The sequence below is a fragment of the Haematobia irritans genome, chromosome 2, assembly GCF_050003625.1.
Source record: "Haematobia irritans isolate KBUSLIRL chromosome 2, ASM5000362v1, whole genome shotgun sequence".
NCBI classification, from domain to species: Eukaryota; Metazoa; Arthropoda; class Insecta; order Diptera; family Muscidae; genus Haematobia; species Haematobia irritans.
This window is the reverse complement of record NC_134398.1, coordinates 136991523-137063611: the sequence shown is the minus strand read 5'-3', so window position 1 is coordinate 137063611 and position 72089 is coordinate 136991523. Positions and strand designations below refer to the sequence as shown.

Below are 72089 nucleotides of genomic sequence, written 5' to 3'. Positions count from 1 at the left end.
AATTTTTTTAAAAATTTGAAGTTTTACGATTTCGTAAAGCAGAACAGGGGATAAATAACTATTAAATTGTAAACCTCCCAATGTGCATCAATTTTTTTATACCTCTAAAAGGATATAAATAATGTTATTTCCTTCCGATGACCACCCAAAAGATATCCAAATTCGATATCCTTACATCCTCTAGTAGAACTAACTGGGGGAAAATGATAATAATTAATCGGATTAACTATGTTTGATGACAATAATCATATTTGACCATAAACAAAATATCCTAGCTAGCAATGAAAAAGGACATACTTTTTTAAAGGTACCCCCATCCAGGATACAACAAGTGTACAATAAATTTATTTTTTATTTCTCTTTTTTGTGAAAAAACTCAATGATAATACCGAATCATTGACAGGATAATAAAGCGTGAATGGGCCCTAAAAAACAGGATATACAATTCATTAAAACGGCCAACAAAATGAATTTACTTGGGTTAGAAGACAACAGAAAAAAATTCTGTAAAAATTCCTTTCAATAACCAAGACGATGACAATGATATCAAAATAATAAGAGTTCTGATTTTTTATTGATTTCAGATCCTTTTGAATTTTCTCTATTGAATGGAACGGCAGATGCAAGAATCCAAAATTGCCCAATAGATATGGGGAGTCATTCGGGGACGGGTGAACAAACAAACAAAAAGAGTCGCACCGATAATCTTGGAGCGATGACATTCTCAGTTTTTCGTTGCCCGTACCTGTATCTTTGATTCCGTAACGTGGTCGAATGGTATCAATGACACCCGCAGTAGCCTTTTGATCATCATCTGGTGGCAATGGTGGTGTTTCGTTGATTTCTTCAGAATCAAAGAGCTCGTGTACAATATGACGACTTTGTTTAATTCGACTTTGAGAACAATGCAGATCATGTGTGCGTGTGTGTGATGACATGGGCCAGGTGATCCAATGTTTGGTTTTGGTCCTTCATAATGGATTGATGTTGTTGGCGGTCGTTTTTGCTGGGATTATTCCTAGAAGCAATTCCTTATTTTGGCTTTTCATAACATTTACCCTGACATTGCGCCATTATATCGATGATTTAATGGTTGTAAGGCTATTGCTACCTATGCTTAGATGTTGGTACTACATTGCATACGACCAATTGAATGTGTGTGTGTGTTTGGGTGCCTTGAATTTCTATTTTTCCTTGGCCCTACAAAGATGCTGAGATCTATGTGAAGGTGGCATGTCCTTTAGGTCTTTGTTATTTTGCAACACCGGTCGGCCCGTGGCAGTGATTTTTCATTGTCCTAATCACATTTTTGTTTTGTGGCTCCTTGCATTATTGTTGGCGGCAAAAAGATATTTCCTATTATTTTGATCCTTTTGTCATAAATATCACACATCAGTTTTTTTGGATTCTTTGTATTTGAAAGTCTTCTGCTTTTACAGCTTCGTTTTGATGTTGATTTTCCATTAGATATGATCGATGATAAGAAAAATAATTTTTGTGTATAAAGTGAAATGTGGTCATATATTTGTTATTTTTCACTCAGAGTGAAAACTAACTTATCGAAGTTACGCGGGATTTGATCTTGAGCACTAGCTATCTGTCCCTAGCCCCTTTCAGTGGATGTTTCAAACATACACTTAAAAATGCGGTGTTAACTGAAATTATTATGTTTTAGCTTAATATGAGAAAATTCTTTCACTTTAATCATTTTTGTTTTGGTTATACATACGAGTAATAAGAGCATGCAATTTTAATAAATTCGAATTTTAGCACATAGCATTTCAGAATTTCCTAAATGTATTAGTATGACCATTGGCGTAGCTCCAGAGGTTGCTATCCAACGAGTACTGTCAATATTTCTATTTATGTAGATGAAGAACATAGAGCGACTTGCTGGAAAATGCAGGACATCTTCATTAGGACCCTATAAAAACAGACTGCTATAAACTGCACCGAAAAAAAGTGAACTGTTTTATAGGAAGAATGAACTATCTCGCACGAAAATTGAACTAAATTTTATTCCACATTTTGAGATTTCCACACAGCATTGTTAAAACTAGGAAAATTTAATGCACTGTTGTACTTTTTAACTGCAGTTCACGAAATTACATCATCTCATAGAAGAAAAAATGAACTAAAAGTAAAGAAGAAAATCATTGGCGTCAAATCATGACCATTTTAACCATACAGTAGTTAATTCTTACTATTTTTGGGAATCGTACGAAAATCTTCTTTTGCTTTAGTTCATATTGAACTTATTTGTACGGTCATTGAACTTTATACTCACGTTTAGTTCATAAAATTTTTGAGACATACTTAAAAAAAGTAAGATTTCATTAAGCTGTGGAAAATTTCGATAGAAATAATAAAATTTAACTACAAGCAAATAAATTTTTTCCAATAGTAATAAGTTAAATTTAGCTGTAGTTTAACTACGCAAATTTTTTTCTGTATGTATGGACATGTATTTTTATACCCTCCACCATAGGATGGATAGGAACTTTGTCATTCCATTTGTAACACATCGAAATATTGCTCTAAGACCCCATAAAGTATATATGTATTATGGGGCGTGTTGAAATTCTGAGTCGATCTAAGCATGTCCGTCCATCCGTCTGTTGAAATCACGTTGACTTCGGAACGAAACAAGCTATCGGCTTGCAACTTGACACAAGTAGTTGTTATTGATGTAGGTCTTGTGTATTGTAAATGGGCCATATCGGACCAATTTTACGTATAGCCCCCATATAAACCGACGCTCAGATTTGGCTCGCGATCCTCTTGGAGGAGCAAAATTTATCCGATCCGGTTGATATTTGGTACATGGTGTTAATATATGGTCTCTCACAACCATGCAAAAATTGGTCTACATCGGTCCATAATTATATATAGCCCCCATATAAACTGAGTGCTGCCCGATTCCATGTTAAGCCCTTGTCATTGAGCTTAACATGGAATCGGGCAGCACTCAGTGATAAGAGAGAAGTTCACCACTGTGGTATCACAATGGACTGAATAGTCTAAGTGAGCCTGATACATCGGGCTGCCACATAACCTAACCTAACCTAACCTATAAACCGATCCCCAGATTTGGCTTGCGGAGCCTCTAAGAGAAGCAAATTTCATACGATCCGGCTGAAATTTGCAAAAATTGGTCCACATCGGTCCATAATTATATATAGCCCCCATATAAACCGATCTCCAGATTTAGCATGCGGAGCGTCTAAGAGAACCACATTTCATCCGATCTGACTGAAATTTGGTACATGGTGTTAGTATATGATCTCTTACAACCACGAAAAAAATTGGTTCACATCGGTCCATAATTATATATAGCTCTCATATAAACCGATCCCCAGATTTGACCTCCGGAGCCTCATGGATGAGCAAAATTCATTAGATTCAGTTGAAATTTGGTACGTGGTGTTAGTATATGGTCTCTAACAACCATGTAAAAATTGGTCCATATTGGTCCATAATTATATAAAGCCGCCATATAAACCGATTCCCAAATTTGGTTTGCGGATCCTCTAAGAGAAGGCAATTTCATCCGATCCGGCTGAAATTTGGTACATGGTATTAGTATATAGTCTCTAACAACCATTCAAAAATTTGACCGTATCAGTCCATAATTATATATAGCCCCCATATAAACCGATCCCCAGATTTGAACTCCGGAACCTCTTAGAGGAGCAAAATTCATCCGATCCGGTTCAAATTTGCAACGTGGTGTTAGTATATGGCCGCTAATAACCATGCCAAAATTGGTCCATATCGGTCTATAGTTATGTATAGCCGATCCCCAGTCACACAAAAATTGATCCTTATCGAGCCAAAAATAATCTAGCAAAATTTTATTTCTGTAGAAAATTTTGTCAAAATTTTATTCCTATAGAAAATTTTTTCAAATTTTATTTCTATTCGTTTTGTTTTGTTATTGTTGGTTTTTGTTCTTTAAGCATTGTTGTTGTTTTTTGATTTCAGCTTAAAACCATGCATTGACTAAAGTACAAGTGTAGCTTAATCAACAGAGGAAAAGAATGTTTGTCAAACTTATTTGGACAAAGCCCTATAGACTGCAAGATGGTTGGATGGACGCACGTTTCGGAATTACCACATTCCTCATCAGCATCTTCTACTTGCAGCAAAACTATCAACCAGTTATCAGAATAAATTCAGGCAGTTCATTAAACCCAACAATGAACCACACTAAAACCTACCGAAAAAAGGTTTTGCATGATAGCCGGCTTAAAGGGTGATACGGTTAAAATTTGGTCAAGGGAAAACGCGTGTAAATCGGTGAAATCGTTTATTTAAAAAATCAAATTAAATTTCTTTTTCAAGTTCAATTAGTATAAAATTCAGGAAAAATATCCAGTTAGGCTTTCGCTTTTCCAAATGCGAATTGCCGGGCCTCACGCTTGACACCTGCCATCAGATTTTGTACAGCCACCTTGTCCACCTTCTTCACCGCAGAAAGCCAGTTTGCCTTGAACTGCTGCTCGTCTTTAGCAGTTTTTTTGGTCTTCTTTAGGTTCCACTTCACAATAGCCCAGTATTTCTCAATTGGGCGGAGCTCTGGCGTGTTGGGAGGGTTCTTGTCCTTGGGAACCACCTGCACGTTGTTGGCGGCGTACCACTCCATGGCCTTTTTACCGCAATGGCAAGATGCCAAATCCGGCCAAAACAGTACGGAACAACCGTGTTTCTTCAGGAAAGGCATCAGCTGTTTATTCAAACACTCTTTCATGTAAATTTCTTGGTTGACAGTCCCGGAAGCTATGAAAATGCTGCTTTTCAAGCCACAGGTACAGATGGCTTGCCAAACCAGATATTTCTTTGCGAACTTTGACAGTTTTATGTGCTTGAAAATATCTGCTACCTTTCCCCTTCCTTTTGCCGTATAAAACTCCTATCCCGGAAGCTGATTGTAGTCGGCTTTGGCGTAGGTTTCGTCGTCCATTACCACGCAGTTAAACTTCGTCAGGATCGTCGTGTACAGCCTCCGGGATCGCGCTTTGGCCGTCGTATTTTGTTTATCATCGCGATTTCGAGTCACTACCTTCTTGTAAGTCGAAAGTCCGGCTCGTTTTTTGGCTCGATGCATGGTTGTAGACGATACACCCAGCTTATTTGCGGCATCTCGGATAGAGAGGTTAGGGTTTCGCTTGAAACTACCGGCAACTCTCTTTGTCGTCTCAGCGGCTTCCGGTTTTCGATTTCCCCCCGATCCAAACTTCCTGGCTGTCGACAAACGTTCCCCAAACACTTTAATTACATTTGTAACGGTTGATTTGGCAACTTTTTGCGATGCGCGAGCAAAATTTTGATACGCTGCTCTTCTTGCTTGGACGGCATTTTGACAACTGAAGAGTGAATTCCAAAATCAAAATAGGAGCAACATTCTACACACACACACCTTCAAAATGAGGGGTATTCAGGTTTTTTAAATGCAAAATTGAAAGAAATACGTCAAGTTTATATTGACCAAATTTTGACCGTATCACCCTTTATGCCGAAATAAATTCGTACAAACATATCCCTTTTCCTATGCCACTGTCAAATCATCGATTTGATTTGATTATTTCTATAGAAAAATTTTATTTCTATAGAAAATGTAGTCAACATTTTAATTCTATAGATAATGTTGTCAAAATTTTAAATTTTTTGAAAATTTTGTCAAAATTTTATTTCTATAGAAAATTTTGTCAAAATGTTATTTATATAGAAAATTTTGTTAATATCGTATTTCTATAGAAAATTTTGTCCAAATTTTACTTCTATAGAAAATGTTGTCAAAGTTTTATTTCTATAGAAAGTTTTGTTAAACTTAATTATATACGTATTTAATCGGCCTTTTTAAGTTTAACATATACCACGTATGGACTACGTGGTATATATTATGGTATTAGGAAGTTTTAAGATACCTTGCCATCGGCAAGTGTTACCGCAACCCACGTAATTCGATTGTGGATGGCAGTGTTTAGAAGAAGTTTCTACGCAATCCATGGTGGAGGGTACATAAGATTCGGCCTGGCCGAACTTACGGCCGTATATTAAAAATCAAATATGATAATCGAAAGTTTTTTGGACCTGTAAAAATGGAATTTTGACAGCTGTGGATATAGGATCATGTTCGATATTCCAGTTCGATTTCTAATGGACTCGTCATGAATTATAAACTTTTTCTAACTTTAAATTATTAAAGATTTTCAGGACAGTGACCAACTGTTGAAATCCATAGTAGAGGGTATATGATATTCAGCTCTTTGGAACTCAGGTTCGTTTTTGCTTGTTTTTCATACCATAGAGAATGTGTATGAAAGTTTTTTGTATTCCCTACATCTACCTTCTTTTTGCAAAACCATTCTGCATTATTCTTCATTTCAGACATCTGAAAATTTGTTCAAAATAATTTCGATGTATTGGTGATATCCTAACCTTTGGCAGTAGGTTTCATCCATCAATCCTAACAAAAGCAAACAAAATTCTTTTTATTCAAAAGACTCCAACAATAGAGTTAAGGACAAGGTGCAAAAATAGGATGAAACTCAATTTGTAATGAGTACAGAGACTAAAGATTTCAACGAAATCAAAGCAAAAAAAACTAAAAGAAAAGAAAACACCCTCAGTAAAACACATAGCCGAGGAATATAACTAGGACGACAAGGGCAAAACTATTTTGGCAAGTGTCCCAGTTTTAAGATAAAGACTCAAGGAACTGCAAAACAATTGCTAAGCAGATGAACCACCTGCTCCGATACCATTGCAAAGCGAATAGAGAGATTTTTGGGTGAATTTGTGAATGAAATGCCATCCTTCTCGAGTTCATAGGAAGAGAGATATTCCCATTCATGTTTCGAAATGGGAAATTCCCAAAACCTCATGCTAATGAGATGTGTTAGGATGTGATTACATCAAGTACTCACTCTCTTTCTCGCTCTCGAAAGCAGTGCAGAACTCTTGCTACTCTTTGCTAACCAAACCGCAGGCTATAAATACAGGTAGTAGTAAAAGGACTATCAGCGTGTGCGCTTGGAAATTCTTATGTTTGTCCCAGGTCATTATCCTAATCACATAACGACAAGTGGCGTGTGTCAATATCAACAGATGATAGGTAGAGAGAGAGAGAGAGAGTGATAACCCATGAAAAAAAGGACTAAGGGAAAAACTCAACTCATGGATAATTGGAAAATTTTATTGCCTGTTGAGAAAATTGGAATTCCAGGGAAATACCCATACTCATGAATGAATTATCTAAATGGATGTTTGATTTTCCAGGCCATGAGTAAAACCGCGTAAATACCTATATCCGACGAAGGATAATAAAAACACCGCGTATTTTCCTTTTGTCTTCTATGCGATCACGGAAGACGAGATAATTAAAGTCACCAACATCACATAAACAAATATGACGGCAATTATAAATGGATTTTCCTAAGAGAGGGAAATTTATCAAATCTGCCACCCAGGTAACTCCACAAATAATGGGAAAACACAGATGGTTTCCATCGGCAAAAGCCCATATCCTGCGATAGACGGATGTTTGGAAGCCAGGAATTTCTGGCAAATCTTATCAGGTATTGGATGTCTCTCAATGCTGATGGAGAGCGTAGCATTTTCCCAGGATTTATTCGAGTGTTTGCTCAGTGATTAAACTACGATTTAATAATTGAAAGTGACTTTTGTAATTGGATAATTTGGGATTTTTGTCAATAGTTTTGGTTTTCTATTTTGTTTGGAAATCTATTTCAATATCCGTTTGGGATTACTCATCGATGAGATATATGCCTGAGTGTGTGTGTGTATGTGAATGTGTGGGTGATCGATTTAATGCACTTAACATTCTTTTGCGTTTATGGTCCTGTGAATTTTCCTCTCCCGCAGGATTTTCCCCTTTGCAGTAAGTACATTTTCGCTTATTTTCCCATAGGGAAAATACCCAATGATTTCCATCCGAGTATTACGCATTTATGCGGGAAGTGAATTTTTTCCCATCACACCCAGTTGGACGATGGTTTTTCTCGCGCTCTCTCTTCACCATGCCTAAGTGTCATGGTATGACTATCGGAAATTGGAAAATTTAGTTTTTTTTGCTTACAATTTTGGAAAATTCTCATATTGCCCATAGTGTAGGCAATGGAAACTTCAACGGATATTCTATTCGCTTTGTGGGTTTATCAAAATTCCATTCTGGTTTTCTGTTCGTATTTCTTTTTTATTTTAGAAATTTTAATTGCAATTTTAGTTAGTGGGCCTTTTATAGATATTATCCAAAAACTGTTTTTATATCGGGGGTTTTTTGTTTTACTAAGGAGATTTTTTGTTTGTTTGGTTGTTAGTTGCAGCATGCAATGGGCAAAAGTGTGAAATGGGAAGGAAGAAGGCATAAAGGGGTTTCTCGCTATGATGGTGGTGGATATTATTTCGGAAAGCGTATGTATTTATATAAAATTTTGGAGTACCATAAAAAAGTTGTTACAAATTTGCATGATGTTATGAGTTTGAGTTAATATTTGTTTTTATTTATTACCCTCCACCATAGGATGGGGGGTATATTAACTTTGTCATTCCGTTTGTAACATATCGAAATATTGTTCTAAGACCCCATAAAGTATATATATTATGGGTCGTGGTGAAATTCTGAGTCGATCTGAACATTTCCGTCCGTCCGTCCGTCTGTTGAAATCACGCTAACTTCCGAACGAAACAATCTATCGCCTTGAAACTTTGCACAAGTATTTGTTATTGTAGGTCGAATGGTATAGGCCATATCGGCCTATACGAATCCTCTAAGAAGAGCAAATTTCATCAGATCCGGTTGCAATTTGGTACATGGTGTAAGTATATGGTCTCTAACAACCATGCAAAAATTGGTCCATATCGGTCCACTTTTACGTATAGCCCCCATATAAACGGACCCCCAAATTTGGCTTGCGAATCCTCTAAGAAAAGCAAATCTCATCCGATCCGGCTGAAATTTGGTACATGGTGTTAGTATATGGTCTCTAACAAACATGCAAAAATTGGTCCACATCGGTCCACTTTTACGTATAGCCCCCATATAAACGGACCCCCAAATTTGGCTTGCGAATCCTCTAAGAAAAGCAAATCTCATCCGATCCGGCTGAAATTTGGTACATGGTGTTAGTATTTGGTCTCTAACAATCATGCAAAAATTAGTCCACATCGGTTCATAATTATATATAGCCCCCATATAAACCGATCCCCAGATTTGATCTCCGGAGCCTCTTGGAAGAGCAAAATTTATCCAATTCGGTTGAAATTTGGTAGCTGAAGTTACTATATGGTATCCAACAACAATGCAGGAATTGGTTCATATCAGTCCATAATTATATATAGCCCCCATATAAACCGATCCCCAGATTTGACCTCCTGTGCCTTTTGGAGAAGCAAAATTCATCCGATCTGGTTGAAATTTGGTACGTGGTGGTAGTATATGATATTTAACTACTATGCCAAAAGTGGTCATTATCAGTCCATAATCATATATAGCCCTCATATAAACCGATCCCGAGATTTTGTTTTGGAGCCTCTTGGAGGAGCAAATTTCATATGAGTCAGTAAAATTTGGTACATTGTGCTAGTATATGGCCGTTAACAACCATGTCTAGCTAGGTCCATATCGGTCTATAGTTATATATAGCCATCAGATAAATCGATCCCCAATCACACAAAAATTGGTCCATATCAAGTTCATAATTGTATATAGCCCCCATATAAGCGACCCCCATACTTCAATTCTGGCTCTCTACGTACCGTGCAAAAGTCCATATCGATTCGTTACTATTTGTAGACTTACCTATACATACCTTTTTTGTCTAATATATACCACGGACTAACTCACAATTTAGAAAACGATGTTAAGAAGTTTTAAGATACCCAAGTAATTCGATTGTCCATGACAGTCTTTCGTAGAAGTTTCTACGCAATCCATGGTGGAGGGTACATAAGTATCGGCCTGGCCGAACTTACGGCCGTATATACTTGTTTTTTAACTGTTTTCATTGTTGTTGTATTTCGAGCTGAACTTATAGATTGATCAAGACTGACATTTCCCAGTGGAATATAATGCTACATGCAATATTGTTATTTGTACAATATTAAAAAGTCAAAATCATAATCATTAAAAATTGTTTTCTTTTAATTTATGAAACGAATCTTTGAAATTTGCATTGCTTCGTTAAAACCTATGTCTTTGAAGTAAGAAAAGTATTTATATATCCTTAAATGAAGGTCAAGGTCTTTGGATACAAATAAATTTTTTCAGTGAAAGAGAAAGGTGAAATATTGCAGTGTTTCTAATGTTTGTTGTAGTTTAAAATAGAATAAAGCAATATTATAACCCCCACCATAGAATGGGGAATACAATAACTATGTCATTCCGTTTTATAAATTATGTATATTCTGGGTCGTGGTAAAATTCAAAATGTCCGTCCGTCCGTCTGATGAAATCACGTTAACTTCCAAAAGAAACAAACTATCGATTTGAAACTTGTCATAAGTAGTTGTTATTGATGTAGGGAGGCTTGCCAGATGGCCGGGATTCGCCTGGATTGTCCCGGAATTCCGTCTCCAGAAATTGTCCCGAATCTTTTATAAAATCTGTCAAAAATTCCGGAATTTCAAGTACTCAAGGCCTATGTTTTAATTTTTTTTCCATTTCTTAGAAATGAAAACGACTCGAAAGTAAATCGCTTTAAAAAATATTTGTGGTTTTAAATTTTCATATTTTTTAAATGAACATTTGTCTGTCAGTCTCATCACTAAGAGAAACAAATCAATCACTGCCTTTCGAATCAGCAACTGTCACTTGAGCAGTATATGTAAAAAAAAAACATAAGCAAATATCAAATTTTATTTCAAATTCACGTTTTTCTGCGAAATGTATTTTTACAAATTATAAGTCAAATCTATACTCCATGCCTACATATCAAAGTTCGATTTGATCCCTATCACTGCCATAGACTCTTTAGTGACACTATAGCAATCCCCAACTCTGATGCGACATATACCCAAACCATGTCCATGGCGATATCCAAATTCCCTGTACCGAAAGGCCAATTAAAGTTGCAGCGATTGTCATCTCAGACCTTTAGTTTGTTTGCCAAAACCGGAAGTAATATGTCAGTAAATATGAGCTTCCGTTAACAAAAAAATCCCAATTTTTACTTTTCATATAAAATCATTGCAGCCATCTTGGGAGAAAGTTTCAGAGGCACCAACATATTTAAGAATGTTGGTGCAGACAATAAGGACTATGCCATGGCGTTTATTTAAATTTACCAAGTGATAAAATATGGACAACTTTTTTCGAAAAATGTGGCATGTCCCAACAAATCCCGAAATGTACGGCGCAATGTCCCGGATTTCGGCAACCAACATCTGGCAACTCTAGATGTAGGTCGGATGGTATTGCGAATGGGCCACTGTTAGTGTAGAGCCTATATAACCCATCGCCAAATGTGCGGAGCCTCTTGGAGGAACAAATTTCATTCGATCCGGTTTTACCAACATTAATTTCATCTCTGTTAAATATTATTTAACTTCCAATTTGTAGCTTTTTGAATTTTTGGTCAAATTTTGATTTTTAATATTGACTGCCGATTACTCAGAAGTACAACAAATTTTCCGGAAAAATATTTTGATAGCATTATTATGTATTATTATTATTATCACAATGGACTGAATAGTCTAAGTGAGCCTGAATCTTAATCGGGCTGCCACTTAAACCTATTATTAAATACAATAAACTTGATTTCATAGAATTCGGTCAAGCAAGATTTTTTTCTGGTTGTATCTTAAAAGGTTTAAGGGTTAAATAATGAAATATTTTTATGAAAATTTCTTCATTTCATTACCTTCTGATCACGTTCTGATTTTTTTAAAAAAATATTCGACTTCCGTGTCCAAGAAATTTTTAGAAAGTGATATTAACTAAAATCTTTACAAAAAGTACTTCTTATTGTAGTTGTAGATATTTAAAATGGTATATAGCTAGACTCATAAAACGGTGAACCCAGGAAGACCAATTTTGGTTAATTTTAGAAAAGTTTAACTAAATTGTATTACAAACACCGATTTCACAAAATTAATTAAATACTTTTGGACAAGTTCAAGAAAATTTAAATTTAATTTAAAATTGTCTTTAGTGCCACACGAAGTTCAATATAGGCGCATTATTCGCAAAATCAGCTTATGAACCAATGTACATAAGCATAATTTTCCGTCTTGATATTTGGAACACAAAGTAAATTGAGAACAACGAGATATATGTGTTCATAAATAAATACATCTTCCATGTAATCTAATCTATAGATAGGAACTCTTGAGGGTTATTCTTGGTCATAGTTTTCTACAGCTCAAAGTATGCTGCCCTGTATTATTATCGTTAGAAGAATTAAATAATGGATCGCAGTTTTGATCCTATTTTCCATAAAATTTCAATTTTGTTAACTTCACATATGTGATATACAATGCAACCTCTAAAATTCGGTGACTCAGAAAAGCGGACACCTTCACAAAGTGGAGAAATTTCGTGATACGTTCCCTATTTTCTCGCATTAAGATTCCTCCCAAATGTTGACAACATTAGGCAGTCGTGAATGTTAATTTCTGAGAAGCTTCATAAAGGCAGATCTGGTGATTTCATTCCATGGTCATTGCAGTATTTGTCAATTTTCCTGAAATTTGCCATATGGACATACATATTGTAGATCTGTTTATAAAACCACCGATTACTCTGAGAGGATCTGCATAATTTTGTCTTAAAATAAGACTATAGAGAAATATTGAAAATTGATCGTATTCATTAATTTATATGACCGCCATATTTTCCGATCTGACTATTTCATGTCTTGAAAGTCCTACCAAAATCAAAGTATAAGATCAGAATACAGCGTTTTTTATGGTCTCACCAAATTGATATAACGAGAATGGTCCACATCAATTCTGAGACCCTTTTTGGATGGCTTAAAATTCAAAATTTTTATTTAAGTTGGCTGCAATTGCATACAATGACCGATGAAGAATCATTTTCTTACTCCATTTACTAAAATTTTTAAGCATTTCTAATTTCCTGCATTTTTATTGTCTGCTTTTCCGATTATTTAAGAAGACGAAATGTATATAAGTTGGTTCCAGACCAATTGACCTTAGATCACTGTTACCAATTAATAGCAATAGTTTAGCTAATTTCCGAGATACTTTAAGAACGGACAACATCCCAAGTTAGTCCATGAGGCATATACATCCAACCATATATGTTTAAATATAATCTCCATACTGATACACGATTTTAATTTGCTTCGATTATTGTATTCCCTTCCAAGAAGTAATGTACATTAAAATATTCCCAAAATAATTGTTAATAGAAAAATCATGAGAATATATTACAATGCACGCCAACCACAACGGACTTAAGACCAAGGTGTCATCTAACAATCATATCATTTAGTATTCCGTAATTTTTTTTTTCTCTGTGATTTTTATTTCAAAACTATTCCCAGGAATTCTATACCTAATTTCCATTAGAGTAATTCCCCAAAATGCAATTTGTAACAGCCATGAGGGTATCACGCACATACACAAATCCCCATGTTGTTTGAATAGATTTTGGTTTCAAAAAAACGAAAGACAGACAGAACTCAAAAATTTAAATATGCGAATATTGACACATATTCCCCAGCTAGAGCATAGAGTAGAAAATGAGGACTCATTCCCCTAAATGAAGATTCTCCAGTCTCACCAAAGATCAATTCCAATTGAATGGAGATTGAAAAAGCTATAGTGTCAGAGTTCCATGGCATTTACGTACCTACCTAGCAACAGATGTTGCAATCCATTGAGTTACGATATGACACCCAACATAATTCCATCATAGTCACAGATGACTATGATATGATGAGGATATAAGGGCGAGGGTGAGGGTCGATCAGTTGTAAGTGGTAGTGCATTTCGATTCATTTTGGCCCGGCAGAGTATAATCATTCAAATGAAAGTCTCAAAGATGGGGAGATCATCGCCAAGACTTATTCTCTGAGAATCACACACACTCACACAAGCGCGCATTCTCGCCCATCCAAGTACTTAACATTTCTTTTACCTATTTGTATTGATGAAATGCGACAAGGGAAAAACCACCACCATTTATGCCAATATGTAATTGGAAATTTTCTTATATGATTTTTTGGGAAAATTTCCCAAAATAGACAAAGGTATATTCGTGGGGAAACACTGTGGGAAATGAAACACCATACACGGAAAAATTCCGATTTCCCAAAACGGAATTGTTCTCCAATAAACGCGATATTCTGCTACCTGCATACACTGACTATAACGCAAAACCAAAACAGAATACAAGCCCAAAATACTTCGTCACACAAAACCGAGTGTGAGAATGAGTGTCTCACACAATCGTGTGCTGGTGAGAGCATTTGTTTTTACTCTTGCTTGATGTTGATAAATTTGAAATTATGATGGTGGCATGTGCTGCTTGTTATGTTTTTGCTTCTCAGCAATGCATAGTACTTGCGCATCCACTGTTGGGGTAAGTGCTTGTGAGTATGTTTTGAATGTGTGACCCATAAGGCCGCCGGTGGGATGGTTTAATGAATGGGGTGGGTAAATGGTTTTCATTTCAAAAACATTTTGTAAAGGGGGAGTTAATTTTGTTTCGAATCCTTATAGCCAGTGAAAATGGCGTCTTAGAAATGAACTTAAAATGTTGAAGGTGAGAAAAGCGAACAAGATGCGATCTTTGTGTTTGGAATAATATGATCTTTGGTTATATTTATGACTAGGGAATATTTTTGTATGAACGTTTTAAATTTCCGATATATTATAGTACCCTAGAGTCGAGTAATTAGTGATTGGATTTCGAGTCCTATGTGGAGTTCTCTTTCCATTGAAAATGTGACACTCGAATTCTGATAATAGTTACGTAAAAAGAAATTGTAATTATTAATACATAAAAGGATAAGTTTAGTTGTTTGTTATTAATTTATATCGATATTTGAAGGCTTTGACTAGCCGTAGATTTTTTTTAATAAGGATACTATTTAAAAAAAATTTAAAAAAATCTACTAAGTGAATACTAATAATGATCAGAGAGAAATTGTAAAAAAAAAACAAAAAAAAATATTATAACCTGTACCATAGTAGTGGCGAAGGGTATAAAAAGCGTTCAGAGCCGACATTATTATGATACCTATCAGGAAAGGAATACCATGTTCTTAGTATGAAGATTTAGCAGACTAATTAAAATGACATGGCCAAATTTGTAACATTTGGACAATTTACATATATAATGAAAAATAAATATTGGCATATGTAACTTACGAAATATACACAGTATTAACGAAAATTTTAAATAAAGAAATTTTAATAATTATTTTTTTATTAAATTTAGAACACTCAGTTTGAAATTTTAGCCCTTTAACGAGTGTCTTTAAAGTAAGAAAAGTTTTGGTAAATTAAAAAAATAAAACACTTTTATTTTAAAGAAGTAATCTTTGAATTAATTGGAAAGTAGAATCGTTGATTTAACGTTTTTTTTTTACTTTAAAGTGTCCATTATAATTTGAATTTTGCTAGTGAAATTGATCTCTTCTTGAATAATATATTCATAAAAATATTCGTCCAAATTTTGTTTTTATTAGTTTTTGGTTTGACAATGGATCAATTCTTAACTTATCTAAGAATGGATTCAAAAATCATTGCATGAAAATCAATTATATGGTGGTCGGTTCGGGATAACCTATTGTAGTCTGTCCGTTCTAATGCCTTTCCATGACGTTTTTCGTACAATAAATATAATTTTTACAAAATCTTAAGCTTTTAGCTGTGCGCTAAATCGCAGTCGTCCATCCTTATTAAGAAATTTTACAAACGAATGTCCTTATACAAAATAATTTATTAACAGAATCTATATGACAAAACTATGTTCAAAGATTACTTTAATTTTTTTGTACACTAAAAAAACATAGAAGAATCATATCTCTGATATAAAGTGTTTCTTCCTTGTCCAAAAGGCGATAAACTCTTCAATTAGATGGTTTGTCCTTATAATTAAGTGATTCGACATAAAACTGGGTTTCGTAACATAAAAGAAAATTTTGTTTGACTAAGGTAAACTTGGCATTAACAATTTTTAAATACCATAGAAATCAGTCAGTACACTGAAAACAGTGAACCCACCAGGAAGAAAAATTTCGGTTAATTTTAGAAAAAATTTGAATATTTTTAGAAAATTTTAACTAAACAGTATAACAAACGCTGGCATTACGTCGATGTCATAAAAATAAGTAAATATTTTTCGACAAATTCAAGAAAATTTATTTAACATAATTAAGTTTTTTTCACTTGTTAATGAAAATTTTGTAGTTGGAAGGAAAAAATTGGAGTTCAAAATTGCAAGAATGTCTTTAGTGACATACGAAGTTCATGATGGACGATGGAGAAATATTGAACAATTTTGTGGAAGACACGGATTTAGTTAATCTTTATCCTTCATTTGTGTATATTTTTTCCTCGGTTTTAGTTAATTTAACTAACGTACACAAAAAATTATTAGAGTAGAGGAAACTTTCTCCAAACATAATAATTCCATGAACTAAAATAAAGTTAAATTGGCTTTAGTGAAATAGAGAGTTCACTTTTTTTTAGTGTAAAGTGCAATTCACTCTTGTTTTATTCAATTACCAGGCTCTGATGAAGATTGAAGATGTCAGATCGAAATATTGGATTTAATAAAATAAAACTCAAAAACTCAAAGCTGGACTAAAACCAAAGATATTCTTAAAATTTCTTTAAAATTAATAAAAACCGCCATGAAGTTTATTGGCTTTTTGTATCAGGACTACCAAGCACACAAGCATTAATTTTTACTTGAAGCCGAATGCGACAACAAATAGACAGGCAGAGGGACTAATTTGCCAAAATTATTAAAAATAGATTGAAATTTCACAATCAAAACAAGCCCCGATTAAATGATTGTCTTGAATATTTACACGAGAGTCATTAGTCACTGAAGGAAAAATTTGTATTAAACTTGAACTTTAGTTCAAGATAGACATAATTTAACTAAATTGAGTTGATACAATTTATGTAAAAATTACAGTTTTTAAGAAAAATATAAACTATTGTATGAGAGTTTAAATTTTAAATAAATTGTGAATGTAATTTCTATAAAACTTTTTCTCATTTTCAGTTTATAAATAATAAGGGAAATTTTACAGGTATATTTATAATTTTATTGTAGATGTAATTAATCAATAAATAAATAGCATTTTTCGACCAATTAAAAAATATTTATTAGACATAATTATTTTTTTTTTTTTTCACTTTTAACATTATATTTGGAAGAAATTCTGAATTATTTTACTGAAGTCACGAATTTAGTAAATATTCATTTGTGTATAATTTTTTATCATTTTTAATTCATTTAACTAACATAAGTAAAAAATTATTAAAGTCAAGGAAACTGTCTCAAAACATATTAATTCCTTGAACTGAAATAGAATTAAATTTGTTTTGCGTGAACTCTCTATTTCACTAAAGCCAATTTAACTTTATTTTAGTTCATGGAATTATTAAGTTTGGAGAAAGTTTCCTTTACTCTAATAATTTTTTGTTTACGTTAGTTAAATTAACGAAAACCGATGAAAAAATATACTCAAATGAAGCATAAAGATTAACTAAATTCGTGTCTTCCACAAAATAGTTCAGAATTTCTTTAAATTTGTAAATTTTACCAAAAATGCGTCCATCATGAACTTCGTATGCCACTAAAGACATTCTTGCAATTTTTAACTCCAAGTTTGTCCTTCAAACTACAAAATTTTCTTTAACATGTGAAAAAACTTAGTTATGTATAATAAATTTTCTTGAATTTGTCTAAAAATATTTACTTATTTTTATGACATCGGCGTGATGCCAACGTTTATAATACTGTTTAGTTAAAATTTTCTATAAATATTAAAAATTTTCTAAAATTAACCGAAAGTTTTCTTCCTGGTGGGTTCACTGTTTTTTCAGTGTAGGGTCCACTTTTTTTTGAGTGTAACAGACGTTTATTATCTGATATAATCCCTTGAAATAAATAACAACAAATTAAACGAAAGTGGGACAATCAGGGTTCTTCGGCTAATGGGAAATTTAGGATTTCGTTTTAGGATATGAAATTTCTTCAAATAGATTCAAATATCACATATAAATCGACACAAAATATTTTCGTTTTAACTGATTCCTTCAAATAGACGAGGCGATTAAATGCCATGCTGAATCAAAAACTGGTTGTTATATATATAGTCTGAACCATGTATGAGAATTTAAACATCTTTTATTCCATATTAATCGATTTCCACCATAGCAAAATCTTTAAGATATGATCACGTAGTCATAACCTACCGTTTAGAGCTAGTGACTTCGAGATTTTTTTTGTATGCCATCATTGGAGGAGGTCACTTAATATTCATCCCAGCTCAGATTTTAAATTATATTAAATATATTTTAGGTTATAACACATATTTTCTTATCACTTCTGGCAACTTTTTTAAAAGCAAATTTTCAGTGAATTCATAATTTTGAATTTGTTTAGAGATCCTCCATAATTCGGATTATCATTTTTTTTTTTTGAATATTTACCTCATTGATTATTTTGTTTTGGTATCATTCATTTTTAAAACACCTTAGCGTTTTATTAAATTGAGTTATCGACATTGCTTTCCAAACTTACAAACATAGCATACTTCAAGTAATACATTTTCTATATCTTTTGACGATTAAAATATTGATAATCATGATATGACCGAACCTTTCAACATTTTTAGAGTTGAACTCATATTTTAAAAAAATCATCGAAAAGAGTCTAACTTTTCCGTTCATCCTACATTTCTCCAAAAAGGTAATTCCCTTTGGTAATTTCCGCATCCGTATTGCAATCAGAAAATACCATTTTGCTCATAACCTTCAAAATCGTGCGCTGGAATCCTCTACATATGCGGAAATTGGCACATGTCACAAAAATGTTAGCAGATATTCCATAAATACCCAATAACATCAACAGATGATCAAGTTCGCTGTGTAATAAGAAAATTTCCGTTTTACGTATGGGAAAATCTAAAGTAAAATCTCTCATGGTTTACAATCTCCCCCACCACTGTAACGACAATTTGAAATTCTCTATTACCTGCCCTCATCATTTTGGCATAAATAATGTTGTTGGTGTTGGAGTTGTTGTTATTGTTTCAAATGACTCTGAGATCTATGATTTGAGGTGAATTTATGCGATGCAAACGAACCAAAGAAAGAAACAAACGAATATCGGCAACGATGAATTCTTTGATTAGCATCACATTGAGGGATTCTGACGTATTTTCCAAAGACGAAATAAGAAAACTTCCCAATATGAGCGAGTTCGTATGTATGTGTGTGAGTGTGCGTATGGCTTTAAATGCATAGAGGGCCCGTGTGTGCAATAACTTCCCTCATTTACCAATGCGTATGAGGTTTGTAGTTTCTCTGGCGTTGCACATCATCACCATTGCATGGATGGATGGACGGACGGACAAACTGCTACACTATGTTGATTCAGGTAGTCGTCTACAGCCCTTTTAGGTGAAGTTACAAATTAAGGGAATGGGAAATTCTTTGATGTCAACACACACACACAAAAATACTATGGAGAGCAAAGAACGCATTTATGTGTGTGTGTTTTTGGGTATTAGCCTGTGAGCATAGAGAGTGAATAAATCCAAAACATCAAATGTATGTGAAAATCCACCACCTTAACCCAATGTCTGCGCGAGCCCATCGCATATAAAAGGAGACGCAGAGAGCTAACCTGTCATAGCAACACAAACGCTCAAACAGTGAACATCACCAAAACATTAATACGTTTTATTCCTTATATCAATTCGGAAGAAATAAAAATACGATCGTTTTGTGCTTATAACGGAAAATCGAAAAAATTTTACACTCGTAATTTTTTGTTTTCGGAATTTTATTTTGAAATTTGTTTTTCTAACTGAAATCGATAAAAATGGCCACCAACTACAAAAGTTGCCCTTTGAAAAAACGCCCTATCATTTATGTTAAGGATGAACAAGAACTCCAACAACACCAACATGTGCAAGTCTACGAACAAATGGAAGCCTTGGCATTGACCAAGACATCCAAAATTGTCCGTCCAGTTTCTCCAGTTGCTGATGATCAGCCCCAAGATTTGTCACTGAAACGTAAGGCTAGCGACAGTTTCGAGGATTATGTCGTACCAGTCAAACGTGAATGTGTCCTAAATCTTTCCAGCAAATCATCAGAGCTATCTCATACGTTCGAGAAGCGCCCCATGAGCAGTTCACCAGTTATGGATTTATCAGGCAGCTCGGCCATGCTTTCGCCTCCAGCTGAAATTGACTCGAGCATGGAATATCAACCCAGCGATATTCATTTGCGTGGTTTAACTGCCAATACCAGTGGCTATACCACAAATCCCTATCAATCGGCCTTTGTTATGGCTGCTGGATGCAATCCCATGACTGCTCTATGGAATACCTATCAACCTAATATCTCAGCGATCTTCCCCTCACCAGCCTCCTCTATAGCTTCGGCTGCTTCACCAAGATCGAACTATAGCTACCAACACATTACTCCACCCTCAAGTCCTGGCTCGGAAATGGTCTCCGAACCTGAGGATCTATCAGTGCGCAATGATATACCTCTGCCAGCTTTGTTCCATATGTTCGATGAATCGCCCAGCCATTCATCATTTTCATCAGCCTCCTCGGTATACTCACACAGCAGTGCCACCAGTTCCTCGGCATCGTCATCATCTGGCTCCTCCTCCTCGTCATCAACATCATCTCAAAATGCCAATAAGAATTACCGTTTCAAGTGTGACAAATGCAATAAGATGTACTCCACCTCTATGGGCCTATCGAAGCATCAACAATTCCATTGCCCAGCTGCTGAATGCAATCAGGAGAAGAAACAACACTCCTGTCAAGATTGTGGAAAATTGTATACCACCATGGGAGCTCTGAAAATGCATATACGCACTCACACCTTGCCCTGCAAATGCCCCATCTGTGGTAAGGCCTTCTCGCGACCATGGCTATTGCAAGGACATATTCGTACCCATACCGGTGAGAAGCCCTTCCAATGCCCTGACTGTCCACGATCTTTCGCCGATCGTTCCAACCTGAGAGCCCATCAACAGACCCATGTGGATGTTAAGAAATATGCCTGCAAGGTATGCAACAAATCCTTCTCTCGCATGTCTCTCCTGAACAAGCATGCCAGTTCCAATTGTACCATCACAATTGCATAAATCGCAAAGCTTTGAAAAGCTTCACCAAACAAAAAACTGAACGAGTTGCTTTGCTAAAAAGCTCAATCATATGAAATCTCACAACATTCCGCTGGAAAGGATAAAGTCGTTAACTTTTTGATCTTATTTTTATTTTGATTATTTGAAAATTTTTAATTATTATTATTTTTTTAATTATAAGAATGCAAAACAAACAAACCTCATTTAGTTTAAGAAATTTTAATGGAAGACAATAATTATATTTTAATTTTTAATTTAAGTAATGAGAGAAAGAGCGAGAGAGATACTCATATTCATATAAGTTGTTCTTAGTCTATTAAGGTTCTCATGGTGCTATATTGTTATAGTATTTTATCCTTTTTTTCTGTAATATATTTTATTTTAATAATTTATTTTAATTTTTTTTATTATTTTATTTTTTATACCTCTTAAGTAAGCATTGAGTTTAAGCTCTAGTCTTTTTTCTAAACTTTTTGTACATTTTTGTTTATGGAAGACAGACAAACAATCGCAGCATTTTACCAAAATTCATTTTATTTACCCATATATATAAATATTTTTTTATTATCTTTATTATTATTTCTATGTTACCATAGTTGTTAAGATCATTTTTTATTATTATTACATCGAAAATAAAATATTTGAATTTGATCAAAACGAAAATTTTATAAAAATCTTTTTACTATGTCAACAAAACTATGGGAAATATGGGAGTTTTGGGAAGTACCATAAATATATAGTGGATGTTGAAATTTTGCTGAGGGAATTATCAGTTTTAAAAATAATTTTTATATCCAAATCAGGTCAGACTAAAACAATTCAATTAGAATGAAAATGTGACTTCACAAAATATAATTTCGAGCAATTTTATTATTTTCGAAATCCTGAGTTGAGTAACTAGTAACCAATGTCCAACTATTTTTGTTGTTCGGAACAAACAAAGTGTACTTCAATCCAAAGATTTTGACCTTCACTTAAGGATTTTGGTATTCATTTCGAGCCAGAGAGGCATATTTTAAAGTAAATATCTTGCTATATTAAATTATAAATAGGATACAGATAACGTTTCTCAAGTATTCCATTCACTTGTTGGTTGTGTGCACTTCAAAATTCACAATTGAACAGACATATGTCGTAATTCCAAAAATTTTAAATTAAGGAAGCAATGTCTTCACAATAAATCAAAGCCTATTGTTGAAGTTTTGACTTCAAAGAGGTAATTTAAAAATTTAAAAATTGTTTATTTTAGTCCAGAATGTTTTTCTTAATATTACAACACCTTTACCCTGCATCGAGGACACGGACGAACGCAAATTTTAAAGATGAGCATCGTCAATTAATTTCGAAGTAAAAATTAAAAAAAAAAAAGAAAAAACATATTATTAACTTTCTTTCAAGTAAAATTTCTTTATTTAAATAAAATTGTCTTTAATATTGTGTAAATATTTATTTACATGAATTTCATTCATATATCTTACTGTGATCTTGTAAGGCATAAAATGCAAGAAATAACATGAAAATTTAAAATCACTTTAAAATTGACACGAAATATGGCCTTTAATTGGCTATGTGGTATTTTGGCCCATTACCGGTTTAGCGTCTTTGAATGACCGACTCTTTAGTGTTTTTTAGTGCCCATCGCTCTCCAAAATATGCCAGGCGCAAAAGTCCGACGGTTTGAGATTGGGATATTTTGGTGGTCTCTACGCGGTAGAAATGAAGGTAGGACCCCACTTTTTAAGCCATTCTTTGTTGACGCGTGCTAAGTCCTGCTGGAATGTCCAGGATCTGCGGCCGAAATGTTTGTTTCTCCCGGAGCTTAAATACTGTCTTTATGATATTATCCTGACATTTTATTTTGATACCACGGTCGATGAGTACAAGCAGGAAGCGACCATTGACCGTTAAGATGGTCCACACAATTACCATTAGCTTGAGTTATGAATGCTTTCCGAATTCTCAATATATCAAATCAGGTGGGCGGTATAGGGGGGATATATCTTATTGTGAACCTGTAAATGCATAAATACCGGAATTACCATCAAATTTTAAAATTGGTTTAAATTTTTTCGAATTGGCTACCATTGGCACGAATTATGGTCTTCATTCAGCAGACAAAGCCATAACACGCTGCACAAAAGTGGTATCCCAGCAAAAAGAGCATCGCCAAAAAAAGTAGTGAAAATGTTCTTTTTGGATCCGGAAGTGGTGCAAAATTGGCGCAGAAGCGATAAATTTAACACGGGCTTGACATAGGACGGATGTCCACCCTTTCAAATGCCATTGCACAGAATTTGCAGCACTTCTTAAGTTGTGATCCGAATTTAGTGTTTTGGATGTAAATTAAAAAATTTCGCAATAATTTGCCAAATAAATAATTTTTTATAAATTTTTATGATTTTTAAAACATTGTATCGCTTGTCTGAAACGTTTGACATCAATTTTTTTTAAAAAATTGGCAACTTTTTAAGAATGGATTTTGTATTTTTTTCGAAAAAATTTGAAACCGAAAAAGTTAAAATTTCCTTTCAAAAATATGAAAAAAGCGAGTTACAAAAAATGGAATTAAAAGAGCTTCCTGAGTAGTTAAAATAAAGAACATCTTTGGGAGAACATTTTTGGAAGTGCTTTTAAAGATGTGCCTTTAGAAGTACTTCCAATTTTTTTTTTTGCTGGGATTGTATAGTGCTAACCTTACTCATCAAGTTGCTCCAGGGGCAAAATTCCAATGAATCTCAATCCAAAGCGGGGAATATCCTTTTTAACTGTAGGCAGGTTATCTACGTCCGAGAGACGTATGCGTTTTTTACTTTTTCGCTCTTCGTCATGAAAATGAGTACCGAAAATGTGATTTTTGTGGAGTAGGTATAAGTACAAAAATTTAAAACAAACAAATTTTGTCCACATGATGACAAACTATGATACGTCCCACAGACGTTTGTTTAGCTTATCCGTGACTTTCATGAGGTTAAGCTTTCTAGGATTAAGCCATTCTTCAATGACACGTGTTGCGATGGTATTGAGTTCTGTTGGAATGTCCATGGTCTACGGCCCAAATTTTTGTATGTCAGTAATAAAGCTTGAAAACTCTGTGTGAGGCCATTCCTGGTACATATTGCGATAGTGTAGAGTGTTGTTGCAGTCTATGGTCTGTGGCCGAAATGTTTATCTTGCCAGGGCTTCAATACTGTCTTCAAAACATTTTCCCGATAATATTCAGCATTTTGTTAGACCTAAGGCCGGAGGACTACCATCGGCCGTAACAGTGGTCCACACACGCAGAAAAACAATGCGATCAATTCAAAAATTGTTTCAAGAGCTAAATGTTATTTTTTGATGCGGAACATTTATGTCGCCAGACGTAAAATGCTTATTGAATTAAGATATATTCTTCTCTGGGTGCACCACTACCATCGATGGAGCTTGTGTTCTGGTGGCAATTAAACGCGATGGTTTTGTTTATACACAAATTGTTCAATTTGGAATGGTTTCTCTTCGGAGAAACCATTCCAACTCCCTGGCTCCGTCCAGTCTAACTTTTTTGTGTGTCGGTGGGTTCTTGCACTTTTTGGAACTTCAATAGCTTTAGTCCAATCACATTTTTCAATATGTGTTATATTCGTTCTGGAGATATGTTCAGCTCACGAGCAAGTTTTCTACCAAGGCGGGCTGGATTTCGATCAAATTTGGACTTAACATTTTCTCGCATCATTCCTGGTGTTGTTATTGTTTTCGTTTCGTCCACGTTTTGGATGCGATGCAAAACTGCCTGTATATCAGCAACGAGCAATGGTACGATAAACAAAGGTTTTATTCATGTACATGGCAACATCGACTCAGAATTTCACCAGTGGGCTGATTTATTCTGAATATGTTATTACTATAACCTCATATCGCCATATCGTATAGGCTTCATTGAAGAACGAAAGATTCTGATACCACCTTGTCTTCTAATGCTAACTTTACCCAGCAAAAACAGCGTCGCCAAAAAAGTAGTGAAAATGATCTTTTTGGATCCGGAAGTGGTGCAAAATTGCCGCAGAAGCGATGAGTTTAACATGGGTTTGTCATAGGACGGATGTCAACCATTTTAACAGCCGTTGCACTGAATTTGCATCACTTCTTAAGGTGCGATGCGAATTCAGTGTTTGGGATGTGAATTAAGAAATTTTGTGATATTTTGACAAATAAATAATTTTTAAAAATTTTTTATGAGTTGTAATGCATTCTTACGTTTGTGTGGAACGTTTAACATCAAATATTTTCAAAAATTCGCAAATTTTCTAGAATGGATTTGGCATTTTTTTCGGCAAATTTTAAATTTATTATTAATTCTTAATCTATTTTTAACCTATTTGAAACACAAAATTTTAAATTTTCCATTAAAAATATGAAAAAAGCGAGTAATAAAAAAAATTACACAAATGAACTTCCTGTGCAGCTAAAATAAAGAACTTCTTTGAGAGGACATTTTTGGAAGTCCTTTTAAAGTTGTGCTTTTAGAAGAACTTCCAAATTTTTTTTTCTGGGTATTTATAAACTCTCCTAAATTAACCTATAATTTGAGCAAAATAGTCAACACCTTAAATTTGTTTATCAAAATGTTAAGGCATATTATCTAATGAATTTTGTGCAAACCTATTTGTAATCTTCGGGCACTCATACAAATTTTTTCGATTGATCTGAATTTTTTCTCGTCTTATTTTCAAAAAAATTCAATATCTTCAGATCCTATGGTTATCAGCTGTTGATGAAGAAAATAATATCAGCAAAGAAAAAAGTAAAACAATAAAGAAAACTACGACTACCAGAATATAAAATCCTTTACAATAACAACCACTACAATGAAGACAACAAACAAATAAACAAACATTTGCTAAAGGACACGAATACCAAAATTCATTCTGGTTTCTTAAATTCTTTGCTTTTAGGTTCTTATCCTTGTGCTCCTTGTTGTCTTGTGTTGATTATCAATTGTTCGGATTTTGCGCCACAATCTGTTTACAATGGTAAGATTGTTTAGCACATACACACACACGCATTCAAGCAATGTGGCATACGCGTAGATATATGAGACATACGTATACACCCCACCCCAATGCATGGACGCATGAGCACAAACTAAAATCACTGCAGAAAGCAACAAACATCGACATCACCATCACCTGCTCATTGTACTGCAGATTCTTCACGCATACTATTGAGAGTGCTCTCTCTCTCGCTCTCTTTTATAATCACCAAGTGTATGCGCATGTATAAATGAATGAAGAAAAGGAAACCTTCTGTGTAAATATTTCATTTTGATTCAAACGCAATGCACTATGAGTTTAAGAATTTTTGAGAATCCTTTAAATAAATATTTTGAATCCTATCCTTTCTGGTCTGATTGCAGTTCACTTCGTTTTTGGTTATGTTTGTTGCGAAAGGCTTATGAGGATGCCACTAAATGATATCTAGTGAGCATAGCGATGATTATAAACAGGAAATGTGTGTTTGCTCTGGTTTTTCATTTATGAGTATGCAATACCGGAGTTCCTTTGTATTTCACTGTCTGGTGCACCCAATAAGAGATCTGGTAGGGATGACGATTTCTTAAGTTCTCCAACACTAGCAAACTCATTTTGCAGACAGGTACTCTGGCTATTATATTTACGTATAGTCTTTTGTTATGTTAATATGATTTCTGAAATGATATGAATACGGAAAGGTAGACAAATTTGTATTAACGTGACAATTCATCAAGTGAAATTTGCATAAGAATATCTTTTACGGTGGTGGTAATTATTTCTTGTTTTTTTTTCAAAATATTTCTTCCAAACATGTGGCTCTTTGTCACATTGTCTGCAATGACAACAATACTCTTCCGGTTTAAGGAAATAATTTTAACATCTTGGAAATTTGTAGTTGAATCAGAAACGTTTAAAAGTAATTAAATTTTAATTTGAACTTGAATATAGAATGCTATAAAAAATACTTGATCTATAGGGTAGCTGACACGACGTTTTACAAAGATCACAGGAAACAATCTTATGTACCCTCCACCATGGATTCCGGTTCAAATTTGGAACGTGGTGTTAGTATATGGCCGCTAACAACCATACCAAAATCGGTCCATATCGGTCTATAGTTATATATAGCAGATCCCCAATCACACAAAAATTGGTCCATATCGGTTCATAATCATGGTTGCCCCTCGAGCCAAAAATAATCTACCAAAATTTTATTTCTATAGAAAATTTTGTCAAAAATTTATTTCTATAAAAATTTTGTCAAAATTTTATTTCTATAGAGGATTTTGTCAAAATTTTATTTCTATAAAATATTTTATCAAAATTTTATTTCTATAGAAAATTTTGTCAAAACTTTATTTCTATAGAAAATTTTGTCAACATTTTATTTCTATAGATAATTTTGTTAAAATTTAATTTCTATAGAAAATTTTGTCAAACTGTATATAAGTATTTAATCGATCTTTTTATACCCTCCACCATAGGATGGGGGTATATTAACTTTGTCATTGCGTTTGTAACACATCGAAATATTGCTCTAAGACCCCATATAGTATATATATTCTGGGTCGTGGTGAAATTCTGAGTCGATCTGAGCATGTCCGTCCGTCCGTCTGTTGAAATAACGCTAACTTCCAAACGAAACAAGCTATCGACTTGAAACTTAGCACAAATAGTTGTTATTGATATAGGTCGGATGGTATTGCAAATGGGTCATATCGGTCCACTTTTACGTATAGCCCCCATATAAACGGACCCCCAAATTTGGCTTGCGATTGCTCTAAGAGCAGCAAATTTCATTCAATCCGGCTGAAATTTGGTACATGGTGTTAGTATATAGTCTCTAACAACCATGCAAAAATTGGTCTACATCGGTCCATAATTATATATAGCCCCCATATAAACCGATACCCCGATTTGGCTTGCGGAGCCTCTAAGAGAAGCAAATTTCATCCGATCCGGCTGAAATTTGGTACATGGTGTTAGTATATGGTCTCTAATAACCATGCAAATATTGGTCCAAATCGGTCCATAATTATATATAGCCCCCATATAAACCACCAGATCACCAGATTTGACCTCCGGAGCCTCTTGGAAGACCAAAATTCATCTGACTCAGTTGATATTTGGTACGTGGTTTGGTAGGAGGTTTTAAGATACCTTGCCATCGGCAAGCATTACCGCAACCCAAGTAGTTCGATTGTGGATGGCAGTGTTTAGAAGAAGTTTCTACGCAATCCATGGTGGAGGGTACATAAGCTTCGGCCTGGCCGAACATACAGCCGTATATAAAGGGTGATTCTTTTGAGGTTAGGATTTTCATGCATTAGTATTTGACAGATCACGTGGGATTTCAGACATGGTGTCAAAGAGAAAGATGCTCAGTATGCTTTGACATTTCATCATGAATAGACTTACTAACGAGCCACAACGTCGAATTTTCAGTGAATGGGCCCTAGAAAAGTTGGCAGAAAATCCGCTTTTTTATCGACAAATTTTGTTCAGCGATGAGGCTCATTTCTGGTTGAATGGCTACGTAAATAAGCAAAATTGCCGCATTTGGAGTGAAGAGCAACCAGAAGCCGTTCAAGAACTGCCCATGCATCCCGAAAAATGCACTGTTTGGTGTGGTTTGTACGCTGGTGGAATCATTGGACCGTATTTTTTCAAAGATGCTGTTGGACGCAACGTTACGGTGAATGGCGATCGCTATCGTTCGATGCTAACAAACTTTTTGTTGCCAAAAATGGAAGAACTGAACTTGGTTGATATGTGGTTTCAACAAGATGGCGCTACATGCCACACAGCTCGCGATTCTATGGCCATTTTGAGGGAAAACTTCGGAGAACAATTCATCTCAAGAAATGGACCGGTAAGTTGGCCACCAAGATCATGCGATTTGACGCCTTTAGACTATTTTTTGTGGGGCGACGTCAAGTCTAAAGTCTACAGAAATAAGCCAGCAACTATTCCAGCTTTGGAAGACAACATTTCCGAAGAAATTCGGGCTATTCCGGCCGAAATGCTCGAAAAAGTTGCCCAAAATTGGACTTTCCGAATGGACCACCTAAGACGCAGCCGCGGTCAACATTTAAATGAAATTATCTTCAAAAAGTAAATGTCATGGACCAATCTAACGTTTCAAATAAAGAACCGATGAGATTTTGCAAATTTTATGCGTTTTTTTAAAAAAAAAGTTATCAAGCTCTTAACAAATCACCCTTTACTTGTTTTAACTACAACTTACAACCATTATAGAAGAAGAAACAATGAACTAAAAGTGACGAACAAAATCATTGACGCCAAATCGTAACCATTTTAATTGTACTGTACAGAGAATGAAGCCGACCCATTTTTGTCGGCGGCGACTGACACTAAATTTTTGCCTCCGGCGGCGGCGGCTTGACGGCTAAGTCGATATAAATTTGTCCATTCAGCTGCGGACAATTATCCATTATAAAATCAATTTGAAGTTATTCGAATGGTAATGAAGTTATTGAGAATGGTTGTACAACTACCAATATTACAAACAAATTTACTTTTCATTCAAATTTTCTGAGCTACATTTTTGCAAAATTATTATAGCAGCTTGAAAATGATTGGTTGCGTTCAAAATTTTGGTAAATATAAGACAATTATATAGAAATGTTTCTGATTTAAATTGATATTTTTGATTAATTGACAGCTAAATTTGAGTCGAGATGAGTTGACATATTCGGCGGCGGCGTCGACTGGCAAAAAATGGTCGGCGGCGACTGAAATCGGCGGCGCGACTCGGCGGCTTCATTCTCTGGTACTGTAGTTCATTCTTATTATTTTTGGAAGTCCTACAAAAATGTTCTTTTGCGTTAGTTCATATTGAACTTATTTCTACTGTCGTTGAACTTTATACCCACGTTTAGTTCATAAAATGTTTGAGGCATATTTAGCAAAAGGAGAATTTCATTGGGATGTGGAATATTCCGAAAAAATAATAAAATTCAACTACAAACAAATAATTTTTTTGCAATAAAAATAACTTAAATTTAGCGTTAGTTTAACTACGGAAGTTTTCTTCAGTGTAAGAGCTATATGTAAGTCCACATAAGATCTGCTGATACATCAATATTTAAAATTTGAGTAATATTGGTTAATAATTAAGAGTATTATGGCCAAATTTTGGAAAAATCGATCGATGCATATACATGTATGGGAGCTATATCTTAATCTGAACCGATTTATAGACTTAGATAATACTATAGAAGATTACATTGTGCCAATTTTGAGTAAGATCGATTGGTAATTAATAATACTATGGCCAAATTTGCCAAAATCGTGCATACATACACTGAAAACACATTGTCGTATTTAACACACTTTGAATTTTGCTTAAACCTCATACACATTACACTTTCAAAATCCACTTTAACTAGATTTCAACTGTCATTTGGCGTATAAAAAAGGAATTTCAAATCCACTTTTAGTAGATTTCAAGTCTAATGTGAATGGGCTATTAGTATAGAATATATGATATCAAGTTTCTTTGTCCAAAAGTCGATAAACTTTCAGTGGAGTCTTTTTATCCTTATAGTTAAGTGATTGGACTTACAATTGGGTATCCTAAAATGGAAGAAAATTTTGTTTGACTAAGGGTAACTTGTCTTTAATACTTAATCTTCAAAATGAATGAAATCGTTTTTAAATTTGTTGCCTTTTTGCATTTCGACTACAAAAATAAAAGGCGTTTGAAAATAGGAAATTTTTTAAACACTTTATTTTAAAGGCGTTTTTACTTGAAACCAAGCATAATTTCTACTTGTAGTCGAGACCGGATTTGGAAATTAAAGTTGTTGTTAAAGTGATTTTAGAAAACTCATGAAGAAAAAATCTGAGAAAACTAATAAATTAAACTTTGTTTCCTAGAATCATGTAAGTCATACTCAAATTTTAAAGAGAATTGTGTCTTAAGTTTATCGTTAGGTTAGGTATAGTGGCAGCCCGATATTTCAGGCTCACTTAGACTATTCATTGTGATACCACAGTGATAAACTTCTCTCTTATCACTGAGTGCTGCCCGATTCCATGTTAAGCTCAATGACAAGGGACCTCCTTTTTATAGCCGAGTCCGAACGGCGTTCCACATTGCAGTGAAACCACTTAGAGAAGCTTTAAAACACTCAGATATGTCACCAGCATTACTGAGGTGGGATAATCCACCGCTGAAAAATTTGTTGGTGTTTGGTCGAAACTGGGTTTGAACCCTCGACCCTGTATGCAAAGCGGGCATGCTAACCATTGCAACACGGTGGCTTCCATGTTTATCCATAGTCCAATTCTCCGCTTCTTTGGCTCGGCATCAATTAATACCGAAATAATTAGTGTAAAGACAAAATCTTTGGAATCTGATATGCTTTTTTTAGTGTATGAAAGCTATATCTAAATCTGAACTGATTTAGATGATATTTTGCAGAAGATAATCTTGTACTAAATTTGAGTAAGATCGGTTGATATATGAGGACATTATGGTCAAAAATTAGGTTATCGGGCGATACATATATATGGAAGCTATAGCTAAAACCGATTTCGATGAAATTTGGCGACCGTAAAGGATGGTGAATAAGATTACTTTGTGCCATATTTAATGATGATTGGTTAGTAAAAACGAGAAAACTAACCCCATTTGACGAAATCCGGCCCAAAGAAAAAATATTTTCTTCCGGAACGAAATTTTAGACAATTTGCCTTTCTTATAAAGTATTTTCATTTAGATCAAATAAAACCGACTTTATGATGAGCGAGACAACGATTGTCCCTAATTATACCCTGCTCCACACTGTGGAACAGGGTATTATAAGTTAGTGCATATGTTTGCAACACCCAAAAGGAGACGAGATAGACACATGGTGTCTTTGGCAAAAATGCTCAGGGTGGGCTCTTGAGTCGATATAGCGATGTCCGTCTGTCCGTCTGTCCGTGAACACATTTTTGTAATCAAAGTCTAGGTCGCAGTTTTAGTCCAATCGACTTCAAATTTGGCACAAGTATGTGTTTTGGCTCAGAATAGATACCTATTGATTTTGGAAGAAATCAGTTCAGATTTAGTTATAGCTCCCATATATATCTTTCGCCCGATATGGACTAATACGGTCCCAGAAGGCAGAGTTTTACCCTAATTTGGTTGAAATTTTGCACAGGGAGTAGAATTAGCATTGTAGCTATGCGTGCCGAATTTGGTTGAAATCGGTTCAGATTTAGATATAGCTCCAATATATAGCCTTCGGCCGATTTACACTCATATGACCACAGAGGCCAATTTTTTGGTCCGATTTAGTTGAAATTTTGCATAGTGAGTAGAATTAGCATTGTAGTTATGCGTGCCAAATTTGGTTGAAATCGGTTCAGATTTAGATATATCTCCCATATATAGCTTTGGCCCGATTTACACTCATATGACCACAGAGGCCAATTTTTAACTCCGATTTAGTTGAAATTTTGCACAGGGAGTAGAATTAGCATTGTAGCTATGCGTGCCAATTTTGGTTGAAATCGGTTCAGATTTAGACATAGCTCCCATGTATAGCTTTTGCCCGATTTACACTCATACGACCACAGAGGCCAATTTTTTGCTCCGATTTAGTTGAAATTTTGCACAGGGTGTAGAATTAGCATTGTAGCTATGCGTGCCAAATTTGGTTGATATCGGTTCAGATTTAGATATAGCTCCCATATATTTGTTTTTCTGATTTCGACAAAAATTGTCAAAATACCCACATTTTCCTTGTAAAATCGCCACTGCTTAGTCGAAATGTTGTATAAATGACTCTAATTTTCCTAAACTTCTAATACATATATATCGAGCGATAAATCATAAATAAACTTTTGCGAAGTTTCCTTAAAATTGCTTCAGATTTAATAGTTTCCCATATTTTTTTACTAACATTGTGTTCCACCCTAGTGCATTAGCCGACTTAAATTTTGAGTCTATAGATTTTGTAGAAGTCTATCAAATTCTGTCCAGATCGAGTGATATTTAAATGTATGTATTTGGGACAAACCTTTATATATAGCCTCCAACACATTTGACGGATGTGATATGGTATCGAAAATTTAGATCTACACAGTGGTGCAGGGTATAATATAGTAGGCCCCGCCCGACTTTAGACTTTTTTTTACTAACATTGTGTTCCACCCTAGTGCATTACCCGACTTAAATTTTGAGTCTATAGATTTTGTAGAAGTCCATCAAATTTTGTCCAGATCGAGTGATATTTAAATGTATGTATTTGGGACAAACCATTATATATAGCCTCCAACACATTTGACGGAGGTGATATGGTATCGAAAATTTAGATCTACACAGTGGTGCAGGGTATAATATAGTCGGTCCCGCCCGACTTTAGACTTTCCTTACTTGTTTTTTTATTTGCTTTTAAAGAAAATTAGCGTCAAAAGAAAACTTTGCCTGCCTAAAATTTCGTTTATTACAAAAGAAAACTCTGATCCACTTCTTTTCAAATAAAACGTTCTTCCTTGTATCGAGAAAAAAAACTCTATGTATCAAATTTCATCAAAATCCGTTAATAAATGCGACCGGAATACTATGACCACCAAACACGGACGGAAGGACACCAAGGGCTAGATCGTCTCAGGAGATGTTTCGGAGAGTTTGTTTGACCGTGAAATTTAAACTTCTTTAGATATTTTATTAAATGAAAAATCTATTTTCTGACTTTTTAAAAATTTAAAAAAAAATCGATTTTTTAACTTTTATAAGTTTGGAATAAATCCATTCACTTAATATGTTTTTATATTTTCGTTAAGCTACTGTCATTCAGCTTCGTAGCTATCTTTTCTAAATAAAATACCAAGATAGGCTCAATATAATTATTGAAATTAAATCCAAGCAAATATTTACCGATTTTCTGGTTGACAAATACCAACATTTGTCACTGCTTATTCTAAAGCGTATAAAAGTTTCAGAGGGAATGGTTTAGCCTCCCACAGAAAAAATTTTGAATTTGAAAACCTATGGACGATTTTCCATTGTATATTGTTTGTATAGAAATGGTAAATGGGCTATAGCCCCCCTGGTTAAAGTAGTCTAGATACGGCAATGTGCTTATCCAATATCTAATTAATTAATATTCCAATTTTCTATAGCATACCGCAATATTATAACCTGTCATGTTGTTATGATGATAAACCAATGACATTGTTGGGATTGCTTAAGGTTGCATTCTCTGCAGATTTCGTTTCTCAAACACCTATCCATCGATCCATTGATGCCTAAACATTCTTAGCCCTGTGTGGAAAGCATTTTGTGGTTGTGACCTTAACGGTACCAATGTTCAATATGTCATTCCCGGTTCCGAGACACATATTTGAGCTGCCAAGTGATTGCGGTGTTTGGTGTTGGTTGGTTTTCATGCCACCACAATTGGGGCCCTGGCTAAAACAATAACGACACTAACAGCAACAGTTTAGAATTACACATCTGTAACTGTCATATTGCTTCTTTGGTTTGGTTTCATCAAACGACAACATCGTCGAAGAAAATGAAGAAGATTCAGTCTTCCCGATGGTATCGGGAGTGACAGACATATTGGGGGATAGATAGACGATGTAGAGGAGAATCATCCAACGACCTAGAAGACATTGAAAAAAGAAAATTGGCAAAGACAAAGTCAATAGACTACGTCAATGGATGCACTATACTCCTCGATGGCACTTTACACTGCACCATCATCAGCTCGAACAACAGCCCTTGGCTGTATGTTTGGCAACAGCAACAGTGATCATCATCATCATCAACATCTTGGTCGAAACATCAACAACATGTCTTCTTTGTGGCAGCATCAGCAACTGCTCGAATAGTATTTGCTCACAAAAAAAATAAACAAATCAAAGCAATTTTCCAAAGAAGCAGCTCTAGTTGCGATGGCGGGGTTTCCCCGCAAAGTTATTTGCTCAAGAGAGAGAAAGAGCATTCCACCATTTGACTAAGTTTGGACAGATTTGCAAATTCTGATAAGGCCAAAATGTTGCCTTGTCACCAAGTTTGTCTTTTGGGGTTGATTGTCAATGGGATGTTTTTCATATAATTCTGGGCTTGTAACACGATTTGGATTTGTTATTTTGGAGATGTTGTTAATAAAACAAAAACGTACTACTACTGAGGGAAAAAGTAATAAAAATTATAAAGTTATGAAACAGTATGGCCCCCTAATCGGAATCTTAGAACAGTATCGTAGGACCAGGTATGTGAAAGAAATTTAGCCCATTAGCTAAGGCATAGAAGAATAACCCAGCAAAAAAAGCGTGGCCAAAAAAGTAATGAAAATGTTATTTTTGGATCCGGAAGTGGTGCCAAATTGACGCAGAAGCGATGAATTTAACATGGGCTTGTCATAGGACGGAAGTCCTCCATTTCAACAGCCGTTGCACTGAATTTGCATCACTTCTTTAGGTGTGAATCGAATTCAATGTTTTGGATATAATTTAAAAATTCTGTGATATTTTGTCAAATAAATAATGTTTATAATTTTATATAATTTTTAATGGATTCTAACGCTTGTCGGAAACGTTTGACCTCAAATATTTTCAAAAATGCACAATTTGTTCAGATTGGATTTAGATTTTTTTTCGACAAAATTTAAATGATTTGTACCATTTTATGAATTCTTAGTCTGTTTTTAACCTATTTGAAACAAAAAAAGTTAAAATTATTTATTAAAAGTATGAAATAACGAAGTTATAAAAAATTGAATCAAAAGATCTTCCGGGGTAGTTAAAATAAAGAATATGATTGGGAGTGCATCTTCTCGAAGTGCTTTTAAAGTTGTGCCTTTGGAAGAACTTCCAATTTTTTTGCTGGGAAGCTGTGGATCGCATGATATGAACATAATGGTCAAGGTAGAGCGGGAACACTTCCTTTACTATGCGCTTTGGCTCAAATCGCGATTTTAGCGGTAAAAAGTCAAATTTTCAACTTTTTAATTTTTTTCTAGATGGGGTTTACGAACGTATTGATAATAAACAAGAAAGGAAAGTGTGGAGCCGACTATATTATACGCTTTACCACTATGTATACCAACATCTTAACACCTTGTTAGGAGCTATATAAAGGTTTATTTTCCCATATACAAATATTTCAATATGAACCGATTTGGACATTTTTTTTTTTTAACTTTCACAAAATGTCTAGACTCAAAATTTAAATTGGTCAATAAATGTAACGGGCCATAATGTATATAGGGGGGCTTTGTCTAATTCTGAGCCGATTTTGATTTGGCACACATTGCTAAAATTTTAATTGAACTCTCGGTGCAAAACATCAAAATTTTCGAAATAAAACTTTGGCCTCAGTTGTCTTATAAATCTAAATCGGGCGAGCCAACGTGGTGCAATGGTTAGCATGGGAGCCACGGTGGTGCAATGGTTTGTATGCCCGCCTTGCATACACAAGGTCGTGGGTTCGATTCCTGCTTCGTCCGAACACCAAAAAGTTTTTCAGCGGTGGATTATCTCACCTCAGTAATGCTGGTGACATTTCTGAGGGTTTCAAAGGTTGTGGTTTTCGCAACCATGTTATTTTCTTGGAAATCATGTATCTGATTTCGGCAAGCAGGTTATATTTGACGAGAAAACAACATTTTAGTGACAAACATGTTACATGGTCACCATACAAAAATAACATTTTGCTATTGAAACATGTTTGAGGTGATCATATTCCTTCTCTGCGTGTATATATGGGAGCTATATCTAACCGATTTCAACCAAATTCGGTGTGCATATTTATAATGTTAGTTCTACTCTTTGTGCAAAATTTTACGTAACTCGGGGTAAAACTTTGGCCTCTGGGGCAAAAGGAGTTTAAATCGGGCGAAAGCTATAGATGGGAGCTATATCCAAATCTGAACCGATTTCAACCAAATTTGGTGTGTATATTTCTAATGTTAATTCTACTCCCTGTCCAAAATTTCACGTAAATCAAAAAAGGATTGTCCTCTGAGGCCATAGGAGGGTAAATCCGGCGAAAGCTATATATGAGAGCTATATCTGAATCTGAACCGATTTGACTAATATTTTGCAAAATTTACTAGACTCACCAAATATTCGATTATACGAACCACAGTAGTGGTGAAGAGTATAAAAATCAAAATAAATTGTTACTGTTGGCAACCCTGTTTATGCACAAACAGCCGTTAATGTTGACAAAACTTTTAATAGTTTGTAACAAGAGTAAAGCAGCGCATTTTTTTCCATTTATTTAAGCAATTCAAAGCGTTTAAAGGGCCAATTTAACGGATTACAATGTACTACTCTAACGGACATTACAATATTATATGAAAATATAAAGCATCAAGTATATACGGCCAGGCCGAATCTTATGTACCCTCCACAATGGATTGCGTACAAACTTCTACGAAAGACTGTCATCCACAAATTTCAACTCACTCGGATGAAATTTGCTCCTCCAAGAGGCTACAAAACCAATCTCGGGATCGGTTTATATTGGAGCTATAAATGATTATGGACTGATATGGACCACTTTTGGCATGGTTGTTAAATATCATATACTACCACCAGGTACCAAATTTCAACCAGATCGGATGAATTTTGCTTCTCCAAAAGGCACCGGAGGTCAAATCTGGCGATCGGTTTATATGGGAGCTATATATAATTATGGACTGATAGGAACCAATTCCTGCATGGTTGTTGGATACCACATACTAACATCACGTACCAAATTTCAACCGAATGGGAAGAATTTTGCTCTTCCAAGGTGCTCCGGAGGTCAAATCTGGGGATCGGTTTATATGGGGCCTATATATAATTATGGACCGATATCGACCAATTTTTGCATGGGTGTTTGAGGCCATATATTAACATCACGTATCAAATTCCAACTGAATCAGATGAATTTTGGTCTTCCAAGAGGCTCTGGAGGTCAAATCTGGTGATCGGTTTATATGGGGGCTATATATAATTATGGACCGATATGGACCAATTTTTGCGTGGCCATTAGAGACCATATACCAACATCATGTACCAAATTTCAGCCGGATCGGATGAAATTTGCTTCTCTTAGAGGCCTCGCAAGCCAAATCGGGGGATCGGTTTATATGGGGGCTATACATAATTATGGACCGATGTGGACCAATTTTTGCATGATTGTTCGAGACCATATACTAACACCATGTACCAAATTTCAACCGGATCGGATGAAATTTGCTTCTCTTAGAGGCCTCGCAAGCCAAATCGGGGGATCGATTTATATGGGGGCTATATATAATTATGGACCGATGTGGACCAATTTTTGCATGGTTGTTAGAGACCATATACTGACACCATGTACCAAATTTCAGCCGGATCGGATGAAATTTGCTTCTCTTAGGGGCCTCGCAAAGCAAAACCGGGGGATCGGTTTATATGGGGGCTATATATAATTATGTACCGATGTGGACCAATTTTTACATGGTTGTTAGAGACCATATACTAACACCATGTACCGAATTTCAGCCGGATCGGATGAAATTTTCTTCTCTTAGAAGCCTCGCAAGCCAAAGTTGGGGGTCCGTTTATATGGGGGCTATACGTAAAAGTGGACCGATATGGCCCATTTGCAATACCATCCGACCTACATCAATAACAACTACTTGTGCCAAGTTTAAAGTCGATAGCTTGTTTCGTTCGGAAGTTAGCGTGATTTCAACAGACGGACGGACATGCTCAGATCGACTCAGAATTTCACCACGACCCAGAATATATATATACTTTATGGGGTCTTAGAGCAATATTTCGATGTGTTACAAACGGAATGACAAAGTTAATATACCCCCCATCCTATGGTGGAGGGTATAAAAACAACAATCTTATATGAAAAATTGAAGTATACTCGTTAAACAATGTTAGCATTATCTTTAAGTCAATTATCTTTATCCTTAATCATCAAACTGATGTAAAATATTGAAGAAGGTTCTTTCGGTAGGTGTTGTAGGATAGATCAAAATGCTACAATGTATTCGGCAGACTATTATACAGTCTACCAATTCTCACATGAAATGATTTATTCATGTATCGACTGGCAATTGGAATAATAAATTTTTGTAAATAAAAACCTGTTTTTATACCCACCACCATAGAATGGTGACGGGGGTATAATAAGTTTGTCATTCCGTTTGTAACACATCGAAATAACGATTTCCGACCATATAAAGTATATATTCTTGATCAGGGAGAAATTCTAAGACGATATAACGATGTCCGTCTGTCTGTCTGTTGTAATCACGCTACAGTCTTCAATAATGAAGCAATCGTGCTGAAATTTTGCACAAACTCGTCTTTTGTCTGCAGGCAGGTCAAGTTCGAAGATGGGCTATATCGGTCCAGGTTTTGATAAAGTCCCCATATAAACATACCTCCCGATTTGGGGTCTTGGGCTTATAGAAATCGTAGTTTTTATCCAATTTGCCTGAAATTTGAAATCTAGAGGTATTTTATGACTATAAAGAGGTGTGCCAAAAATGGCGAGTATCGGTCCATATTTTGGTATAGCCCCCATATAGACCGATCTCCCGATTTTACTTCTTGGGCTTATAGAAACCGCAGTTTTTATTCCATTTACCTGAAATTGGAAATCTAGAGGTATTGTAGGACCACAACTACGTGTGCCAAAAATTGTGAGTATCGGTCCATGTTTTGGTATGGTCCCCATATAAAACGACCTCCCGATTTGGGGTCTTGGGCTTATAGAAACCGTAGTTTTTATCTAATTTGTCTGATATTGGAAATCTAGAGGTATTTTAGGACCATAAAGAGGTGTGCCGAAAATGGTGAGTATCGGTCCATGTTTTGGTATAGCCCCCATATAGACCGATTTCCCGATTTTACTTCTTGGGCTTCTAGAATCCGAAGTTTTTATCCTATTTGCCTGAAATTGGAAATCTAGAGGTATTTTCGGGTCATAAAGAGGTGTGCCGAAAACGGTGAGTATCGGTCCATATTTTAGTATACCCCCATAAGAACGATCTCTCGATTTAACTCCTTGGGTTTCTAGAAACCGTAGTTTTTATCTGATTTGCCTGAAATTGTAAATATTCTGGTATTTTAGGCTCACAAAAACGTGTATCGGATTAAGTTTTTATCGGTCCATTTGGTAATGCCTCCATATAGACCGACTTCACTTCTTGAGGGTGTAGAAGGTGCACTGATCATGAAAATAGCTTGAAACTCAATGTAAAATTTCCAGATTTTACTTCTACAGATTTAAGATTTCAAATCAAGACGTTTTTTTTATAATTTTCTTGCACACTTACAAGAGATGTTAATGATTACTCTAAAACTCAAACAAAAATGGTTCTTATAAATCCAGAATCTGATATAGTCCTCATAGGTGAAATCTTTAAATTTATCTTCGGGAAGTGTCCTCGAGTCCTCAAGTCCTCCTGAAATTTCAAAGGAAACCCTAATATTTGGTTCATGGTGGTGGGTATTTAAGATTCGGCCCGGCCGAACTTAGTGCTGTATATACTTGTTAGGTTTGTGACTGTCGCAAAGTTGTAAATGTCATAAACGTCACATACGCAAAAGTAAGAAACTCAAAATACGTCAGTCGCGTTAGCTAGGCAGCGAATGCGATGATATCCAATATGATGATATGTGCGAAGAAGATTCAACTCTCGGGAATGTTCACAATTTTCGCTTTTAGTCCCCACATTTCCCCTATTGGCGTTTTGCATGAGTACAATGCTACCGTGGATTTTCTCGCCCCTTTCTTCTTAAGCTTAAAGTTCAGCATCCTGTCTTATATAACAAGGGGCTTTCCACACTCACCAACGGGAATTTCAATACCACCTAAATATCTTTCCCAAATTTCTGCAGAATATACTAGTAAGTCCTGCACAAGTGAAATTGTTCGTGTGTAACACATCGAAATTCTGAGACTAATATTTCGATGTGTTACCCATAAAGTGTATATATATTCTGGATCGTCGTGAAATTCTGAGTCGATCTAGCGATGTTCGTCCGTCTGTGAAAACCAGCTATTCACTTGAAACTTGGTATAGGTTAGGTTAGGTTATTGATGAAGGTCGTAGATATTGTAAATGGGCCATACCGATCGCCAGATTTGGATTACGGAGCCCCTTGCAAGAGGAAATTTCATCCGATCCGGTTGAAATTTGGTACATGATGTAAGTACACAGTCTTACACAAGTTTACATACGGTTTAAGAAATTGTATTTTCTTTAATTATTAAAATATAATAAAATATGCATATATATGCTTTAGATTTTGTAAATTAATTTGAAAAACAAAGTATTTGTCCATTTTCAAGAAGATGTTTTTAGTCTGGATTATAAACAACAACAAGAAACATGTTTAGTTATAAGGTAAAAACCTCAAAGTATGTAAACTTATGTGAGACTGTGTATATGCCCTCTAATAACCATGCAAAAATTGCTTTACGTCCGTCCATAATTATATATAACCCCCATATAAACCGATCCTCAGATTTGCATTACGGAAACTCCTTGAAGCGCAAATTTCATGCGATCCGCTTGAAATTTGGTGTGTGATGTTAGTATATTCTCTCTAAGTCTAAGGTGGACCATATTGGTCCATAATTATATAGAGTCCTCATATAAACCGATCCCCAGATTAGACCACCGGACGAATCTCTATGGTGTTATTTTCCCTGTGTCAAACATTTGAGATACGCTGATGATCGTCTTCGTCTTCATGATGCTGCGGTTGACAATGATGATCGTCACTATGCATCATGCAGATGATCATGATCTCGCGAATCTTCTCCCCAAACTGTTTCCCTTGTCTTGCTGGGCATCAGCAATTGATGGGCGGTTGTTACAGAGAAACAACAAAAATGACATATCGACTGTTTTTTCGAAGGCTCTAACTCCTAAGACTCTAAGGCATCGAAACAGCAAATAGCTCATTTCACATGTTGCCCAGGCAAAAGATGATGATGATGGCGATGACGATGAAGACGATGACAACAACAGGGAAGACAACAGGATAGTCGATGATAGTGTACTTCGAAGTTGGAGAAATTGTTGAGGCATCTGATGGACAGACGGACAAGATGTTGGCAAGTTTCATAGTTTGCATGCGCGATTTGATGGCCTAAGTACTGAGGCTGGTTGGAGAAGAGACCCTTTTGTCATTGAGGTACCTAATGCCGTTAGTTGTTGTTATTATTGTTGCTGATCATGTCAAATCTGCGGTAATGACAAGTCGTCGTCATCGTCGTTGGATAGGACTATCCCCCAAGCGATCAGGTGAAGAGGTAAAATTGTGGAGCAAGCTTTACCAATGTACTGCTGGGGGATCCTGACTGAATCATGTATTGACATAGCCAATACTGGGGTACGTCCATATATTAGCTGGTGATTTTCTATTGAAACTGTTAATTGTGGTTTTTTCTAACAAGACAATATCAGATTACAATATTGCTGATATTGTTGCCATTGTTGTTGTTGCTGTTGTTGTCATTAGCTGATGTTGCCAATTGTTGAAGGCATGCCAACCAACCAGCCAGCAAGTTAGCAAGAAAGCTAGTCTGTAACAAAACAGCCTCAATGCAAATCTCCTGTTATCTCTGCTATGTAGCGACAATGCCTATAATGTTGTAGTTGTTGTTTATTTTTTTTTTTTTTGGTTTTTTAATTATTTATAATGTGGAAAATTTCTGTTGTTATTGGGTCTTTGCAGCAAGTCAATTTTCTTGAAAAGTTGCTTTTGCCGGTTTTGCTATCTCTTTGCGGGTTCGAAAGCAAAGAAAGCACTACGTGTATTAAATTTCCTGGTTAGGTAATTAACCCTATTTAAGAAAATCCTCCAGGTTGCAACAGCTACTGTCACATTAAATGAGTGTCATATGAACGATGCATATTGAACTGTTGCATCGTAACCACAACAGCAGCAGGAGCAACACCACCATCTGCAACGGCAATATGTTGCAACTGCAAGAGGTACTTGTCGTTTTAACTGGCAAACGTTGTAGGAGAAAGATATTTTTTAGATTGATAATTTTAATAAGAAACATATAAGATAAATTTTGAAAGATTATAAAACAAAATATTAGACGGAAATCTTTAGCGCCACTGACAGAGAGTCCTCTCTTCACGGACGAGGAAGCGAGGACTCTCTGTAGAAGAAGAAATTTTATCCGATTTGATACGCGATGTAAGTATATCCCTTCTAACCACCATGAAAAATTGGTCCATATCGATCCATAATTATACATAGCCCCCCTATGAACTGACTTGATTTGACTTCTAAAGGCTCATTGAGGCATTAATTTAAACCGATCACGGTACCGATCATTATTGTGATAACAAATGTGTTGCATCGCACCAAAAAAGTGGACAGTACTAGAAATGAACCGATTAGTGAAGGTTAAATTTGTTTGAAAACCTCGCCTCAGTAATAAACGTCACGGATACAACACATATGGAAAATGGAGCCATTGAAGTTTCACAAATTGCAAGAGCTCACTATTGCACAAAAATGTTTGACTGCAAAGAGCGAAAGCGCAGCTTCGCTTTCACGAAAGTGGCCAGTTTTAGAATTTGATTTTTCCAATAAGAAGCCATTCCAAATTGAGCAGTTTGTGAACAAACAAAATTATCTGTTTTAATTGAAAACAAGTAAGTAAAGTAGAAAGTCGGGCGGGGCCGGCTATATCATACCCTAAGCCACCCGTACGGAATTAGTAATCATAAGCATTTGTGGGGTAACATTGATATAGGTCTGGGAGATAAACCGCAGTTGCATATTTATGAAAGTACATGTTTATGGGTGCTTTGTCTCAATCTGACTATAGTTCATAGTCAGTGTTACCATGGAAAATGTTCGGTTTACCCTACAAGGACAAAAAAAGTTCCCTACTTTCCCATACATTCCCAAACAACTTTCCCTACAATATTTTCCGTTAAATTTAAACAAATTTTACAAAACAAAAATGGTTCTAAGTACTTTATTATATTAAAACATGAAAATGCAACGTATATAACCTAGAAAATAAATTTGTATTACCATCACACAGTTGGTAGAATTCTACCAAAAATAGAATCTTTTTTTTTGGTAAATCTCTATAGAAATAAAATTATGGAAAAAGTTTCTATAAACAAATTTTTTTGAGAAATTTTTTATAGAAATAAAATTTTGATAATAAATTCTATAGAAATAACATTTTGATAATAAATTCTATAGAAATAAAATTTTGAGAACAACTTCCATAGAAATAAAATTTTGAGAACAAATTCCATAGAAATAAAATTTTGAAAAAAATTTCTATAGAAATACAATTTTGACAAAATTTTCTATAGAAATAAAATGTTGACAAAATATTTTACAAGAATTAAGGTTTTGACAAAAATTTCTATAGAAATATTTGTTTGGTAGATTTGTGGGAATCTTCAAATTTTATTCGATTTTTTTTTGGCACGAGTGGTAACTGTTGTTACCACACATTGTTAAAGATCAAGCCTTGCCGGCTTTTAATTTCCTCCTCTAGTTGGTGGCTCCAGACGTAAAAATTATTACAAATTACAAATTACGGTCAAAATTTGGTCAAGGGAAAACGCGTGTAAATCGGTGAAATCGTTTATTTAAAAAATCAAATTAACTTTCATTTTCAAGTTCAATTAATATAAAATTCAGGAAAAATATTCAGTTAGGCTTTCGCTTTTCCAAATCTGAATTGCCGGGCCTCACGCTTGACACTTGCCGTCAGATTTTGTACAGCCACCTTGTCCACCTTCTTCGCCGCAGAAAGCCAGTTTGCCTTGAACTGCTGCTCGTCCTTAGCAGTTTTTTTTGGTCTTCTTTAGGTTCCGTTTGACAATAGCCCAGTATTTCTCAATTGGGCGAAGCTCTGGCGTGTTGGGAGGGTTCTTGTCCTTGGGAACCACCTGCACGTTGTTGGCGGCGTACCAAAATGCTGCTTTTCAAGCCACAGGCAAGCCAAACCAGATATTTCTTTGCGAACTTTGACAGTTTTATGTAATTGAAAATATCTGCTACCTTTCCCCTTCCTTTTGCCGTATAAAACTCCTGTCCCGGAAGCTGCTTGTAATCGGCTGTGACGTAGGTTTCGTCGCCCATTACCACGCAGTCAAACTTCGTCAGCATCGTCGTGTACAGCCTCCGGGATCGCGCTTTGACCGTCGTATTTTGTTTATCATCGCGATTTGGAGTCACTACCTTCTTGTAAGTCGATAGTCCGGCTCGTTGTTTGGCTCGATGCACGGTTGTAGACGATACACCCAGCTTATTTGCGGCATCTCGGAGAGAGAGGTTAGGATTTCGCTTGAAACTACCGGCAACTCTCTTTGTCGTCTCAGCGGCTTCCGGTTTTCGATTTCCCCCCGATCCAGACTTCCTGGCTATCGACAAACGTTCCCCAAACACTTTAATTACATTTGTAATTAAAGCTACTCGCACGCCAGCTTTGCGTGCGAGTAACTCGGTTTTTCGCGATGCGCGAGCAAAATTTTGATACGCTGCTCTTTTTGCTTGGACGGCATTTTGACAACTGAAGAGTGAATTCCAAAATCAAAATAGGAGCAACATTCAACACACACACCTTCAAAATGAGGGGTGTTCAGGTTTTTTAAATGCAAAATTGAAAGAAATACGTCAAGTTTATATTGACCAAATTTTGACCGTATCGCCCTTTATTTAGGCTTTATCTGACGATTGCTTGGAGCAGTTTCAAAAAAACTGGATTTGTTGGCAACCAACTCAAGAATCTTGCACCACGATATCGCACGGTCACATAATGCCATGGCTATCCATAAATATTTGTCTTAAACGGCAGGAATAACATTCAGCAGTCACCGCATTCACACACCCAGAAAAAAGTGACCCCTTATTTAAGTTAAAATGAACTCATTGTGAAAAAAGTTGAACTTCGTATAGCGCCAAAGACATTTTTATTTGTTTGAACGATGTGATTTTCGTAGAAATTAGGTATAATGCATTCCATATATTAGTTAACATTTTCCTATATTTATGTACCACTTACTACAGAATGAAAAAATTTAACTGATTTGAATTCATATATGGAATGATTTTATTGAAATTTTTTCATTCATTTGGACAAATCTTACATATTTGTGGTAAAACTTTTACTTCATAATTAGAACTGCTTACCTTCGTTTTTAAATGCAATTTTATTTATTTATATAAGCAATTTTATCTTCAATAAAAGACATGTTTTATTAATATATTGAATACATTTATTAAGAATCAACGGCATCGACTGTTATTGAAATATTAGTTTATTATTCCACTATTTCCAATTTCCATGTGAAATTATCAACTGTAAACCGCACTTTTTCTTCTTTTGTACTTTTCACTTTTAATAAGTTGCTGCCTAACGATTTTGTCCTCCTTTTACAATTTCAATACCTACAAATATAAAAAATCATAAACCATTTTTGTGACAAAAGGTTAGCGTCACTGAATATTACCTGATAATTGAAGATTCCAAAATGAAGACAAATGAAAGGGTTGTTATTCTGCTGGTGTTTTCTTTCTTTATACACCATCACGAACATTGATAGATTTATTTTCAAAAACACGAAAAATTTTCTCACTAATTTAAAATAACAAATATTTTATATATTTTATTTGTTATTTATTATATTATTTTACCATATTATTTTTTAACAATCTCTCCGTATACCACAACAACGCGATTCCAACTAAAAAAAACAACCCACGCGCAAACATATCGATTACACCCACGCGCAAACACAAACGATGACAGGTATCGATTACAGGTAGACAATAGAAATATAAGAAAATTTCCTATATTCTAACAAGAGCGTTTCCTTAAGTTTTGAAAGGATTGCATACTTCTTAGTACGAATGAACTAAAATATTTTTCTATGCCAAGTGTTGTTCGTATGTATGAAAAACTTTCTATTATAAAGGAAGTCGCAATTATTATTTTATAGGAAATTTTACTAATTTTGAGGAAACTTGGTTTTAGTTCGGATTTTGTTTATTTTAACGAATGCTTTGTTATCGGTGAATAAAATTTTCTTGTTCAATAGTAAATTCTTATACCCAGCGAAGAAAACAGTATGAGTAAAATTCCATGCCTTATTCTAGTTAATGAACTATTCCTAACTGCTTACAGTTTAGGATTTTTTTACTGAAACGAGTAAATTTGATTATTTCTCACAAAAATTTACCTTAATGGAAATAAAATGAATAAACTATATTGATGAAAATTTTTTCCTTTAGTTTCGAACGCACTTTTTTCTGGGTGCATGATTTGGCTCCCTACGACTGTTTCTATTCGGATGACACAAATCGCAAATATGAAGAATGTTTCGAAAATTGGAACAAGTGCTAGTCTAATGTATTATCTTGTATTCTTTATTTCTCGAATACATTCCATGAAAGTCCGTCCGTTCGTCGGTCTGTTGAAATAAAATCCTGTGTACGTCTCTGAATCTTGTTGCAACCTGTCTTCTTTGTTGAACAAACTCAATGCAAAGCACCTGTATTTTTTGCAATTTTGTTTTTCATTCTTGTCAGTTTTTCAAATCAACTCAAAGAATGTCGGCGTGACCATGTTGTCCTATGTTTGATAATAAATCAGTAAGTAGCTAAGGATTACCTTCCCGTTAATCCTTCAACAAAGAGCCAGAGGGGAGAGAGAGAGTGAAGCATACAGTTTAAACACGAACGATTTGCAATCTAAAGCAAATTTTTGATCTTAAAGAAGAAAGTGATGGGAAAAAGGATTTGATTACATCTCTGTTGTGTAGATCTGAGGAAAATTAGCCGTCCTATCATAATCCTTGACATGAAAGTAAAATGGCTAGATTACAAATAAAATGGAAAAGATGTGGTTAAATTGTAAAAGAAATTGAGGTTTCAATATCAGTATAACTTAAAACATAGCCACAACCTCCTGCCAAGCAGGTGCACCTTATTCCTGTAGTATATAACAACACAGAGAAGATTGAATTAGAAATGGGAATATCGAGCCATATAGCGGTATAAACTGGACGTATTGATGGATCATTCGAATTTTAACTTTTAAATGATCCGCCATTCAGCATTCTTAAAGTTTTCTCACACAATATATTCCCCTGGACTATATAATGTACAGAAATGGCCCGAGTAGCAATATTTTGGGATTTTACTTTGAAAAAGTTGTAAACGACGAAAACGTCATATACCTGTATAAAACGTAAAAAACGTAGTAAATGTAAAATATACGTACAGTGTCCTTATATGTGTTTTCAAAAACTATTTTTAATATCCTAAGCCGTGAAAACGTCATATTAAACACGTAAGTAAAGTAGAAAGTCGGGCGGAGCCGACTATATCATACCCTAAACCACCCCTACTGAATTAGTAAACATAAGCATTTGCGGGGTATCATTGGTATAGGTTTTGGAGAACATAAAGGGGGGGTACATGTTTATGGGTGTCTTGTCACAATCTGAGCAGAAATGTCTAATATTAGGAGCTATAGTTTGCACCAAAAGAGTTAGTATGCCACTAATATTGAGTCCATTATTAAAAAAGAGGAAATCGGTCAATTAGTTGTGGGTAATACATCCAAATGTTTGCAAATAGGGCAATAGATTTATTTAAGAGCTACATGTAAGTCTAAATACGATCAGCTAGTACATCAAAATTTGAAATTTGAATAACATAGGTTAATAAATAAGAGTATTATGGCCAAATATGACAAAATCGAGCGATGCATATATATGGTACCTATATCTAAATCTGAACCAATTTGTATAATATTTTGCAGGTATGATTGATACTACAGAAGGTCACTTTGTGTAAAATTTGAGTACGATCAGTTAATAAATGAGGCCCCTATGGTCAAAAATAAGGTTATTGGGGGCAAATTTTTCAAAATCGGGCGATACATATATAAGGGAGCTATATCTAAGTTTGAACCGATTTCGATGAAATTTTGCACATACAGTTAGTGCTATAGAAGATTACATTTAGCCAACCTTGGTTACGATCGGTTGATAAATAAGGGTTTTACGGCCAAATGTGGCAAAATCGGGCGATACATATGGGAGCTATATCTAAATTTGAACCGATTTCGATGAAATTTCGCACATACAGTTAGAGCTATAGAAGATTACATTTAGCCAACTTTGAGTACGATCGGTTGATAAATAAGGGTTTTACGGCCAAATTTGGGAAAATCGGGCGATACATATATATGGGAGCTATATCTAAATCTGAACCGATTTCGATTATTTTTGGCACATGTTGTCAGTACCATAAAAGATTAGAGTAAGCCAAGTTTGAGTAAGATCGCTTGATAAATAAGGTTTTTATGACCAAATTTGGGAAAATCGGGCGGGAGCTATATCTAAATCTGAACCGATTTCGATGAAATTGCGCACATACAGTTAGAGGTATAGAAGATTATATTTAGCCACCTTTGAGACTATCGGTTGATAAATAAGGGTTTTACGGCCAAAATTGGCAAAATCGGGCGATACTATATCTAAATCTGAACCGATATCGATTATTTTTGGCAATAAGTCAAGTTTGAGTAAGATCGCTTAATAAATAAGGTTTTTATTGCCAAATTTTATTGCAATACATATATATGGGAGCAATATCTAAATCTGAACCGATTTCCATGAAATTTTGCAGACTTAAAGGGTGATGAAAAAGTTTACTATGTGCAAAATTTGATGACGATCGGTTTGTAAAAAAGCGCAACGTGACTCCATTTGTCGAAATCGGGCGATACATATATATGGGAGCTATATCTAAATTTGATGCGATTTCTTCCAAATTCAATAGCGTTCGTCCTTGTGCCCAAAAAACACCCTGTACCAAATTTCATCGAAATCCGTTAATAATTGCGACCGGAATCCTGTGAACAACAAATACATGGACAAACGGACGGACGGACACCAAGCGCTAGATCGACTAAGGAGGTGATTCTGAGTCGATCGGTATATATTTTATGGGGTCTAAAATTAATATTTCTCGTAGGCACATTTTTTGGCCGATCAAACCTATTATACCCTGACCACTATGTGGTTTAGGGTATAAATATTTTAGATTTTTTCTATAATAATATATATTTTGTCATTCCGTTTGTAACACATCGAAATATTGCTCTAAGACCCCATAAAGTATATATATTCTGGGTCATGGTGAAATTGTGAGTCGATCTAAGCATGTCGATCGTCTCAAGAACTGGGCCAAATTGCAGCCTATACACTGCGGTACAAAATTACAGCCTCAAACCATTTTTTGATGTTTTCATGCAATGGCTATAAATTTTAGACATCATCAAACTAACGAAACTAAAATAGGATTTGTATAAAATTGCCAATTTTATTTTAAGTTAAAACAAAATTATAGCCACATCTGTGAATTCTAAAATAAAATTATTGTAAAATATTTTTGTGAGCTACAAGGTAAAATTTTCTTCTAATTCTAAAGTGCACAGTGTCACCTTTTTTGGAAATTAACTCAAAGATTAATTTTGGCATACTACTGATGAGTTTTGAACGTACATCATGTGTGATAAGATCCTCAATCTTGTCGTACTGCTTATTCCTCAAATATTTGTCATTGGATTCTGGTAAGGAGAGCAAGTTGACCATTCCATTTGAGGTACGTTATGGGACTCTAACCACATACGATTCTGGTTGCTCTTATGAAGAAGATTTTTGTACATTGAAAAAAAAAACAAAATCCGTACTTACACTAACGCTAAATTTAAATTATTTTTTATTATTTGGTTGTAGTTATTTTTTTTTTATTTTTTCGAGATTTTCCAAAGTCAAGTGAAATTTTCATTCTGTTAAGTATATCTCAAATTCAATGACAGTACACATAAGTTCAAAATGAAATAACGCAAACGAAAATTTTCGTACGATTCCCAAAAATAGGAAGAATGAACTACGGTGTACTTAAAATGGTCATGATTTGCAACCAATGATGTTTTTTTCTTTACTTTTATTTCATTTTTACTTCTATGAGAGGGTGCAATTTCATGTGTGGAAATGCCAGCTCAAGCATACTGCACAAAATGCTACCCAAACCATTGAAGAACCTCCTGCGAAATTTCTTTTGGCGAAATAGCGTGGTTCTTTCCTTAAATTGTACCGGAACATGTAGGTTAAACTTTTTATACCCTCCAGCATAGGATGGGGGTATATTAACTTTGTCATTCAGTTTGTAACACATCGAAATATTGCTCTAAGTATATATATTCTGGCTCGTGGTGAAATTCTGAGTCGATCTGAGCATGTCCGTCTGTTGAAATCACGCTAACTTCCTAACGAAACAAGCTATCGACTTGAAACTAGTTATAAGTAGTTGTTATTGATGTAGGTCGGACGGTATTGCAAATGGGCCATATCGGATCATTTTTACGTATAGCCCCCATATAAATGGACCCCCAGATTTGCCTTGCGGAACCTCTTGGAGGAGCTAACTTCATCCGATCATTATATATAGCCCCATATACACCGATCCCCATATTTGACCTTCGGAGCCTCTTGGGGTGGCAAAATTCATCCGATCCGATTGAAGTTTGGTACGTGGTGTTGGTATATGGCATCTAACAACCATGCAAAAATTGGTCCATATCGGTCCATAATTATATATAGCCCCCATATCCCCCCCAGATTTAAATTCCGGAGTCTCTTGGAAGAGCAAAATTCATCCAACACGGTTGAAATTTTATACGTGATGTTAGTATATGGTCTCTAACAACATTGCAATAATTGGTCTATATCGGTCCATAACACTAGGTAACAAATAACAAAACAAACAAAATACTAAACACGAAAATGAGTTTCAAAAAATTTTCTGTCGATTGGTTTTCGAGATACAATTTTTTTAATTTTTTTTTTAAATTTTTGGAGGTACACCTACAATTTTGAACATATCTTTCGTCTTATTTGACCTATTTGATCCTAGTGCTACTCAAATTAAAGAAAATTGAGCCGTCTACAACTCATTCTCAGAAATTCAAATCGGGTAAGTAGTTTGGATGTTGGCGGCTTAAAAAAGTTAAAAAACTGCGTTTTTTTAGTAAAAATGTTTGTAAAAACCAAAATTGCTGTTAGCATCGTGTTTTTCATTTTATATGAATTTTTATATGTTTTTTTCTGCCTCATTTTTACTAAAAAAACGCCGTTTTTTAACTTTTTTAAGCCGCCAACATCCAAACTACTTACCCGATTTGAATTTCTGAGAATGAGTTGTAGACGGCTCAATTTTCTTTAATTTGAGTAGCACTAGGATCAAATAGGTCAAATAAGACGAAAGATATGTTCAAAATTGTAGGTGTACCTCCAAAAATTTAAAAAAAAAAATTAAAAAAAATTGTATCTCGAAAACCAATCGACAGAAAATTTTTTAAAACTCATTTTCGTGTTTCGTAGGTCAAATTCAATAAGAAAAAATATGCTAGAAACAAATCACAAAACGACTGTTGGCTAGTGTAATTATACATAGCCCTCATATAAACCGATTCCCAGAGTTGACCTCCGGAGGCTCTTAGAAGAGCAAAATTCATCCGATCCGATTGAAATTTGGTACGTGGTGTTAGTATATGGTCTCTAACAACCAAGTAAAAATTGGTCTATATCGGTCCATAATTATATGGCATATAGCGCCCATATAAACCGATCCTCAGATTTGGTTTTGGGGTCTCTTGGAGAAGCAAAATTCATCCGATTCGGTTGAAATTTGGTACATTGTATAAGTATGTGGCCTCCAATAACCATGTAAAAGTTGGTCATTATCGGTCTACCGTTATAAAGCCCTCAGATAGACCGATCCCCAATCACACAAAAATTGGTCCATATCGGTGCATAATTGTATATAGCCCTATATAAACCGATCCCCATGTTTCAATTCTGTCTCTCTAATTAGCGCCCAAAAGTCTATATAGGTTCGAAATTATTTGTAGACTTCCCTACACTCGATATACAGTCCAATGTGATACACTAAGACCACAATCATGAGCTATATGGTAAGCATTTTTTATGGTAGAGCAATTTACTATTTTGCATTTATCTCAAGACATGGGCTTATGTTTTCTTCCTGCCTTTCTTCTCTTTTTTCCCGCAATCAGAAGAGCTTTTTATAAAATTCCGCAGATCGATATATTCTTCGACTACTTTCTCGAAAAAAAAATTTTAAAAATGTCTAGTTAGGCCCACAAAGGTTGGGCCTACCGGAAATAAGTTATACGGTCAAATGAAACAAACTTAAACCGCTTTCCATCCGATGGAAAAGAACATTACTGGTAAAGATCTGTTAAAGACAAAGTCTCTAAAAACATTCCTTCAAGCAAACCGTTATAGGGATGACGTATCATCCACAACTACGGGAAATAATACTCCTCTCATTGGAGAAAAATAGCATTTTCTGATCCCATATTTCAAAATTGGCACCCACTCAAAAAACCGCAAATAATTCAGTCTTTAAAAAACAAAACCAACATATGGGAAGCGGAAGAAAGTCCATCATCAAATTAACGCTTATGTGGCATTTATGTATTTTCACAAATAAAATCCTATCATCGCGGAATTTCTCTTCAATATTTCCGATGAAAAAATTCCAAAAATAGACAAATGCAAATAAAGCTTCAACGGTACTCTGAATGTGACGTTCAGTCCATAAGTCCATAGTTTGGAGGAGGATGTAAATGAGGCAAATGACAATGTTGATGAGTGTAAGCAACGAATAGACAAATGAGTATATACTGTTCGATCATCATCCATTACAATTTGGCAATAGGAATTAATCAACATAAACAACAAATTGTTGGCAAAGTGTTTTTTTTACAAAACTCCAGGGCTTTTAAACTGAAGCCTGACGATTGAAACTTTCTCATACCTCACAGAAAAATCTTCCATTGAAATTCGCTATGACAAATCTTTTCATTTGACAATTGGTCGGCACTTGGTCTGTACATTTGAAATCTGTTTTTCTTTTGGTTTGTGGTTAACATAAAATTTGTATCGATCGAAGTGAAAAGAGCCTATCCGGTGTTTTAATGAGTAAAGAAATGAATGAATGGATGAGCTGTGTCTTCGGTTTTGTTTTTTGTTTGACGGACATTTGCCTAAGAAAACCTCCAAGGAAACAAATTGAGTGATGCGGTAACAAAACCTCATATCAAGCATGTGAAATTGTGTAAAATTTTCTCTTGCGGAATTGTGGTATTTACAGTGGATACAAAGAGGTAATTTTGGACGATTTTTATATCATCAACCAGGGAGCAATGATGGGCAAAATGACAATTTCTGCGAAAAAATTTGTAAATGTCACACATCCAAGCAAAATCCATAGTTTGGATTACAAACTTCTTTTCATATCCTAAGATGCCTTCATATATATATTTAAGAATGTTAAAACATTTTATTATTAATAATTTGAAATTTTCACTCATGTGTAATTTGCACATTGTGGTGTGCATGTAACACGATATTGTTGTTACAATCATGACTCGCGTGAGTCGTGACCAAAATTCAAAGCAAAATATGTGAATGTGAATCAAAACAAAAATTCCCTCGTGATTTACATTTTTCAAAATCGGGAAAAAATTCACTCTGACGAGAAAAAAGGTCCATGAAGCATGTTTCGCAGTATAATATTCCTTCCCTGAGTATAGGATTCTAACTAAAGAAGGCAGGAAGGCAAGCTTTCGAACCGTTGTGAATCTCCTAGAAGCCCTCCCACCCACTAATCTTCTTATGACAAGGGAGCCATCGTGGTGCAATGGTTGGCATACAGAAGGTCGTGGGCTCGATTCCTGCTTCGACCGAACACCAAAAAGTTTTTCAGCGGTGTATTATCCCACCTCAGTAATGCTGGTGGCATTTCTGAGGGTTTCAAAGCTTCTCTAAGTGGTTTCACAGCAATGTGGAACGCCGTTCGGACTCGGCTATAAAAAGGAGGTCCCTTGTCATTGAGTTTAACATGGAATCGGGCAGCACTCAGTGATAAGAGAGAAGTTCACCAATGTGGTATTACAATGGACTGAATAGTCTAAGTGAGCCTGATACATCGGGCTGCCACCTAACCTATGACAAGTTTCAAACTGTCCACACAGTTAAGTAGAGGATACAGTCTTCCTCACAAGCTGAGGGTAAAATCTTCTTGGCAAGTTGAGGGTAACTCTCTTCCTTACACGCTGAGGGTTCTTTCAACCATTATCCACAGGTAATGGACAATTTATAAACCACCGCAGATGTATACACGAACCCTACTGCCAACGAAGTTGTATACAGCAACCGCATTACCGACGAAGCTATAGAAACGAACCAAATTTACCATCCAAGCCGTCACGGACTTATGCGTCTTACAGACTATAAGTTTTTCCGTACGGAATGTCTGTTTTTGTAAAGAATCTTACAGTGTGTCCATTCGATACGACAATTCGTTGATGACTAAATAATCGGTAAATGTGTTATCGATCCCATAAACATGCAGCAGTATCGATTCTGCCTTCGGGCTTAACTTATAATGTGGCCAATATATGGGATATGTTCGACACGACCACTGTTGTCCGGATAAACTTATACATGGTCACCCTACAGAAATAACATTTTGCTCTTGAAACACGTTTGAGGTGATTATATTCCTTCTCTGCGTGCATGACGTCGATTGGACTCAAAATGATGACATAAATATTTTTACCTATAGCCACAGGCTATATGACCTATAACATCCAAATATATAATAAATTCCTACTTCAAGTATGGCACCATTCGTATTCGTATCTGAGTGCCTACTCACTTTGAGGTAGGGTGCAAACGAGCATGTTAATGACCTACCGATAAAAGCCAGAGCAACTGGGGAAAAAACTTCAAGAACACCGCCCCTCGGTCTGAGATAAAATCGGGAGCAAAGCGAACACGAGGATCATAATGGGAGATCCCGATGAGAAAAAACAAGTGAGCCACTAAAAGGGAGAGTAGGAGTACGAATTATAACAGGACAGTAAGACCTCAAGTCACACTTGCACCGCATAGGTCTAGTAAATGATAGTTTATGCAGGGCATGCGGAGATGACGTGGAGACCTTGAAAATTATTTGTGTCACTGACGGGCAATTACAAAATACACACTAAAAGAAGAGTTTCCTTTTCTGAGGAACGAATTTTCTTTAAAAAATATTAGAGACAATCGTTGGATCATTTGTCATAAACTTGAATTTTTGTGCTCTTAGTTTACAAGAAACGAGAATTTCGTTTGTCTAAAATATCTTTCCGGAGGAAAGTATTTTCGCCCAACATGTGGTTGTCGAAAACTTATCTAATATTAACCCAGTGAAGGGCGTATGAAATTACGAAATTCGCCGAGAGCACAGAATTCCTATAATGGTAACAGGGTTATAATCAAAACTTTAACCGATTGGTGGGAGTATGGAATTAACGAATTCGTAAAATATTTACAGGGCTACATTCAGAAAATCTAGACTACACAAACCGATTGCTGGCTTACGTTTATGTCATACACCCATAGAAAAAATCAAAACGATCCGTTGATGAAAGTGAATCAACATACATGTGTTGTCAAACGGAGATCAGACGTTGTTAATCTGACAACGATAAAATTACACCGTGCGGTGTAAAAACAACAACCAGCGTTCATGATCTGAAAATGTAGGAGTTACGAATTCATAAAAAAATCCGGGGCCCTGACACGAACCTGGATTGTCTACTCCATACGCGTTAACAGCCGCCTTAGCACATTGAATCACCGTTCTTTTCTGAAGAACGAAATTTTAGACAAACAAAGATTTTTTTTGATGTTGAAAAATTTTCTTTAAAGGCAAATAAAACAGATTAGAGGCAATCTTTGCATTAAATTCGGATTTATTTTCAGTTAAAGAAACTACTTAACAAAAAAGGAATTTTCGTTTGTTTAAAATTACGTTCCTCAGTAAAGTATTTTTTCTTTGTGTGTGCGGAGTTGCTATTAGAACGTCTAACGTGTATTTTAATAATTTTCATTGCCAAAGAAAAACGAAAGCCGTTCAAGAAATCGTGAACGCTCGTGGACGAAACCGTGAACATAGGTTAGGTGGCAGCCCGATGTATCAGGCTCACTTACACTATTCAGTCCATTGTGATACCACATTGGTGAACTTCTCTCTTATCACTGAGTGCTGCCCGATTCCATGTTAAGCTCTATGACAAGGGACCTCCTTTTTATAGACGAGTCCGAACGGCGTTCCACACCACTTAAAGAATCTTTGAAACCCTCAGAAATGTCACCAGCATTACTGAGGTGGGATAATCCACCGCTGAACAACTTTTTGGTGTTCGGTTGAAACAGGAATCGAACCCACGACCCTGTGTATGCAAGGCGGGCATGCTAACCATTGCACCACGGTGGCTCATACGTTTTGATTTTTCTTCTACGTTTCAGTTTCATTTTGTTACCATCCGTTCATAATTTCGAAACGTAATTATACCCTGCGCCAAACTGTGGAACAGGGTATTATAAGCTAGTGCATAGTATGTTTGCAACGCCCAGAACTTGATGAGACGCATAGTGTCTGTGCCAAGTATGTTCATGGGCGGTCCCTTATTCGATGTAGCCATGTCCGTCCGTCAGTCTCTCTGTAAACAAATGTTTCTGATATAAGTGCAAGTCGCAGTTTTAGTTTTAGTCAAATCGACTGGGGGTCGGTTTATATGGGGGGCTACATATAATTATGGACCGATATGGACCAATTCCTGCATGGTTGTTAGAGACCATATATTAACACCACGTACCAAATTTCAACCGAATCGGATGAATTTTGCTCATCCAAGAGTCTCCGGAGGTCAAATCTGGAGAACGGTTTATATGGGGCTATATATAATTAAGGACCGATATGGACCAATTCTGGCACGGTTGTTAGAGACCATGTCCCAACTTTCAATCGGATCGGATGAAATTTGCTTCTCTTAGAGGCTCCGCAAGCCAAATCTGGGGATCGGTTTATAAGGGGGCTATATATAATTATGAACCGATGTGTACCAATTTTTGTATGGTAGTTAGAGACCATATACCTACATCATGAACCAAATTTCAGCCTGATCGGATGAAATTTGCTTCTCTGTGATGCTCCGCAAGCCAAATCTGGGGATCGGTTTGTATGGGGGCTATATATAATTATGGACCGATGTGGACCAATTTTTGCGTAGTTGTTAGAGACCATATACCAACAACATGTACCAAATTTCAGCCGGATCGGATGAAATATGCTTCTCTTAGAGGCCTCGCAAGCCAAATTTGGGGGTCCGTTTATATGGGGCTATACGTAAAAGTGGACCGGTATGGCCCAGTACAATCCGACCTACATCAATAACAACTACTTGTGCCAAGTTTCAAGTCGATAGCTTGTTTCGCTCGGAAATTTGCGTGATTTAAACAGACGGACGGACGGACATGCTTAAATCGACTCAGAATTTTACCACGACCCAGAATATATACACTTTATGGGGTCTTAGAGCAATATTTCGATGTGTTACAAACGTTACAAACAAAATAAAGTTAATATACCCCCCAGCCTATGGTGGAGGGTATACAAATTAATTGGAGGAATACACTCAAGCACGTAATCAAAGACAATTTTATGTCGCAAACGAAAATTTTACAACTTCAAAGAAACTTCTTTGTTATTTCAAAGAAAATGTTTCGAACTTTTTATGGAAAAAATTTCACGCAGAATGTTTCGTAATATATTCGTAAAATCTTTGAAGAAAATTTCGTTAAAAATACGACTTTTTACGAAGAAAAGTTAATGTAGAATATTTCGTGCACTTTTCGTATATTCGTAAAATGTTCTTCGTAAAATTTACGAAAGTCAAAGAAAATTTCGCTATTTTAATGGAGAACTTACGAAGAATGTCTAATGAAGACTGTTTCGTAAAATTAACGAAGAGAATCTATCTGTCATTTCTCATAATTTTATTCTATTATCGTATGTTTGTATCTGAGGATTTAATATTTCATAAAACTACTTTTAAACACTGTACCTTGGGCATTGTCAATTGTTCAACGACAATGTCATCCAACTTCCACCTTCTTTAACGATATGGAGGGGTGGTGATTTGTACGAGTAGCAAAGACAAACAGAGTTTATCGACGGTTATTGGTTTATATTTTAAATCAATTGACAACGTCATCAACACCTTTTATGCCAATCGTTTACATATGCTAAGTGTCCAGCAACAGCGGTAGCATCAACAACAATACCAATGCTGTAGTAACAATAGCAGTAGCTCGTATCATCAACAACATCTTCATAAGATATCTGTCTGTCTGTCTGTTTGACTTATTGCTTGTTCCTCGATTTTTTACAGTCACTCACAGAGATCAATGATCGTTATTGATCCATCATTGATGTGCCTTAAAATGGTGTGAAATGGTAGGGAATTTATTGGTGCTAAGGTACTGCCACCAACACACATTGTTAGCTTGAATGTTGTAATAAAAGGGCACTTAAATTAATTTGCATGAAACAAACTTTATAAAATAACAAAAAAATTCGCATATGTTAATATATGTCGAAGTCTTTTTCAAACTTTCGGAGAAGTTAGGAGGTTGTCACCCGAAAAATTTATGGTACATCTAAACAAGTCCTCATGGCAGGACTAATTGGCAATATGTAGGAAAAAGCTGAGGGAAATGGTGTAAAAATAGGATATTTCCTTCATCATCACCTCTACAGATTTTTTCTTTAAATTAATATACAAAATACAATTTTATTCATTGATTTATTTCAAATTTTCAAATAGTTTTTACTTCATTGCTGTTTCTACATACACCCAGAGAAGGAATATGATCACCTCAAACATGTTTTAAGAGCAAAATGTTATTTTTGGGTGGTGACCATGTAACATGGTTTTCGCAACCATGTTATTTTCTCGGAAATCATGAATATGATTTCGGCAAGCAGGTTATATTTGACGAGAAAATAACATTTTAGTGACAAACATGTTACATGGTCACCATACAAAAATAACATTTTGCTCTTGCAACATGTTTGCGGTGATCATATTCCTTCTCTGTGTGTACAAACAGAAAAGTAGTTTACTTATGTTAGGGCAAAAAAAAAAAATAACTCGTCATCGAACTACATTGGATTCCAAATTTTGTGATTAATAAAATTAACGAAAAATTCTTACTTTTTTGGATTTGGACAGCGGATTTAGTAGTTTTTACGGCAATGGGTCCCTCTCAACATATCGGAAAATAATGTATCCTAGTTCAACTGTTTAAAAAGCATGCCAAATAAATCAGGAAATATACTAAATATAAATACAATTTTCCCGAACATATAAAGAAAAAAAAAAATGAAGCACCGTCTTTGTTGACTGTTCGTTCGAAAATTGGTTGATATCGGTTCCTAATTAACTGAATTGGCTTATATAGGTATTTACAGTCAATTTCTCATGTCCGAAACGAACGCTCTCTTTCGACTGAAATGCCAAAAACAGCTGATTTTTATACCCTCCACCATAGGATGGGGGTATATTAACTTTGTCATTCCGTTTGTAACACATCGAAATATTGCTCTTAGACCCCATAAAGTATATATATTCTGGGTCGTGGTGAAATTCTGAGTCGCTCTGAGCATGTCTGTCCGTCCGTCCGTCTGTTGAAATAACGCTAACTTCCGCACGAAACAAGCTATCGACTTGAAACACCCAGAAAAAAGTGACCCCTTCTTTAAGTTAAAATGAACTCATTGTGAAGAAAGTTGAACTTCGTTTAGCGCCAAAGACATTTTTATTTGTTTGAACGATGTGATTTTCGTAGAAATTAGGAATAATGCATTCCATATATTAGTTAACATTTTCCTATATTTATATACCACTATACTACAGAATGAAAAAATTTAACTAATTTAAATTCATATATGGAATGATTTTATTGAAATTTTTTCATTCATTTCGACAAATCTTACACATTTGTGGTAAAACTTTTACTTCATAATTAGAACTGCTTACCTTCGTTTTTAAATACAATTTTATTTATTTCTATAAGCAATTTTATCTTCAATAAAAGACATGTTTTATTAATATATTGAATATATTTATTAAGAATCAACAGCATCGAATCTCTCTGAAATATTAGTTTATTATTCCACTATTTCCAATTTCCGTGTGATATTATCAACTGTAAAACGCACTTTTTCTTCTTCTTGTACTTTTCACTTTTAATAAGTTGCTGCCCAATGATTTTGTCCTCCTTTTACAATTTCAATACCTACAAATATAAAAAATCATAAAACATTTTTGTTGCAAAAGGTTAGCGTCACTGAATATTACCTGATAATTGAAGATTCCAAAATGAAGACAAATGAAAGGGTTGTTATTCTGCTGGTGTTTTCTTTCTTTATACACTATCACGAACATTGATAGATTTATTTAAAAAAAAACGAAAATTTTTCTCACTAATTTAAAATAACAAATATTTTATATATTTTATTTGTTATTTATTATAATATTTTACCATATTATTTTTTAACAATCTCTCCGTATACCAAAACAACGCGATTCCAACTAAAAAAACAACCGACGCGCAAATATATCGATTACACCCACGCGCAAACACATCGATTACGATGACAGGTATCGATTACAGGTAGACAATAGAAATTTAGGAAAATTTCCTATATTCTAACAAGTGTGTTTCCTTAAGTTTTGAAAGGATTGCATACTTCTTAGTACGAATGAACTAAAATATTTTTCTATGCCAAGTGTTGTTCGTATGTATGAAAAACTTTCTATTATAAAGGAAGTCGCAATTATCATTTTATAAGAAATTTTACTAATTTTGAAGAAACTTGGTTTTAGTTCGGTTTTTGTTTATTTTTACGAATGCTTTGTTATCGGTGAATAAAATTTTCTTTTTCAGTAGTAAATTCTTATACCCAGCGAAGAAAATAGTATGAGTAAAATTCCATGCCTTATTCTAGTTAATGAACTATTCCTAACTGCTTACAGTTTAGGATTTTTTTACTGAAACGAGTAAATTTTATTATTTTTCACAAAAATTTACCTTAATGGAAATAAAATGGATAAACTATATTGATGAAAATTTTTTCCTTTAGTTTCGAAGGCACTTTTTTCTGGGTGAACTTGGCACAAGTAGTTGTTATTGTTGTAGGTCGGATGGTATTGCAAATGGGCCATATCGGTCCATATAGCCCCCATATAAACCGATCCCCAAATTTGGGTTGCGGAGCCTCAAAGAGAAACAAATTTCATCCGATCCGGCAGAAATTTAGTACTTGATGTTGGTATATAGTATTTAACAACCATGCAAAAATTGGTCCACATCGGTCCATAATATATATAGCCCCCATATAAACCGATCCCCAGATTTGGCTTGCGGAGCCTCATCCGATCCGGCTGAAATTTGGTACATGGTGTTAGTATATGGTCTCTAACAACCATGCAAAAATTGGTCCACATCGATCCATAATTATATATAGCCCCCATATAAACCGATCCCCAGATTTGGGTTGCGGAGCCTCAAAGAGAAACAAATTTCATCCCATCCGGCAGAAATTTAGAACTTGATGTTGGTATATAGTATTTAACAACCATGCAAAAATTGGTCCACATCGGTCCATAATTATATATAGCCCCCATATAAACCGACCCCAGATTTGGCTTGCGGAGACTCTAAGAGCAAAAATAATCTACCAAAATTTTATTGCCACAGAAAATTTTGTCAAAATTTTATATTTCTTTAGAAAATGTTGTCAAAATTTTATTTCTATAGAAAATTTTGTCAACATTTTATTTCTTTAGAAATTTTTGTCAAAACATAAACTCTATAGAAAATTTTGTTAAACATTTATTTCTATATAAATTTTTTAAAGAATTTTATTTCTGTAGACATTTTTTTTTTTAATTTTATTTCTTTAGAAAATTTATGAAGCACCTCTTAGTGAGAGATGAATATTTTGCAAAAACATCAAGAATTTTACCAATTAGTAAAAAAGTCTGTCATTTTTGGTAGTATCGTATTCATAATTGTATATAGCCCCCATATAAAACGACCCCCATATTTCAATTCTGGCTTTATAATTATCGCACAAGTGCTCATTTCGGTTCGCAATAATTTCTTCCCTATATATACCGGTCAAGAACTGAATATATACGTATTTATTCGGCCTTTGTTTTGCCTAATATATATCCCGCATAGACTAACTCACAATTTAAAAGATGATGTTGGGAAGTTTTAAGATGCCTTGCCTTCGGCCGCAACCCAAATAGTTCAATTGTGTATGACCGTCTTTAGTAGAAGTTTCTACGCAATCCATGGTGGAGGGTTCATAAGATTCGGCTGAACTTACGGCCATATATACTTTTTCTTTATAAATTCCGCTGTTTTGGGTATACTAGTCGAAAGAACGCATCCCAGCAAAAAAAGAGCTTCCAAAAAAGTAGTTGGATCCCCAATCTGTGATCCGGAAGTAGTGCAAACTTGGATCATCTCCAATGAATTTTACATGGGCTTGTCATAGGACGGAAGTACTCCCTTTTTGGATCCTTTCCATTGCTTTAGAAGTTGTGCCCTGGAAGTTAATTTGAATGAAGAAATTTAAAAAGCGAAAAAAAAATTTTTTCAACCAATTTCACTTTTTTTCATCCATATGTTTTATTACACTATTATTTTCCTATTATCAAATTTTTACAATTTGAACAACTTTTTCGCTCCGACCAGGGGTTGAACCTGGGTTTGCTGGCACCATAACAGAACGCCTTAGCACACTTAGCCACAAACGCCATTGAACATAAAGCGTCGAAAGGTCAATTCAAATGTTTGTGATATGATCGTAATACGACACCAAGAAATAACATTTTAATTGCTTCTCGAGATGTTCTTTATTAGTATGAACGAAAAAAATAAGAAAATCTCACAAACGGCAATTTTTTTTTATCAAATATTTTTCTAAAAACATATTTTTTATGTCTTGCATCGTTTTTATTTTATATTTTCGGCATATATTTTCGTATAAATATATTTTTTCCATTAAAAATCAACAAAAAAATTAAAAGTTCTCGTAATTTGCAAAATCTTCTCAAAAGAACATCCATGGAAGCGAAAAAGTCCAACGGCACAGGTTCAAATCCCAACGGGGATGAAATTAATTTTGTTTATTATTATTTTTTTTACTTTTTTATTAGTTTTTATTTTTTATTAGTTTTCTACTTTTTTGTAAAATTTAATTGTCAAATATTTGCACTTAAAATAGTTTGATTGCGTTCTTTCTAATACTTGTCCACAAGGACTGAAAAAAATCATTGGGGGATCCCAAGATGCGCTTTAGAGGAAATGTTTGTGGACTTGTCCAAAAGGACTGCATCGTAAGTTGAAAAAACTCAATGGGGGATTCTGGGATGGGCTTTAAAAGAAATGTTTGTGGGACAACTTCCAATTTTTGTTTTTGCTGGGATTCGTTTCGGCTATGAGAAATTGGCTGTTAATCTGTCTTTTTTTTGTCTACTGTACTTTAATGAAGTCGGAAAAAAACCAGGTCCTTCTCCCTGACCAAATAGTGAAAAATAAAGTAGCAGATCTGTGTCTAGACGCCACTTCCAACTTTTGGTGAAATTTCCAAGCTCCCATATACACCGACCGCCCGATTTGGGGTCTTGGGCTTCTAAAAATAGTACATTTTATTCAATTTCCTTGAAATTAAAAATCTTGAGGTATTTTGCAACCACAAATAGTTATGGCGAATGTGGTGTGTATCCGTCTATGGTTTGGTATAGCTTCCATATAGTACGATCTCACGATCTCACAATTTCTTGGGCTCCTAAATACTGCAATTTTTATTCTATTTGCCTAAAGGGTGATACGGTCAAAATTTGGTCAATATAAACTTGACGTATTTCTTTCAATTTTGCATTTAAAAAACCTGAACACCCCACATTTTGCAGGTGTGTGTGTGTAGAATGTTGCTCCTATTTTGATTTTGGAATTCACTCTTCAGTTGTCAAAATGCCGTCCAAGCAAGAAGAGCAGCGTAACAAAATTTTGCTCGCGCATCGCGAAAATCCGAGCTACTCGCACGCAAAGGTGGCAAAATCGCTAAAAGTTGCCAAATCAACCGTTACAAATGTAATTAAAGTGTTTGGGGAACGTTTGTCGACAGCCAGGAAGTCTGGATCGGGGGAAATCGAAAACCGGAAGCCGCTGAGACGACACAGAGAGTTGCCGGTATTTTCAAGCGAAACCCTAACCTCTCTCTCTGAGATGCCGCAAATAAGCTGGGTGTATCGTCTACAACCGTGCATCGAGCCAAAAAACGAGCCGGACTATCGACTTACAAGAAGGTAGTGACTCCAAATCGCGATGATAAAAAAAATACGACGGCCAAAGCGCGATCCCGGAGGCTATACACGACGATGCTGACGAAGTTTGACTGCGTGGTAATGGACGACGATACCTACGTCAAAGCCGACTACAAGCAGCTTCCGGGACAGGAGTTTTATACGGCAAAAGGAAGGGGAAAGGTAGCAGATATTTTTAAGCACATAAAACTGTCAAAGTTCGCAAAGAAATATCTGGTTTGGCAAGCCATTTGTACCTGTGGCTTGAAAAGCAGCATAGCTTTCGGGGACTGTCAACCAAGAAATTTACGTGAAAGAGTGTTTGAATAAACGTCTGCTGCCTTTCCTGAAGAAACACGGTTGTTCCGTACTGTTTTGGCCGCACGGATGAAAAAGACTGTTTTTCATATGTTTGGCTATAAACATTATATGTTTGGAACACAAATTTTTAAACACAATATTTTTGAGTGTAAGCATATAATGTTCATAAACTTATAATATTAATATGTTAGAACATATTATGTTTGGGACATAAAATGTTTGTAAATATAATATGCTTGGATGCAAACATATATTAATTTAGAAATAGCCTATAAACATATATGTGTTTAGTAGCTTGGAGCGCTATTTAACAGGGAGCGATATTGAATTAAGTTGGTGGTTGTTGCTTGTTATTACAAAATTAACATTTTATTTTTCCTTGGGCAATTGATCAGCTACTTCTTTGATCCTTACAAACTGTGTGGTCCGCTGTTCGAATCCCCGTCCGGCAAAAGGTAAAATTAAAAAAAAAATAAAATCATATAATTGAATAATTTCTTCTACAATGTTTGTATTCCAGAAAAAGGTGCTAAGAACTAAAAAATCTCGTGGAAGTGAGAAAGATGTGGGGGAATATACAATTGGGCAGAAACAAAATTTTGAGCATTCAGGTCGAAAACCTATGTTGTTAGCACCTATATTACCTGTTTATTTTCATAATTCATTATGATTGTAAATATATAAATAAATAAATAAAATTTTGAGCACAATATTGTTTGGGAGAATTTTTTTAAGCATATAATATTTTTGGGTACAAAATGCTTCCAAACATATTATATGTTCACATAATAACATATTGTTTTTTGGAAGACAACATTATTGAATTTGGATGCAAAAATACAAAATGTTTGGAAGTTAGACTACCCAAACATATATTGTTTAGACCAATATGCTTTCAAACATATTATATATTGGAAGAGATCAAACATATAAATGTTTGGGCAATACCCAAAAATGTATATGCTTGAAGCAAAATATGTTTGGGAGTATATGTTACAGAAGCGATTTTTTGTGAGCGTGCGGATTTGGCATCTTGCCATTACGGTAAAAAGGCCATGGAGTGGTACGCCGCCAACAACGTGCAGGTGGTTCCCAAGGATAAGAACCCTCCCAACATGCCAGTGCTCCGCCCAATTGAGAAATACTGGGCTATTGTCAAGCGGAACCTAAAGAAGAACAAAAAAAACTGCTAAGGACGAGCAGCAGTTCAAGGCAAACTGGCTTTCTGCGGCGAAGAAGGTGGACAAGGTGGCTGTACAAAATCTGATGGCAGGTGTCAAGCGTGAGGCCCGGAAATTGGGATTTGGAAAAGCGAAAGCCTAACTGAATATTTTTCCTGAATTTTATACTAATTGAACTTGAAAAAGAAATTTAATTTGATTTTTTAAATAAAGGGTTTCACCGATTTACACGCGTTGTCCCTTGACCAAATTTTGACCGTATCACCCTTTAAAATTGCAAACATAGAGGTATTTTGTTCTTTTGTTAGAGTTGTTTTGAATTGCTTCGAAAAGTTTAAACTTTTATCACCAAAAAAATTCGTTTGTTACAAAATTTTTATTTTTTCAATAAAAACAGTTATTTTTGAAACAACAACACAGTCCATTTCGTTTATATCAAACACTGTTCTTTTCTGACTTTACACTGAAATTTTCTTTGTGTGTAGGTCTTCTGTTAAATAAACTTTGTTTATTCGGTTCGTGGGCGTTGCAAGCTATGCTTTATAAATATAACTTAAATGGATATTTATCTATTGTTCGATTCTCCGTCCAGGCGAAAGGTAAACAAATTTTAAAAATCTATAAAATCGTATAATTTTTTCTACATTGTTGGTATTACAGGTATTAAGAACTAAAAAACCTCGTCGATATGAGAAAGATGTGAGGGAAAATGCAATTAGCAAGAAAACAATGTTTTTTTTTTGAGTTTGTCTTTATAAAATTGTTGTTCCATCCTGGAAAAGAATAAACGTTTATCATAAAAAGTATATACTTTTCTTCCAAATACACTTCCATACAGCGAAAAGCAAATGAGAAATGAACTTTGTTTGTCTAAAATTTCGTTTGGGAGGAAAGAATTATTTATTTGCGTGTACAAAGACCTGTGTCGTATTTGATGTATATCGGACCGATCTCTCGAATCGAACTCCTGGGTTTCTATATATCGCAATTTTTATTCGATTAGCCAGAAATTAGAAATCTGGTGGATATGTCTACAAAATAGGTGTGCCAATTATGGTGTATATAAGTCTCTGTATTTGTAACTCCTTGTGCTTCTAGATACCAAAAAGTTTATCCGATTTGCCTGAAATTATTACAAGAATTTCATGTTTTGGTATATCCCGATCTTCTAATTCAAATTCTTCGTCATCTACATAAACTCGACAATTTTTATCCGATTTGTCTGAATTAGGAAATCTAAAGGTATTTTGGTTGATGAAGCCTCTATGTACGATTTAACTACTTGAGGGGATAGAAGGCGCACTTATTATCCACATTGCCGGAAGAAGTAGAAGTTTGTAGTCTCCATGTGTGAAAACTTTGAATTCCAAAAGAATATATTAAATTTGATCCATGGTGGTGGACATTTAAGATTCATCCCGGCTGATATTACGGGCATATGTACTTGTTTCTGTCTAAAACGGTTTAATAATGCGTTAGTTTCCTACGACTTGCCTGATAGTGTTTGCCAGGAAGTGGGAAACCCCAAAACACGTTAAGAGTAATGATTTCGAAACGACTTAAATGTTCTGCTGGGAAACTATCAGCAATATGATAAAGGCATACACAACAGTTCCGAAAGGCTATGAGAAAGCATTAAAGTTCAATTTTTTTATCGAAACCATCAACATCAGCGAAAATTTTGTGCTATCAGCAATATGATAAAGGCATACACAACAGTTCCGAAAGGTTATGAGAAAGCATTAAAGTTCACTTTTTTTATCGAAACCATCAACATCAGCGATAATTTTGTGCTTCTTCAGTGGTTTATTATTAATGCCATTAATCGAAGTCTCATCACAAATCTTCTCTAAAATCGGAATTGGTTGAATTGGTAATGCAACAAATTTCCAGGAAACACACTAATTGAACATTTTCAACTCACTGTTTTCAAAGAGATACTCATAAAAATATGCTAATGGGAGATATATCCCAATTTGATCTGATCTCACACTTTAACATCCTGTAGCATAATTACCAACATAACAAGTTGTCAAAGGATCATTAGCAGTGAAAATCGATTGATTAGACCAAAAGAACAAAGAATTATGATAATCATGAAAGGGATAGACCGAAAATTAAGATCAAACACAGTGAGAACTGTAGCAGGAAATCACATTACCTGATAAGAGTCGATGTCGATGCACCATAGAAGAGGGTAGACACAAAACAAACCAAAGTGATAGAGGCCTAACCTTCTTCCGCACTGCTTGATGTTAAGAAGCAGATATAGAATTTTCACTGAAGCAATCGCAAGAACACTTTATGCAAATAGTGTAACGATCACAGGGAAGAACATTGTAATAAAATCACTTCCGTGACAACCAGAATGACAAAGAGATGTACATTAATAGCGCACATTATGTAGATTCAGCATGTGGGATATGTCCAACATTCCTATCAACCAATGAAGCAACCCAACCACCACCAAAGTAAATAAATGCAGTAGCAAACATTAGTTAATATCCACCCATCCGCTGGAAGAAGAGAAGAACTCCTAAGCAAAACTCAAATCTACGAAAAAAAAGAAATTTCATTCATGAATGAATTTTCGAAAAACAAAAAACCAACGACAAGAAGAAATTGTGTGCCTTACCGGAAATGAAAAGAAATGTTTATTGATCATTTGAGTATCGAAATTGGTAATGATTTTCTCTTCCTCCATGGCGTGCCACCTTTCTCACCCTCTGACCACTCACAAGTAGTTAAGATAGACAAGACGGGTTGGTGAAAATTTAGATCACATCTGATTTGATTATGCATCCCACCAATATCAGTGTTACAAACCAGGCCATTAACCCATACGCTTCCGAATCTTGGGTAATTCATTACCATACAAGCTTGACATTTTCAATGCACGAAAAATATTTCTTTCGTCATTCTTGTAAGCATTGGTGTTGTGTTGCTTTTGCATTGAAGATATTTCACTTACCGGATGACATCTTCAGTGAATTACTTAATTATTCATCGAGTGCTGAATTCACAACATTTCTGCATATCTTTGACACATATTTTCAAAATAAAACTATCATTGGACAATCTCTCAAACCACAATTTCAGTATAGTGGTCATATTACTATCATTCATGAAGATGTTTTTTTTATGAATTCCATAATATTTCTGGAATATCAATTTTGGATTTGCAAATTTTTCGCGCCATAAGTGAAGAGTTTTGGAAATACAAGAGGGTCTCTCTACATCAAGACCCATAGAAGGAAATTTTGTGGAAGAAGATATACCGGAAATTACTAAGAAATCTGCCTGAAGACTTTTGTTGTTAGGGTTAATGTGGCAGCCCGATTAATTTTCAGGCTCACTTAACATAGAGGTGTGCTGACACGAAATTGTCGTGACACGCGTGAATCACGTGAGTCGTCAACAATATCTGGGGCCGAATCACCGCAGTCGAAATCGAGTACTTCGTCATAGTAATGTAGTTTACGCGGATCACCGCAGTCGTTATCGAATTGTTTCTACTCGAAGATGAACACGATAGGTAGCATTCTATCGAAAATGAAGTATGTAGTGATTTTTGAGCAGAAAAAAAGGTAAACAAAAAGAAAAAAGTTGGTGAAAATGTAATTATTATTCTATTTTGGCAAAATACATTTAAGAAAATATAATATTACATGCATTTAGGGAAACGGATCAAAGAAAGGCATGCTCAGTAGCCGCGTCAAAAAAAATTATTTTTTCAAGAACATATTTAAAAGCTTCTTTTGACAGATGAAAACGTCTTTTAAATCTACTTTTAAATCAACTGAATCAGATTAATTTTGGTCTTCTAAGAGGCTCCGGAGGTCAAATCTGGTGATCGGTTTATATAGAGGCTATATATAATTATGGACCGATGTGAACCAATTTTTGCATGGTTGTTAGAGACCATATTGTATCACCATGTTCCAAATTTCAGCCGGATCGGATGAAATTTACTTCTCTTAGAGGCTCCGCAAACCAAATCGGGGGATCGGTTTATATGGGGGCTATATATAATTATGGACCGATATGAACCAATTTTTGCATGGTTGTTAGAGACCACATTCCAACACCATGTTCCATATTTCAACCGTATTGGATGAATTTTGCTCCTCTAAGAGGCTCCGTAGGTCAAATCTGGGGATCGGCTTATATGGGGACTATATATAATTATGGACCGATATGGACCAATTTTGGCATGGTTGTTAGAGACAATATACTAACACTACGTACCAAATTTCAATCGGATCGTATGACTTTTGCTCCTCTAAGAGGCTCCGGAGGTCAAATCTGGGGATCGGTTTATATGGGGGCTATATATAATTATGGGCCTATGTGGACCAGTTTTTGCATGGTCATTAGAGAACATATTCCAACACCATGTACCAAATTTCAGCCGGATCGGATGAAATTTGCTTCTCTTAGAGCAATCGCAAGCCAAATTTGGGGGTCCGTTTATATGGGGGCTATACGTAAAAGTGGACTGATATGGCCCATTTGCAATACCATCCGACCTACATTAATAACAACTACTTGTGCCAAGTCGATAGCTTGTTTCGTTCGGAAGTTAGCGTGATTTCAACAGACGAACGGACGGACATGCTTAGATCGACTCAGAATTTCGGCACGACCCAGAATATATATACTTTATGGGGTCTTAGAGCAATATTTCGATGTGTTACAAACGGAATGACAAAGTTAATATACCCCCATCCTATGGTGGAGGGTATACAAAAAGTAGTAGACAAAATAAATTACGATCGATTGCGGTGATCCAAAAATTTAATGCGATCGAAATGTTTCTCTATACGAAACAGAACTCGATGACGAATGCGGTGAGTTGGCCCCTGAAGCAACTCTCGTGAATG

At 35.2% G+C, this 72089-nt stretch overlaps 1 protein-coding gene and 1 long non-coding RNA gene across 2 annotated transcripts; one reads left to right on the top strand and one right to left on the bottom strand.

Moving 5' to 3' along the window:
- Window positions 1-19890: 19890 nt before the first annotated feature.
- Window positions 19891-21947, top strand: sna (snail). Its single transcript, XM_075293894.1, has one exon. It carries the CDS (start codon window positions 20063-20065, stop codon window positions 21347-21349), a length of 1287 nt encoding a protein of 428 aa, XP_075150009.1. The 5' UTR covers window positions 19891-20062; the 3' UTR covers window positions 21350-21947.
- A 24608-nt stretch (window positions 21948-46555) lies between these two features.
- LOC142224085 (uncharacterized) lies at window positions 46556-47033 on the bottom strand. The gene is made up of 2 exons (XR_012719027.1): window positions 46836-47033; window positions 46556-46773 (listed from the first exon to the last, which is right to left on the bottom strand). It is a non-coding gene; the product is annotated as an uncharacterized LOC142224085 (long non-coding RNA).
- Between the last annotated feature and the right edge of the window lie 25056 nt (window positions 47034-72089).

Coding starts and splice junctions, on each gene's coding strand:
- sna (XM_075293894.1), top strand. CDS start 20,063: ATGGCCACCAACTACAAAAGTTGCCCTTTGAAAAAACGCCCTATCATT.